The following is a 60,948-nucleotide window of genomic DNA, read 5'->3' as shown; positions in this document are numbered from 1 at the left end:
AGGGTTTTTTATGTACCATATCATGTCATCTGCCAATAGTGACAGTTTAACTTCCTCTTTGCCAATCTGGATTCCTTGTATTTTTTTGTTTACTCTGATTGCCGTGGCTAGGACCTCCAGTACTATGTTAAATAACAGTGGGGAGAGTGGGCATCCCTGTCTAGTTCCCGATCTCAGCGGAAATGCTTTCAGCTTCTCGCTATTCAATATAATGTTGGCTGTGGGTTTTTCATAGATGGCCTTTATTATGTTGAGGTACTTGCCCTCTAGTCCCATTTTGCTGAGAGTTTTTATCATGAATGGATGTTGAACTTTGTAAAATGCTTTTTCAGCATCTATGGAGATGATCATGTGGTTTTTGTCTTTCTTTTTGTTGATGTGGTGGATGATATTGATGGACTTTTGAATGCTGTGCCATCCTTGCATCCCTGGGATGAATCCCACTTGGTCATGTTGTACGATGGTTTTGATTTTTTTTTTAATTCGGTTTGCTAAAATTTTGTTGAGTATTTTTGTGTCTATGTTCATCAGGGATATTGGTCTGTAGTTTTCTTTTTTGGTGGTGTCTTTTCCTGGTTTTGGTATTAAGGTGATGTTAGCTTCATAGAATGACTTTGGGAATATCCCCTCCTGTTCTATTTCTTGGAAAAGTTTAAGGAGAATGGGTATTATGTCTTCCCTGTATGTCTGATAAAATTCCGCGGTAAATCCATCTGGCCCGGGGGTTTTGTTCTTTGGTAGTTTTTGATTACCGCTTCAATTTCGTTGCTGGTAATTGGTCTGTTTAGATTTTCTGTTTCTTTTTGGGTCAGTCTTGGAAGGTTGTATTTTTCTAGGAAGTTGTCCATTTCTCCTAGGTTTCCCAGCTTGTTAGCATATATGTTTTCATAGTAGTCTCTCATAATTTTTTGTATTTCTGCGGCGTCCGTCATGATTTTTCCTTTCTCGTTTCTGATACTGTTGATTTGTGTTGACTCTCTTTTCCTCTTAATAAGTCTGGCTAGAGGCTTATCTATTTTGTTTATTTTCTCGAAGAACCAGCTCTTGGTTTCATTGATATTTGCTATTGTTTTATTCTTCTCAATTATATTTATTTCTTCTCTGATCTTTATTATGTCCCTCCTTCTGCTGACCTTAGGCCTCATTTGTTCTTCTTTTTCCAATTTCAATAATTGTGACATTAGTCCGTTCATTTAGGATTGCTCTTACTTTTTTAAATATGCTTGGATTGCTATATACTTTCCTCTTAAGACTGCTTTTGCTGTGTCCCACAGAAGTTGGGGCTTAGTGTTGTTGTTGTCATTTGTTTCCATATATTGCTGGATCTCCATTTTGATTTGGTCATTGATCCATTGATTATTTAGGAGCGTGTTGTTTAACCTCCATGTGTTTGTGAGCCTTTCTGCTTTCTTTGAACAGTTTATTTCTAGTTTAATGCCTTTGTGGTCTGAAAAGTTGGTTGGTAGGGTTTCAATCTTTTGGAATTTACTGAGGCTCTTTTTGTGACCTAGTATGTGTTCTATTCTGGAGAATGTTCCATGTGCACTTGAGAAGAATGTGTATCCTGTTGCTTTTGGATGTAGAGTTCTGTAGATGTCTATTAGGTCCATCTGTTCTAGTGTGTTGTTCAGTGCCTCTGTGTCCTTACTTACTTTCTGTCTGGTGGATCTGTCCTTTGGAGTGAGTGGTGTGTTGAAGTCTCCTAGAATGAATGCATTGCATTCTATTTCCTCCTTTAGTTCTGTTAATATTTGTTTCAGGTATGTCGGTGCTCCTGTATTGGGTGCATGTATATTTATAATGGTTATATCCTCTTGATGGACTGAGCCCTTTATCATTATGTAACGTCCTTCTTTGTCTTTTGTTACTTTCTTTATTTTGACGTCTGTTTTGTCTGATACCAGAATTGCAACACCTGCTTTCTTCTCTCTGTTGTTTGCTTGAAATATCTTTTTCCGTCCCTTGACTTTAAGTCTGTGCGCGTCTTTGGGTTTGAGGTGAGTCTCTTGTAAGCAGCATATGGATGGATCTTGCTTTTTTATCCATTCTATTACTCTGTGTCTTTTGATTGGTGCATTCAGTCCATTTACATTTAGGGTGTTTATTGAAAGGTGTGAATTTATTGCCATTGCAGGCTTTAAGTTTGTGGTTACCAAAGGTTTAGGGTTAGCTTCTTTACTATCTTACTGTCTAACTTAACTCGCTTGTTGAGCTATTATAAACACAGTCTGATGATTCTTTATTTCTCTCCCTTCTTATTCCTCCTTCTCCCTTCTTCATATGTTGGGTGTTTTGTTCTGTGCTCTTTTTAGGAGTGTCCCCATCTAGAGCAGTCCCTGTAGGACGCCCTGTAGAGGTGGTTTGTGGGAGGCAATTTCCCTCAACCTTTGCTTGTCTGGGAATTATTTAATCCCTCCTTCATATTTAAATGATATTCATGCTGGATACAGTAGTCTTGGTTCGAGGCCCTTCTGTTTCATTGCATTAAGTATATCATGCCATTCTTTTCTGGCCTGTAGGGTTTCTGTTGAGAAGTCTGATGATAGCCTGATGGGTTTTCCTTTGTAGGTAACCTTTTTTTTCTCTCTGGCTGCCTTTAATACTTTTTCCTTGTCTTTGATCTTTGCCATTTTAATTATTATGTGTCTTGGTGTTGCCCTCCTTGGATCCCTTGTCATGGGAGTTCTGTGTACCTCTGTGGTCTGAGAGGCCATTTCTTCCCCTAGTTTGGGGAAGTTTTCAGCAATTATTTCTTCAAAGACATTTTCTATCCCCTTTTCTCTCTCTACTTCTTCTGGAATACCTATAGTTCTTATATTGTTCCTTTTCATTTGGTCACTCATCTCTCTTAAAATTCTTTCATTCCTGGAGATCCTTTTATCTCTTTCTGCATCAGCTTCTCTGCGTTCCTGTTCTGTTTTCTAGTCCATTAATGATCTCTTGCATCTCGTCCATTCTGTTTTGAAGTCCTTCCAGAGCTTGTTTTATTTCTGTATTCTCCTTCCTTAGTTCTTGCATATTTCTCTGCAAGTCCATCAGCATGGTTATGACTTTGTTTTGAATTCTTTTTCAGGAAGACTGGCTAAATCTATCTCCCCAGATTCCTTCTCAGGGGAAGATGTAGCAGATGCCGAAGCTCTCTGGGTTAGTCTTGTCTGGATCATACTTTTTTGCCTTTTCATGTTGATAGGTGCTATTGACTGTCAGCTGGGAGGGCCAAAATTTTCACTTGCTACTGGCCTTTCTTTACTGGGACAACTGCGACCCCTAGTGGCTTGTGTTGGGTAATTGCGTGTAGAGTGGGTCTTTGTGTCTTGCCTGGCCGGAAGGGTGGAATTTCCCTTTCTGTGGGCAGAGTTTGTCTCCGGCTGCTTCTCTGCGTTCGCAGCGCCCGGTGGGGTAATGGATGGGGGGGCTGCTTGACTGTTTGCCTCCGTGAGGGGTCTCAGAGCTGTTGCCCAGGGGGTTAGTGCGCCCGGTTTTCCCTGTAATTTCCAGCTGCTGTGCTGTGACCTGGGTTGTTTCCGTCAAGCTGTTAAGTCCCTGTCCCTTTAAGACTTTCAAAAAGCCCCCGCTTTTCTTTGTCACAGGGGCATCACCTTAGGCCCCCGCTCAGTGGTCTTACTGCCCTGTTCCCCCAGTATCCAGGGCCCTCCACCCACGCACTCTGTCTGTGCTCTGGTGGGGTTGGCTGGGGCTGGGTGTTCAGCAGTCCTGGGCTCCGTCTCCCTCCCGCTCGGCCTATTCTTCTCCCGCCGGGAGCTTGGGGGATGGGCGCTCGGGTCCCGCCGGGCCGGGGCTTGTATCTTACCCCCTTCGCTAGGCACTGGGTTCTCTCAGGTGCGGATGTGGTCTGGATATTGTCCTGTGTCCTCTGGTCTTTATTCTAGGAAGGGTTGTCTTTGTTATATTTTCATAGATATATGTTGTTTTGGGAGGAGATTCCCACTCTCCTACTCACGCCACCATGTTGGCTCCGCCGCCATGTTGGCTCCGCCCCCAAGTACTTTTAATTTAAAATAATCAACTTTCCCAAGTTGCATATTTTGGGGTGACATGCTCTGAACTCCTTTGCATTCATCAGAAGTGTACTTGGCAATGTCATCAAGAGAGACCATTCCCAATACAGTTCAAATAAGGAAATTATATGAAGTATTTTCTGGCATCTCCTCTAAGTATGTAATTAACTTACATTCCAGTTAAAAATAGTATTCATAAAAATCTCCAAACAATTCTGAATTACATAAACCCTCTAAATAAACCTTGCATCTAAGAAAAAAATCAAGAACAAATTATAAAATATCTTGAACATCTTTTTTTATTGATAATCAAAGCACATTGTGAAAATTGTTGTATGTTTCCATAGGACTTAGTAGTGAAATCATAGCTGTAAATGCCTTAATCAGGGAAAAAGGCTGAAATAAATTATGCAAATTTCCACTTAACAAAACCAGAAAGAGCACACCAAACCTAAAGTAGATAACAGAAAACAGTGATAAAGACAAAGACAGAATTCAAAATGAAACAGAAAACACTCATTAGAGAGGAACTCAAGCCAAATAAATGTTGGTTCTTAGAAAATATTATTATAATATAAAAGACCCTAGAGAAAATGCACAAGAGAAAGAGTGAAATCAAATTACCAGTATTAAGAAAACAGAGATCTCACTACATACTCTACAGAATATAAGGGGTAAGTTATTAAGTGAATAGCTCTGGCTCAAATTACACATTGATTATAACAAAGTACACTAAAAGAGTGGTAGAAAACAATAGCAATTTCTGGTTTGCATACAAATGGAGCAGTTGGCTTCCTGCTGAGGCTTTCCTTGCTGGGGTGTCTCCTGCAGCTGGAACCAGGCCACTGGAGCTCGGTCTTCTAATTTGCAAGGCCTGTATCTGGGCTGGGAAGACTCCTTCCACCACATATTTTCATCAGGTAACTCGCAATGCTTGTCCAGTTTGTGTAGTAATGATGCCTTCTGGTGAGTGTTCATGTGTTTGCCCAGATCTCATTTACGTTGGGGATGCTGTGGTAACTTCCTGAGCAAAACATGGAGTGAAAGTTTCTGCACAAATGGAGACCTTGGAAATGGAAACATTAAGTTGTCACAAACAAGTTGATGAAGAGCAGAAAGCTGTTACCATGGAGATGCATGAGCCAGTCGGCTCACTCATGCACTGAGGACCTGAACTTCTTTGCAAAAGCCACTCCCCTCTTTCCCTGTAACACTCAGTATTATGACGATGTACTCCTGTGGAGTATGAAATTGCTGATACGGGACATTTAAAGAACTATTTGAAACAGTTTAGGGCTTTCTTAAAAACCAAGATGATAAAACAAACCTCTTTGAAAAATGCTTCTGAGAGGCCAGCAAGCACATCTCTTCTGTCACCAAATGTGTATTTCTGGGTACGTATGCATATCTTCTTTTCTGTAAATAGCCGAATTTTTTCTCCATTCTCTGCAGTTCATTTAGAAAATAAAGTCCAGCGTAAAAAGAAAAAGCCAGAGCCGGGACATGTTGGGGCCAAGCCCGTGGTTTCCCTGAGTCCCACAAGGCGAGTCGGAGCCCCTGGCCCAGCCTGGCTGTGTCTGCTGGCCCCCCGGGCTCTGGCCGAGATGATGTCCTTGGGTCGGAGGCCGGAGACCTGCAGTGAGGCGGAGGCCAGCCACCTGCTTTGGGAGGCACAAGGGCTGGGCGGCAGCCAGGAGTCCCAGCACACCTGGGGCCCCCTACTGTCTAGCTGGTGCAGGGAGGGGCGGCCCGGGGCCCCTCTGAGCGGAGCCAGCCCAGCCTTGGGCGATACCGGTTCTGGGTGAAGCCCGACTACCAGCTAGGACAGGTCTTCAGGTCCCAGGAGCTCCAAAACATCTTCTTCAGACCCAGATGGGGAAAGTGAAGCAGGCCCTGACTGTGACCTGTGTCCTGACCCTGGACGGGCCTCAGGCTGAATGGCAGCACGCACTCTGGGCCCTTTGGCGAGGGAGTGGGGGTTGGGGGTCCCTGGTCAGCAGGGGCTCATGGATCTGGACTGTGCCCGAGGTTGCGTGGGGTGTGCAGGGAGGCGTGGTAAGTGGTCTTGGCTCTGAGCATCCGGCCACTGCGTGGCCTCACTGCCTTGCAGATTGGAGCCCCCTCTCACCCTGCCTGTGCCTGTGGGAGCTGGGTGGCTGGTGGAGCCCCTGGGGCGGCGTCCAGCCATGGGCAGGGGCGAGCACCCCGGCTGGTGGTGCTCTGTTGGCGGCGCTGCCCCAATGCACCCTACGCGCGCTGCCCTGAACTCCCTGGGACTCGGGCTGCCTTCAGGCCGCCTCCCCGGGCACCCCGGCACGGTTCCTCATTACGATTTTGATTGGTTCAGAGTTGTGATTATTATGGAAAATGAAACGAGTAAGTCTTCATGGACAAAACTGTCCACGAAAATCACTGAATGTCTAGATGTGTAATTACTGGTTCATAGGATGGGTGTATGCTAAATTTTATAAGAAGCTGACAAAGAGTATTTTCAAAGCTTTTATAACATTTACTTCCATAGTGATGAAAGTTCCTGTTCTGTCATAACTTACCAGTGTTCAGGGTTGTGCGCCTTTACTTCTAAAAACCATTTGAAAGTATGCCAAGTTGTATATCTTTATGGTTTAAATTTACATTTCATAATTGATGAAGCTGAACATGTTCATGTATTAATATGCCAATAGCAGAATACTTTTTGAGGAAGTCCAGGTTTTTTAATGATTGTTTCATCTCTAAAGTCTCTTGGCCTATGTTTTCCTCTATTATCTTTCGTTCAGGTTTATGATTAGGTGTATGATCCATGTTAAATTAACTTGTGTCCTTGAAGTGAGGTAAGGGTAACATTTTCCTCATTAAGGTTGCTGGCAACAGATCTTTCTCTGTGATTTTTCCCTCTGTGCTGCTCCAACATTTTTCCCAGCTTTAATGGGACATTACTGATAACAACATATGTAAGTTTAAGGTATACAATATGATAATTTGATAAATATATATTATGAAATGATTGACACGGTAAGGTTAGTTAACACCTGTATCCCCTCAAATAATTAACGTATTTGTAGTGATAACTTTTAACAATTTTCCAGTATATAATAGAGTATTGTTCATTATAGTCACCATGCTGTACATTAGGTCCCCAGAACTTACACATCTTATGGGTGGAAGTGTCTATAACATGGCCAACATCACCCCATTTTCCCCACTGTCAACCCCTGGCAACCAGCCTTCCAATCTCTGTTCCTATGAACTCAGCATTTTTAGATTCTATGTATAAGTGAAGTCTATATCAATGGGCATATTATATGTGAATGGCAATTTTTGTTCCTTCTTTATTATTATTGTGAGTTTTATTTTTGCCTAGCTTTATTGAAGTATAATTGACAAATAAAAACGGTATGTAGTTAAGCTATGTAACTCTGTTTTGATATACTTATGTAGTGCAATAATCATGAAAATGAAGCTAATTAACATATTTATCACCTCATATAGTTATCTTTTATTTTTACTGCTTTTTTTTCTGGTACTAACAACCCTCAAGATCAACCCTCAGCAAATTTTGAGTATATAATTCATTACTATTAACTGGAATCACCATGCTGTACATTACATATCCACTATTCATCTTTGTCAAAGAAACTTTGTACCCCTTAATCAACATTTTCCCATTTTCCTTTCCCTCCCAGACCCTGGCAAACAATATTCTATTCTCTGCTTCTATGAATTTGACTATTTTGGAATCCACATAAAAATGTGAAAATTAGATGGTACAATATTTGTCTTTCTGTGTCTGGATTATTTCAGTTAGAAGAATAGTCTCCAGGTTCATCCATGTTTGTCATAAATGTCAAGACTTTCTTCTTGTTTAAAGGCTGATAAACATACATACATACATGCTGATATATATATATATGTATATATATATATACATATATGTCTATAAGATCACAACTTATTTAATTTATCCATTGATGGACATTTAGGCTGTTTATATGTCTTGGTTATTGTAAATAATGCAACAATGAACATGAGTGCAAATATCTTTTTGAGATTCTGATTTTCTTTGGATGTGTACCCAACAGTGAAATTGCTAGATCATAAGGTAGTTGTATTTTTAATTTTTTTGGAAACCTGCAGATTGTTTTCCGTAAGTTTCTTGACATTGGTCTGGGCAACAATATTTGGATATGACACCAAAGTCGCAGGCAACAAGAACAAAAATCGACAAGTGGAACAGAATCAAACTAAAGCTCCTTCACACAATAGAAACAATAAACAGTGTGAAAAGACATCTATGGAATGTAAGACAATATTTGCAAAGCATACATGTAAGGAACTCTTATAACATATTACAAAGCAATATGTAAGGAACTCATAACTCAGTAGCAGAAGAACAAATGAGCTGATTTGTTTTCATTTTTAGTTTTGCTTTTGGTTGTGGTATCTCCTTGGTCTCTTTTAAGTTTACTGAAGTGTAGTTGATATACACTAATATTGGTTTCCAGCACGCAATATTATTTATGCAGTAATATGCAGTTACCCATATTATTAAGTGCTCTTCCCACTAGTAAAGGTATTGTCAGCATAGGAAGACGTTCAGAATTGTTGACTACATTGTCCATGCTGTAATACCATCCCATGAACAATTTAAATTATGACTGAGAATTTTAGTGCCCTTCATGCCCCTCACCATCCCCACTAACCCCCCCAGACCCTCCCCCCCATGGTGACCATCAGTCACCTCTCAGTGTCTATGAGTCTACTGCTGTGTTGTTCATTTGGTTTTGTTTTTAGAGTGAACAAATAAGTGAAATCATATCATATTGGTCTTTTTGACTTATTTCACTGAGCATAACACCCTCTAGGTCCATCCATGGTATCGCAAATGGCAAGATTTCTTTTCTATGGCTGAATAATATGCCATTGTGTATATGTACAATACCACCTTTGTCCTTTCATCTGTTGGTGGAAACTGGTTGCTCCTATATCTTGGCTATTGCAAATAATGTGCCAATAAACATAGTGGTGAATAAACAAATGGGATCAACAATTTATATACAATATTTAAAAGTTGAAGTCAGAGCATGTTCAATAAAATTTCATTCTAAAGGGAATCCACATGGATAAAAGGCAAAAAAAACCCACAAATATTTTAAAAAGCAGCACAAAAATGTGAATTTTGGTATAAAGTTAAGAATCTACCTAAATCAGAGACACCCAATACTGGCTTTGTTAGAGTTCAAATCACTAGATTGTACAAGAATCTGATTTTTAAAACCCTGGAGGCATGGGAAAATGAGAACAGTATAATCACATGTGTATTTTATCTGTCTACCTGTCAGGATGTCTGTATGTACTGTGAGGGCATTTTCGTATGTTTAGATCTATGTGAATCACTGTTAAGTGAAGCTAGACAAGGATTAGGAAGTAGAATATGTTCTCCTAAATTTCTTGCTTACGCAGGAATATAAACTTTTACGTAGTTACAGATTTAAATCTTTTTATCACCAGACATCTTTGTTGTAATAACTATTCCCCAAATCATAAAGATCTTTAATTTTTTATCATTCCTGCATATTTACTGATGGAACCTCTCAGGGATACTTTGACTTTCTCATTTTGGAGACTGTAGATGAAAGGGTTCAGCATCGGTGTTACAATGGTGTTCAGCACTGTGGCAAACTTGTTAACACCCACCACATGGACCTTCTTTGGGCGGACATAGATGGAGATGGAGCTTCCATAATAAAGTGTAACCACGGTGATGTGTGAAACACAGGTGGAGAAAGCCTTCTGGCGTCCCTGGGCAGAGGGAATTCTAAGGATGGTAATGACAATGTATGTGTAAGACACTCCTGTCAGAAGCAAGGATCCCAGGAGCAACAGGACAGAGGAGATAAAGTCTGCCAGCTCAGCCAGGGAGATATCTGCACAGACCAGCTTTAGCACAGGGGCGCTGTCACAGAAGAGGTGGTTGATTACATTTGGCCCACAAAAGGGCAGAGGGGCAGTTAAGATGGATGATGCCAAGATTGACAGAAAGGCACCCACGTAGGATCCCAGAAGCAGCAATATGCACGTCTGCTTGTTTATGATCATCGCATACCTCAGGGGGTTACAGATGGTGACGTATCGATCGAAGGACATGACGGCCAGGATGAAGAATTCTGTGGATCCCAGGAGGAAGTAGAAGAAAGACTGAGTGAGACATCCTGCAAAGGATATTGCTCTGGTGAGGGAAAACATGTTGGCCAGCATCTTTGGCAACACAGTGGACATGATGGCGACTTCCAGGAAAGAAAGATTGGCAATAAAGAAATACATGGGGGAATGCAAATGGTAGTCCCCACACACCAACAGGACGATCATGGTACTGCCAATCAAAAATGTCATGTACATGAGCAGGAATGCAGAGTAAAGAAGAATTTCTATGTCTTTCTCATTCTGAAACCCAAGAATGAACTCAGTGACTCTGGACTTGTTTCTTTGATCCATAATGTCCCCACTTCCACCTGGCATAATAAAAAAGATTTTTTGTGTTGATCTTTGTATCTTAGCCTTGGAAGTACCCTACCTGTAGCAGATAAGTGCCTTTTATGGCAGGGATGATAATGATAACAAATTATCTTTGTTGTGTATAAACAGGTCCTGAGATGAAATGTGTAATTTGTAAGAATTCAGGTGCGAGGTTCACTCAATACTGAATCAGTTCTAAGGTTGTGACAACTGCCCTTTGAAAAGACCTGTGAGCTTCCCCCATGTAGGGCATCTAATAGTGAATTCATCCATTCACCAGCATTGTGAACAGATGCACAATGCTCTTGGGGATAGATGCACCACAGTGTCCAGCATCCATTCAGATGGAAGGTATTCGTTCAGAGTGCTGGCAGATAGAAATTGTAATAAGTCTTGTTCTACATTAACATGTCTGCACAAGAATGCTTTGCCTAAAACTATTTTATTATTATTGAGAAACAAAGGTATTTTGGAAAAAATCAACTAGACACGGTCATGTAATAGGCTCATGACTCCAGATTTACAGGTTCCAACCTCTCTGTGGTTAAATTGGCCCCTGACTGAAGTAGCCAGTGTCATGTAATTTCCAGACAGAATCACATCTCATAGTGAATAAGATGGTCACAGGTCTTAGAAGAATAAGGGAACGGATCAAGCGGATGATGTTGATCGTTATTGATTAATTCCTGTTGGAATTCAGACAGATACAGCAAATTCTTGTCAAGAAGAGTAGATATATAGAACTTCTGAATTCTACATATTACTAAGAGAAAGCAGAAAAAAGTCCAATTGTGTAGTTCATATTAGAAATCAAGGGCTGAAAATACTGAGAAAACAGGAATATTGTAGGAGAGGAAACTTTTACTTACTGGCTATGCTGATAGCTGGAGAATCTATATTGTACTACAAAGCTGATCAAACTGAAGGTAAAAATAACGTTTGCATCTGGGAGTGATTTCAGTTCCCATATTAAAAGACACATAAAATTTATAAGACACATGCAAGTTTGATGCTGACAGATGTTAGAAGGGCTACTTTTAGATAAGGGTGAATTTTATTGCTGCTTTTCAGTAGGTGTGATGGAAACTTATGGTAGAGGCCAGCTGGACCATCTGCCACAGACAGTCAGTGTTGGAAACAAGGTCTGTGTTTCTAATTAGGTTTTGCTGTTTTTTCTGACCCAAAATATTTGTTAGTTTTTTCCCACTTTTATTCTTACATATTTACTGTATAATGAGGAAGCAAGTAAGGACAGATACATTTCTGACTTAGGCATTTATTCTTTTTTATGATGAGTAAGAGATATAATTTGGACTGAAGTTGGAGCTTGCACCATGATTCTTTACAATGCCCACAGTAACAACGTAGTGTTTAGTTGATAGGAACTGAATTTCTCTACCTAGTGACATGGGATGAAGGACCGCCATCAGTTTACTTTCCTATAATCGTAGAAAGGAAATGCTAATGGATTGGGTGGGGGAGAACTAATTATGGATCACAGTGTATTACTTGAAAGGGCCTTTCTGGGGGTACTGTAAATGGGTGGTTTGAATATGCGCAGTCGGTGGGTGTCTTGGGGGCACAAGCACTGCCAGGCAGGCTACACACTCCAGTTGAGACCATAAAGAGCCCTTCAATCCCAAAATTTTGCATAAGGATGTCAGTGTGTGAATAGAAGAGGAGAAAGAAGAGGGAAAAAAATCACAGCACTGGGGAAAATGGAAAGGAAAGTGAGCAAAGAACATTCATTGAAAAAGAATAGTAGGACAGGTTCCCTGCGTACCTGCAGATACGCACCTCAGGATTCTTGTGGTCGCTCAGGTACATGGTTGAAGTTTTTCTCCTTTATAACTGTGTGATGTGGGTATCATATGTGGTCAGAGTCACGCCCATAGCTGACTTTCTCCTCCTGACAGTCTCAGAATGTTAAAAAACATGGAGTGAATATAACCATGACAACAGGAGAGTTTATAAGCACTTTGTGGGAATGAATGTTTCAAAACTATGAAGTATAGGTGGTCACATCTGCAGATGATTGGACCTTGGAAACAGGAGGGAGGCCTGAGCTCATTATTGCTGCTTCCCCAGGGCAGGGCTTCTAGTGAAACAATATCCTCAAGAGGACAATTTATAAGAGTAATGCTAATTAAAAGAAAAGTAAAAATGTCCCAAATTAGAAAAGTCAAAACTTGCAATAGAAGTTCTATCAAAAATACACTGAGCCTAAAAAAGAAATCTGAGAAAACCATTAGAGATGCTTCGGTCAGGAGTCAGTCGTGCAACTGCAGCATCATGTCGTGTACAGGCATTGGGTAATGACTGTTTACATTTATCAAATACAGCTACATTTATTGAATACTATTCTCTAGCCAGTCTTCTAAAAATTAGACAGGTATCTTTTCACCTTTATGAAAACTGTGCATGAGTTTGTATTATTGATACCAAGCTGATTATTGATTATAGAACTGATTTGACATAATTATTTCACATAATAAAAATAGTGACATGTTAGAAAACTATAAAATATGAATTTATCTAATACAAAACATTATTTTTAAAAATTACTAACATGTACTGAAAGTTTGGTACATATTTTAATTCAGTGTGACATGCATAGTAATCCATGCCATTAGAGGCATATAAATTAGTCAAGAATAAAAATGACACACAAGAAAATAAACTGTATATTTTTATGTAGTAAATAAAAATATATTTTGGATATATAAATACAATTGGGATTAGCTATCAAAAGAAAATTTCAGAGAAAAAATTCTGACTTATAAATCAGTGGCAAATTACTAATTAAGTCAGAAATTGGTATATGTATATATGTATGCATGTGAATAATCCAGTGAGCAAGAGATGTCATCATTCAGGCAGACTTATACATGTGCAGATGAAAACTTAGGATACATCTTATTTTTGCACTGCACATTCAATACTAATTCTTCTCACATAATGTTTTTATTTATTTGTTTGCTTTTTTCTTTTTCTCCTTTGCTTTTAGGATTAATTACCAAGTCTTGGTATCCATCATGATATCTTTCCTGAGTCTCTTCTCCTTTTTTCCCTGTTTCCTGACACATTTCCAGTCTTGTTTCCCTTACTGTCCATAATGCAACTTTAGTGGACTTTTTTTATTAATATAGCGCAAATTGTCTTTTGAAAATTATGGTTGACCAACTAAAATTCTCTCTTTCTGGAATATGCTTACTATACCATGCTCCCTTATCTGATTCAAAACCTATGTATTTCCATAATTTGAGTTTAATTATTTTTCTTCTGAACATATTATCACCTTCTCAGCTACGGTGAGCCACCCTCTTTATAAGCTATTGCACTTCCCTTGTTTTATAATGCTTATAACACTCCCAATTTATTGTATTATACTTTTCAGCTAATCAAATTATTCCAAGAGATCAGGGGCCATATTTGTGTTCCTCATGTAGTATCTCAAATATTAAGACCATTTTCTGATTGGTGATATCAACCCAATAACTATATTTTGAGTGGATAAATAAATGGTTAACTTCAGAAAATAAAACTGTTAGGGAAGAAATCTAGATCTATTCTGCAGATGTTGAGCTTTTTGGTGTCTAGGATGCAGCAAAGTTTGTATTCAGTTTATGCAGGAGAATACATAAATTTGGAATTTATGTCAGAGTAGAAGGATGAGAATTTGTGAATACATACATGGCAACTGAAGGTGTGTACACTGATTAACAAATCCATTCTGACGCCATCTGTCTGAAGTTACATGCAGGCACAGGATGAGGATCCAACCCCACAGGTCTGCCCCGCCCCATCTGAGACAGTAATCATGAAGAGTGAACCTGCTCAGGTCACTCACTTCTGTCTGACTTGGCTAGAAGTTGGGGTAAGCACAACACTTGTCCATTGTGAAAATTTGCTAGAATGGCTCACAGAATTCAGGAAAATGCTTTATGCCCTGTTACTCATTTATTGCAAAGGATGTTTTGAAGGATACAAAGCCACAGCAGGTGAGGAGATGCGTAGCAGAAGGACTGAAAGGGAGACCAGCACAGTAGCTTCTGTCCCTGTGGAGTCTGGGACATGCCACTCTCACAGCACACAGCTACGCTCTTGTTCACCAACATGAAAGCTCTCCAAGTCACTTACACTAGACAATTGTGTGGAGCCTTCAATACATAGGCATGACTAACTAAATCTGTGGCCATCTGTGATTAATTCAGCCACCAGTCCCTTTCCCCTCTAGGGAGGCCTGGAAGAGGGACTCAAAGTTCCAACCCTCTAGTCACATTTTTGTTCCCCTACCAACTCTTACCCTGTTCATCCAAGTTTTCCTAAAACCATCTCATTAACATAAATCCAGTTGTGCAGGAAAGTGGTTTGTTATGAAAAGCAAAAGATGCTCTTTTTCATTGATAAGTCTTATCATTAGGAATTTACAAGCGTTTTAGAAGTTCTGTTTTAGGAATCAGGATGAAGCCAATAATATATTTCTTAATATAAATCAAAATATCACAAATCCTAAAGAGAGTAAAATATCTAAAGCAATCCTAAATACGACACTAAAGAGATGATGGGTAGTGCTATTTATCCTAATATCAAATGTCAAAGAAAGTCTTTTAAAGATTCACAGTCAAGTGTGGAGTTTGCTGAACGCTTCTTAGGCATGTGTGGGGTACTTACTACATCAAATTTAAAAATACACCTCTACTTTTAGTTTGCTTTGAATGTACAGCATGAAAAATGGGAAAAAATAGGTTAAATATTTTTCTTCATCTTTGTAGATTTTCAAGTTTGTTTTTCTGTGTCTGTTAATTTTGGAAATTTTCTTGAGTGAACCCCAATTTTAAAAAACCCCAGCGATTTCCAGTGTCTGGTTCTGCATACAAGGAGTTTGTGTGTTGCCACTCCATATTATCAACAATTTAAAAAGCTGAACAGACAGACAATCACAAATAAAAGAAAAAAGAAAAAACTTTTCTGGGTCTCTAAGTGAGGGAAACACAAAGGGAAAACTGCTGTTACCAAAATTTGAAAGACAAGGGAATAAAAGGACTCACACTTCCTGATTTCAAAATATTACAGAGCTAGAGAATCAAAACAGTGTGCTAACTGCTACAGAGTCTGGAATATAGACCTGTGGAATGGAATAAAGAGCCTGAAAATAAAACCTCACATACATACTCATGGGATCTTTAAGCAGGGTGCCAAGACCACTCAATGGGAAAATGATTGTCTTTTCAATGAGTGGTGTTGTTGAAACTGGAGATAGTAACAAACAAAAGGAATTAGATCCCTTTCTTACAACATAATACAAAAATTAACTCAAAATGGACTAAAGATTTAAACTTAACACCAAAACTACAAAGCTCCTAGAGAAAATCTAGTGGAAAAGTTTCATGACATTGCATTTATCAAGGATTTCTTGGTTATGACACCAAAAGAAAAGGGAACAAAAGCAGAAAGGGACAAGTGAAATAAAATCTATCAGAGTGAAATTCTTCTTCACATTAAAGAAAACATCTATAGAGAAAAGGCAAATTATGAAATGGCATAAAATATTTGAAAAACATATAACTGAAAAGGAGATAATATCCAGAATATATCAAGAAGTGCTACAACTCAACAACTAAAACAATGAGAGCACATGGTTAAGAAATGGTCAAAGGAACAAAGTTGGCAGACTAATGGTATTTGATTTCAAGACCTACTATCGTGTGATTGGTGAAAGAATAAACAGGTAGATCAATGGAAGAAACTAGAGAGCCCATAAATAGGCTCATATAAATACAGTCAACTGGTCTCTGACAGAGGAACAAAAGCAATACAATAGAACAAAAATAATCCTTTCAACAAGCAGTGCTACAACTGAATCACAAGGGGAAATAATCTGCACACAGACTTTACATCCCTCAAGAAATTAACTTAAAATGAATCATAAACATTTCCATAAATAGAAAATGAAAGCATAAAAACAGAAGAACAGTGGAAAACCTAGTTGACCGTGAACATGGCAATGACATTTAGATACATCAAATCGTGAGCATGGGATAGATTTCCATTTATTTGTGCCCTCTTTAATTTCTCTCATGAGTGTCAGAATCAGTCTAATACCCAAACAGAATAAAAAATACAAAAAAGATAAAATAATAGAAAAACATCATGGATAAACATAAATGCAAAAATCCTCAACAAAACATGTGCACACCCAATTCAAATAGACATCAAAAAGATCATTAATCATGATCAAGTGGGATTAATTCTGGATTCAAGGATAGTACAATATGAATAAACCAATGGGATACAAACACATTAACAAAAGGCAGGATGAAAGCCATATGATCATCTCAATAGATGGTAAAAAAGCACTTGACAAAGTTCCAAATCCATTCATGATACACTCAACAAAATGGATATATAAGAAACATACCGGAATATAATAAATACTATATATGACAAGGCTACAACTAAACTGTATTGGATGTCTAAAGCTGTGCTGTCCCACACAGTAGCCACTGGCCCCATGTGGCTACTGGTCAACATTGCAATGTGCTGTAAGCACAAAATACATGAAAGACTATGAAGAATTAGATAGAAAAATAAAATCTCACAATAATTTTATATTGACTATTTATAGTAATAATGTCAGGAGTATAAATATATTAATAAAAATATGTGCATCCATATCATAAATACATTGCATATAAAGTATTATAATCATATATCATTAATATCAATATTGGTTATAATACTGTATTTGATTAAATAAGTATATTATTAAATCAACTTCATTTTCAAAATTGGCTGCTGGAAAATGTTGAATGCACATGGCTCCCATGCCATTTCTTCCAGACAGCTGTCCCGGGGTGCTGTCGCCGGCATGGAAAGGGGAGAGAAAGGAGACCGAGGGCAGCCGTGCTTACTCTTCCCCACAGAGAATATCCTGAGCACCCTAGTCGCAGCCCCCAGGACCTCCTCACTCCTCAGGCTGCAGATGATGGGACTGAACATGGGAGTGAAGACGATGTAGAAACAGCCAGGACCTCATCTTCTGCTGGTGAGAGGAGATTCCTGGGCCGAAGATACGTGTAGACAAAAGGTGCACAGTAAAAGGTCACCACGGTTAAATGTGTGGGAATGTAGTAAAGGCGTTTTTCTATCCCTCTTTTGAGCTCACATGGTGGACAGCAAAGAGGAGCCAGCCAGAGGAAGCAGTGATGCCAAGGAAGGAAGGAGGAGAGAGAGGCTTCTTCCCTCTCTCTCAATGGGTGCTCACAAACCCGTGTACTCGTAGACCCCGGTGTCCATGCAGGCCAGAGGCAGCATGGTGGGACATCGCAGAGGAAGGGATTGATGGCCCTGGAGTGTCAGTAAGGGACACGGAGGGCACGGACAGTGTGTGCCAGGGAGCTGATGGACCCCAAGACCCAAGATCCTGTGACCGTCCTCACACACATCCTTTTACTCCTGCGGATGGGATAGTGGAGGGGGTGGCAGACGGCCAGGTAATGGTCGAAGGCCATGGAGGCCAGGAGCAAGCCTTCCAAACATGCCATGGGCAGAAAGAAGCAGCTCCATAGCCTGCATCCAAGGAGGGATGTGCCCTTCCAGCCTGAGAGGAAGTGGAACCCCATCTTAGGGATGGAGGGGGAGATGTCCATGTGGTTCGGGAGGGAGAGCTGGCTGAGGGGGAGTACACTGGGGTGTGGAGCCTGGAGTCCATACCTGTGAGGTGCATCATTGCTGCGTTGCGCACAGACGCGGGAAAGAATACAAGGACGGTGGGAACAAGAGAAGCAGGCCCACTGGATGTGGAGGAAGCAACCCCAACAAAATGAAATCATCTGGAGTTTGGTTCTAACTCTCCATGAAATATTGCTGCTTTACCTTCAGTGGAAGAATGATATTCTCTTCCATAGTTTAGTTTCTGTGCAGTACATTGGAACATAATCAAACACTCGCCAAGCTGCTCACTGGAGAAGTGGGGATGTCCAGGAGGCCGCTCCTGAGATGCGGCTTACATGTTTGTACTCACCCTCTTCAAATGTAACTGTTTAAGTAGAGCAGCAGAATTAGTATTATGTATTCATGATTAAGAATACAAATCAAGAAGAGGTTAAAAATGAATAAATTTTCCTTTCTTGAAAATTTTCCTAGCTTCTTATGTCCATATTTTTCCCTGGGAATTTTTATAATTCAACTTTTTATAGCTTATCTTTTCCTCTTTATTTCACCTCAGTTCTGACAATTTGTTCTTTCCTTCACCCAGTCTCCCAAATACATACACATTTTTATTGTGGTATTTTTATATTTCCTGTATGTTTTATTTCTTCCTTTACTCAGTTTCAGTGTGGGATGGGACTTCCATTTTCTGTGTGCTTTTCTGTCTGAGGGAGACTCTTTATGCCCTCTTATGTTCAATATTTGGGCAATTTCTTTTTGGATATGGACTTTATTTAATGCACTGGATTACATGAAGGACATTTTGTTCTATTATAACTTGGAGAAATTGTTCATGTGGCTACAAGTTGGGTCTACAACAAATGTCACATTTGATCATCTTGGGAAACATATTGCTGACATTTATGAGCTTTTTGAAAAACCTCAACTTACAGGACCTACTATATATATGCCAATCTCAGGGTTCTAAATTTATTTTGCAAAAGTTACAGATCAAACACACTTTAAAAAGTCTTATAGGCAAACAGTCCAAAACCAATAAGCAAATTGAACATCTGCTAACTCGATCCCAGTAAAATTATAGGAGGGCTGTAAAGATGGAATTAAATGAGCTTCATGAGCATTGAGTGGGTCCTCAGTAGATGCCAATGCCCTTTGTCCATTCTGTATCTTAACCATTGAGAGGCTTCAGATCTAGGGAAAGTAATTGTCAATATAAAGCACACACACCATTCCAGGACTACAGATCATAGAAAACTAACAGGTTCGTATTACCTATATTTACCTTTTAAGTTCAATCGGCTTCTCAAATGTGCTATGGAACAGCCTGTACTCTGTGCAGCAGAGAACATTCCCCTAAGATAGGAAGACCACATCTCCAAAATATCTCCCTGGGTTGAAGCTAACACAACTCAATTCAATACACTGTGGTGATTCACCTTCCATAGTTCTTGAGATTGTGTTTTTGGAGACAAAGTAGCTTTATCATGAATGACACCACTGCTTGCTAACAGTTCACTGAATGACTGAAAATGTTTAAGCAGCAGATGTTGCTGAAACTGTCTCTCAGGCTATGCCACAAGTGCATGTCACTGATCAAGAGTCTTTGCATTAAATCTAAAGTCTCTTTCGGACATGAGAACCTCTTCATCTGCTAAAATTCAGGAAAAGGACATTTCCAAGGATGCTTTGTATCAGCCACCCATTACTGTTCCTGTAGCCCATCAATCTCTAACATAAAACCTGTGGCCTCATTTAGGGCTCTGCTGTCCAGGACTTGTTGGAATCAGAAAACAGTTAAACTAACCCTAGTTAAATATTTCTCCATTCATATGTATTGACTGGTTAAAACTTCTTCCTTTCCTATTATCTTGTTACATTGAAAGCACACTAAGAAATTTTACACATAATCTCTTCAGGTTCTCCTGCTGGAAGACAGAGGCACGAGTTGTTATATTTTATATGCAGACCCCTACATCATCAAGCCTTAGATATTCCTCTTTCCCTGTGATTGATCCCTAATGTACAAGTCCACGAGGGCCAAAATCCTGGGCAGTTCACTTGATGTTGCTTATTTGGAGATGATCCACTAACTTCCACACTTTGAATAAAGCTATTAACCCAACCAATGCCCTTGTATTCTGCTGATGCCCAGGATCAGATCAAAGAGGGATATTCTTGATGATTTGAGAACTATTCGATATGTCAGATAATGCTTCTTGAAATGTCGTATAGGAGATCTAATAATTAGAGAGGTGCAGGAAATGCTTACGAGTGCTCAGCACACCTGGTATCAGGGACAGTTTGCTGTCCTCTGTCTTGGGAGTTTGCAGAAGGAATTACTGATGATTGTAACTAAATTGAATTTTTCTATGTCAACATACTTTCCTCTGTTTGTTGGGGGAGACAATGGATCCATGAATATACTAAACCAGTCAACTGTTCTGCTGAGGTGGCACGTTGACTCTTAGTGCAGTAAAATGATGATTTTGACTCAGAGAAGAGTCTAGCCTTCTGGGTGCACCACTGATTAGGAAGCTGAGTGAGAAAAATTACCTATGATTCCAATTTGTTGCCAAGTCTTTAAAGTTGTGCTAAAGGATATTCTAAGAATCAAATGGGATGCTATATGCCAAATGCTTACCTAGTACCTGCTGCTGAGGAAGGACACAAATGATTTTAGGATCTCTTATTATTCCATTCAATCCACAGATTTGTATTCCAGAGAAGTGTACATTTAAAGTAATTTGGACTCTTGATTTTCTTTTAAATGGGGTCACTTATCTTCATAAATGATGAAAAAATAGTATTTAACAAGATTTTACTTAATAAATACCAGTGTTTACTATATATATACACATATATATGTTACATATATGAAATACAATATTGGACACATTAGGTTCACTTCTTTACATTTGAGGAGGGGAAACGTTATAAACAAATACAAATATTTCTACTGTTACTAATTTTACTGTTGTACATACAAATGTTTTATTAGTCTGTCTTCTATTGATAATATCTATGTCTCTCCCTCCTGCAGTGCAGTGCCCTTTGCATGTACATGACACAATTTAAACCCAGGTAAACCCCAGGCTCAACCTGTTATCAAGCCCATGAGGTCCAGTCAAGACAACGAAATAACCAGTTTTAAGGGACAAGCAGGTTTTGAGTTCCCTGGTGTAAGGAGGCTCTTTGAGGATGATATTGTGAGTACAGGAAACCTTGGTGAAGACAAACTCTTAAGAGAATATACTGAATGGTCGTGGTAATACGAGAGGACAGGGAGAAGAGACTAAATGAGACCAGATGTCAAATAGCATGAGATAGTCACTGTGGATCATGGCTGGGTCAGTAATCCGGGATCTGAGGAAAGCAATACTGAAGTGGTGACTTTTTGGGGAGAGGCAGAGACTGTGAATATAGCCATGTGCTCTATGTGTGGACCTCAGTATAAAATTTTCATACAAGTCTCCAATGGTGTGTTGGAAGTATTTGCTCTTCCTAGGCTGTGCCAGTCTCTTTTTTCCAGCCAACTCAGTGCCCACTTTATGGGCCCCTTTACACGGTAACTATAGAAGCTTGTCTGGAGTCAGTGTATGAGCTCAGCCACATGAATTTGGCCTCACCAAGGATGACTGTTACTAACCAACCTCCCAGCATAAGCCAACAGTAAGCCACTGTGTCTAGCCAATGAGTTTCAGCCCTGGGCAAGTTCACTATGGATTCAATGAGAGCAAAAAATTACAATGGAACCTTCTTGGGTTGAAAAGGGTTATAATACCCAAATTTATTCCCACAGTGGCAAGTCAAGCACAAGAAACCTATCCATTCAGAGCAAGTCTGCATTCAGCAAGCCAGTCTCTGCCTCTGGGCTTCTCTGCCCCTGTGGTGTCTCAGTCTTTGTCCTTGGGGTGGCCCCCACTCTGGCCTCTGCTCTCCTACAGCTGTGCGGCCCAGAGCACTGGGCAGAGCTCTTTATACAGAGTCAATAACAAAGCACTGCCCACATGTGTGGAGTAAGCTGGCTGACCAGTCAGGTGCGAATCCTGGCCACAGGAACCCTCACTATATCCACACCAATGTAATCAGCCAGCCCCCAAGACACTGTCTCATTCTCTCAGTTAATATTCCAATATCAGAGTGTAGAGAAAATAAAAGTTTAAATGAAAAGTTGCTGGGAATGTACACATTTTCTTGCAGTTTAAGAATTCCCTGAACAGCCAGCTAAAACTACACATCTTGAAGAGGAGTCTGCATCATCCACTTATCTGGATGAATAGAATAACAGGTTTGGAACTTGGTGTTTACTTTGGCCATGGTGTTAGGAATGTTAGGTAGAAAGATAGGCATGAGCAGCCTGGGAAGGAGAACATAAGGTTCAAAGAAAAAGCTGCCCAAATAAGGTTCAAAGAGAACACCTCCCAAACACCACTCCGGGAGGGGGGCCCTGTGAAGACAACAATGGCTCTGCAGGGAGGGAACTTCCTTGCCTACTGGGACCAAGCCAAACGGGTCCCAGCCAGATCCCAGCTTGGACCCTGTGGAACAGAACTGAGAAATACCCAAACCACACCTCATCATGAGAAAGGACATGCTCACTGAGAGGGAGAACTGTACAGATGGGCCTCCCAATCAAATGACCTCACCTTGTGAACCAAATGGGGGCCTTCTAGCCAGAATGTCATATAAAGGCCTCCCAGCCAAGAGATCAGGGCCCTTGTCTTTTTTTGTTTGTTTGTTTCATTAATGTATAATTATTTGGACATTATATTACTAGAATCCCCCTATTATCAAGTCCCCACCACATACTCCATTACAGTCACTGTCAATCAGCATAGTAAATGCTATAGAATCATGACTTGTCTTCTCTGTGTTATACTGCCTTCCCCGTGCCCCACCCATACATTATGTGTGCTAATCGTAATGCCCCTTTATCACCCTTGTCCCTCCCTTCCCACCCATCCTCCCCAGTCCCTTTCCCTTTGGTAACTGTTGGTCCATTCTTGGGTTCTGTGATTCTGCTGCTGTTTTGTGTCTACAGTTTTTTCTTTGTTCTTATACTCCACATATGAGTGAAATCATTTGGTACTTGTCTTTCTCTGCCTGGCTTATTTCACTGAGCATAATACCCTCTAGCTCCATCCATGTTGTTGCAAATGGTCGGATTTGTTTTCTTCTTATGGCTGAATAATATTCCATTGTGTATATGTACCACCTCTTCCTCATCCATTCATCTATAGATGGACACTTAGGTTGCTTCCATTTCTTGGCTATTGTAAATAGTGCTGTGATAAACACAGGGGTGCATATGTCTTTGAAACTGGGCTTCTGCATTCTTAGGGTAAATTCCTAGTAGTGGAATGCCTGGGTCAAATGGTATTTCTATTTTGATATTTTTGAGGAACCTCAATACTGCTTCCTACAATGGTTGAACTAATTAACATTCCCACCAGCAGTGTAGGAGGTTTCCCCTTTCTGCACATCCCTGCCAACATTTGTCGTTTGTCTTTTGGATGGTGGCCATCCTTACTTGTGTGAGGTGATATCTCATTGTGGTTTTAATTTGCATTTCTCTGATGATTAGCAATGTGGAGCATCTTTTCATGTGCCTGTTGGCCATCTGAATTTATTCTTTGGAGAAGTGTCTGTTCAGATCCTCTGCCCATTTTTTTACTGGGTTATTTGCTTTTTCTTTGTTGCGGTATACGAGCTCTTTACATAATTTGGATGTCAATCCCTTATCTAATATGTCATTTATGAATATATTCTCCCATACTGTAGGATGTCTTTTTGTTCCACTGATGGTGTCCTTTGCTGTACAGAGGCTTTTTAGTTTAATATAGTCCCACTTGTTCATTTTTTCTTTAGTTTCTCTTGCCCAGGGAGATATGCTCATGAAGAAGTTGCTCACAATTATGTCCAAGAGATTTTTGCCAATGATTTTTTCCTAAAAGTTTTATGGTTTCAGGACATACATTCAGGTATTTGATCCATTTTGAGTTTACTTTTGTGTATGGGTTAGACAATAATCCAGTTTAATTCTCTTGCATGTAGCTGTCCAGTTTTGCCAACACCAGCTGTTGAGGAGGCTGTCATTTCTCCATTGTATCAGGGCCTTGGTCTTGATTCGGCCCTTGATATGTCCTTGACTCAGACCTGATCCTCCTATGGAGAAGATTCAAAGAAAACTTTGGCTCTGCTTCCCTACTGTGTCTCTGCCTTAGAATTGTTACAGTGGGTACAAGAACTGAGGAGAACAAACTCAACCCTTAGCAACAAGGGTGGGTATATAGTTTTTTGGATGGGAAATAGAGTTGATATGGATATTGTACAGACATAGAGGCATGCTTCCTCCAGAGAATTGGACCATACCATTTTTTAAGGACTCTCTTCAAGCAGCCATTTTTTTTTTTTTTTTTTTTTTTTTTTTAGATAATTATTTTTTATTGAAGGGTAGTTGACACACAGTATTACATTACATTAGTTTCAGGTGTACAACACAGTGATTCAACATTTATATACATGATAATTCTAAGTACCAGCTATCACCATACCAAGTTGTTACAATATTTTGACTATATTCCTTATGCTATACATTACATCCCGGTTGCTTATTTATTTTACAATTGGAAGTGTGTACTTTTTCTTGGTTGTTGTTGTTAGGGCATCTCTCATTTTTATTGATCAAATGGTTGTTAACAACAATAAAATTCTGTATAGGGGAGTCAATGCTCAATGCACAATCATTAATCCACCCCAAGCCTAATTTTCGTCAGTCTCCAATCTTCTGAAGCATAACGAACAAGTTCTTACATGGAGAACAAATTCTTACATAGTGAATAAGTTACATGGTGAACAGTACAAGGGCAGTCATCACAGAAACTTTCGGTTTTGCTCATGCATTATGAACTATAAACAGTCAGTTCAAATATGAATATTCATTTGATTTTTATACTTGATTTATATGTGGATACCACATTTCTCTCTTTATTACTATTGTTTTTAATAAAATGCTGAAGTGGTAGGTAGATACAACATAAAGGTAGAAAACATAGTTTAGTGTTGTAAGAGAGCAAATGTAGATGATCAGGTGTGTGCCTGTAGACTATGTGTTAATCCAAGCTAGACCAGGGCAATAAAACATCCACATATGCAGAAGATTTCTCTCAGAACAGGGGGGGTGAGGTTCTAAGCCTCACCTCTGTTGATCCCCAATTTCTCACCTGATGACCCCCCAGCGACTGTGCCTGTCTTAGGTTGTTCCTCCCTTGAGGAATCTTACCCGTCTCTGGCTAACCAGTCATCTTCCGGGGCCACACAGGGAAATGTTAAGTTGGTAAGTGAGAGAGAAGCCTTATTGTTTGAAATGGTTAGCTTTTTATTTCTTTGCATATTTATGCCCTGTGGCTTCTATGCCCAGCATTTGTCTTGAGGTATCTTTACCACTTGGAGGAGTTATGATACTCGGTAAATTTGATATGAGGCACGAATTCTATTTAAGAATTCGTTGTAATTAGGAAGGAAGAAGAAAAGCTATAGAAGTAGCAGGCGGGAGAAAACATGGGAAGATTGATTATTTCTTTGACATATCTTCTTGTAGAGTAACTTCAGCATGTATATATTTTAAGCTACTACTTAAATTGCGCACACACATTAACATAATAGGAGTATAGTTACATAACCAAAGCATACCTGTAATTACCAGCCATCTCCAGTGAAACCAAGAAAACCAGTTAGGCACCCTAGGCATTTGTGAAAACTTATCAATGATATGATGGTTATTATCTAACTGAATTTGAATAGTTTGAGAAAAATCAGACAAATTAAAACAACCCATTCCTGGGCACTGTTCACATCCCATATGTTCTTTTAACAGTAAATAGTCTGTAGTTGTAAGATTTTGGAGCGCTACAATTTGCACTTCTCCTAATTCTTGGTTGAGTTCCAACAGTATAGATCCAGTCAAATTTGTTGTTTTACTGTATGCACAGGCCAGCTTAGATATCTCCTTCATTCCCATGGCAAGTCCAGGAGCTGGTGGGATGAGTGCATCTACAGCTGTAGCAGTGCGTGGATCTTTGTTGGGGTTTTTTGATGATCATCTTCTGGCATGAGTCTTCCCGAGAGTGCTGATGTTGGAAGTTCTCTTTCATATCGTTTCTTAGTTCATTTTCGGGGTAGCCAAATTAGGCTTTGATCCTCTGTATAAACACAAACAGACCCTTTGCCTACACTTTTATATGTCCTTTATATTATTGTGTAGAACTCATTAGAGGTCACCACATAGGAACTGCATTTTTTTTTTTTTAATCATTAATCTACACTTACATGACGAATACTTACGAATACTTTGTTTACTAGGCTCTCCCCTATACCAGGTCCCCCCTATATACTCCTTTACAGTCACTGTCCATCAGCGTAGCAACCTGTTGTAGAATCACTACTTGTCTTCTCTGTGTTGTACAGCCCTCCCCTTTCTCCCACCCCGCTATGGATGCTAATCTTAATACCCCCCTACTTCTCCCCCCCTTATCCCTCCCTACCCACCCATCCTCCCCAGTCCCTTTCCCTTTGGTACCTGTTAGTCCATTCTTGAGTTCTGTGATTCTGCTGCTGTTTTGTTCCTTCAGTTTTTCCTTTGTTCTTATATTCCACAGATGAGTGAAATCATTTGGTATTTCTCTTTCTCTGCTTGGCTTGTTTCACTGAGCAAAATACCCTCCAGCTCCATCCATGTTGCTGCAAATGGTTGGATTTGCCCTTTTCTTATGGCTGAGTAGTATTCCATTGTGTATATGTACCACATCTTCTTTATCCATTCATCTATCGATGGACATTTAGGTTGCTTCCAATTCTTGGCTATTGTAAATAGTGCTGCGATAAACATAGGGGTGCACTGATCTTTCTCATACTTGATTGCTGCATTCTTAGGGTAAATTCCTAGGAGTGCAATTCCTGGGTCAAATGGTAAGTCTGTTTTGAGCATTTTGATGTACCTCCATACTGCTTTCCACAATGGTTGAACAAGTTTACATTCCCACCAGCAGTGTAGGAGGGTTCCCCTTTCTCCACAGCCTCGCCAACATTTGTTGTTGTTTGTCTTTTGGATGGCAGCCATCCTTACTGGTGTGAGGTGATACCTCATTGTAGTTTTAATTTGCATTTCTCTGATAATTAGCGATGTGGAGCATCTTTTCATGTGTCTGTTGGCCATCTGTATTTCTTTTTTGGAGAACCGTCTGTTCAGTTCCTTTGCCCATTTTTTAATTGGGTTATTTGTTTTTTGTTTGTTGAGGCGTGTGAGCTCTTTATATATTCTGGACGTCAAGCCTTTATCGGATGTGTCATTTTCAAAGATATTCTCCCATACTGTAGGGTTTCTTTTTGTTCTATTGATGGTGTCTTTTGCTGTACAGAAGCTTTTCAGCTTAATATAGTCCCACTTGTTCATTTTTGCTGTTGTTTTCCTTGCCCGGGGAGATATGTTCAAGAAGAGGTCACTCATGTTTATGTCTAAGAGGTTTGTGCCTATGTTTTCTTCCAAGAGTTTAATGGTTTCATGACTTACATTCAGGTCTTTGATCCATTTTGAGTTTACTTTTGTATATGGGGTTAGACGATGGTCCAGTTTCATTCTCCTACATGTAGCTGTCCAGTTTTGCCAGCACCATCTGTTGAAGAGACTGTCATTTCGCCATTGTATGTCCATGGCTCCTTTATCAAATATTAATTGACCATATATGTCTGAGTTAATGTCTGGATTGTCTAGTCTGTTCCATTGGTCTGTGGCTCTGTTCTTGTGCCAGTACCAAATTGTCTTGATTACTATGGCTTTATAATAGAGCTTGAAGTTGGGGAGTGAGATCCCCCCTACTTTATTCTTCTTTCTCAGGATTGCTTTGGCTATTCGGGGTCTTTGGTGGTTCCATATGAATTTTTGAATTATTTGATCCAGTTCATTGAAGAATGTTGCTGGTAGTTTCATAGGGATTGCATCAAATCTGTATATTGCTTTGGGCAGGATGGCCATTTTGACGATATTAATTCTTCCTAGCCATGAGCATGGGATGCGTTTCCATCTGTTAGTGTCCCCTTTAATTTCTTTTAAGAGTGACTTGTAGTTTTCAGAATATAAGTCTTTCACTTCTTTGGTTAGGTTTATTCCTAGGTATTTTATTTTTTTTGATGCAATTGTGAATGGAGTTGTTTTCCTGATTTCTCTTTCTGTTGGTTCATTGTTGGTATATAGGAAAGCCACAGATTTCTGTGTGTTGATTTTGTATCCTGCAACTTTGCTGTATTCCGATATCAGTTCTAGTAGTTCTGGGGTGGAGTCTTTAGGGTTTTTTATGTACAGTATCATGTCATCTGCAAATAGTGACAGTTTGACTTCTTCTTTGCCAATCTGGATTCCTTGTATTTTTTTGTTTTGTCTGATTGCCGTGGCTAGGACCTCTAGTACAATGTTAAATAACAGTGGGGAGAGTGGGCATCCCTGTCTAGTTCCCGATCTCAGCGGAAATGCTTTCAGCTTCTCGCTATTCAATATAATGTTGGCTGTGGGTTTTTCATAGATGGCCTTTATTATGTTGAGGTACTTGCCCTCTATTCCCATTTTGCTGAGAGTTTTTATCATGAATGGATGTTGAACTTTGTCAAATGCTTTTTCAGCATCTATGGAGATGATCATGTGGTTTTTGTCTTTCTTTTTGTTGATGTGGTGGATGATATTGATGGACTTTCGAATGTTGTGCCATCCTTGCATCCCTGGGATGAATCCCACTTGGTCATGGTGTACGATGGTTTTGATGTATTTTTGAATTCGGTTTGCTAAAATTTTGTTGAGTATTTTTGCGTCTACGTTCATCAGGGATATTGGTCTATAGTTTTCTTTTTTGGTGGTGTCTTTGCCTGGTTTTGGTATTAGGGTGATGTTAGCTTCATAGAATGAGTTTGGGAGTATCCCCTCCTCTTCTATTTCTTGGAAAACTTTAAGGAGAATGGGTATTATGTCTTCCCTGTATGTCTGATAAAATTCCGAGGTAAATCCATCTGGCCCGGGGGTTTTGTTCTTTGGTAGTTTTTTGATTACCGCTTCAATTTCGTTGCTGGTAATTGGTCTGTTTAGATTTTCTGTTTCTTTTTGGGTCAGTCTTGGAAGGTTGTATTTTTCTAGGAAGTTGTCCATTTCTCCTAGGTTTCCCAGCTTGTTAGCATATAGGTTTTCATAGTAGTCTCTAATAATTCTTTGTATTTCTGCGGGATCTGTTGTGATTTTTCCTTTCTCATTTCTGATACTGTTGATTTGTGTTGACTCTCTTTTCCTCTTAATAAGTCTGGCTAGAGGCTTATCTATTTTGTTTATTTTCTCGAAGAACCAGCTCTTGGTTTCATTGATTTTTGCTATTGTTTTATTCTTCTCAATTTTATTTATTTCTTCTCTGATCTTTATTATGTCCCTCCTTCTGCTGACCTTAGGCCTCATTTGTTCTTCTTTTTCCAATTTTGATAGTTGTGACATTAGACCGTTCATTTGGGATTGCTCTTCCTTTTTTAAATATGCTTGGAGTGCTATATACTTTCCTCTTAAGACTGCTTTTGCTGCGTCCCACAGAAGTTGGGGCTTAGTGTTGTTGTTGTCATTTGTTTCCATATATTGCTGGATCTCCATTTTGATTTGGTCATTGATCCATTGATTATTTAGGAGCGTGTTGTTTAGCCTCCATGTGTTTGTGAGCCTTTTTGCTTTCTTTGAACAGTTTATTTCTAGTTTAATGCCTTTGTGGTCTGAAAAGTTGGTTGGTAGGATTTCAATCTTTTGGAATTTACTGAGGCTCTTTTTGTGTCCTAGTATGTGGTCTATTCTGGAGAATGTTCCATGTGCACTTGAGAAGAACGTGTATCCTGTTGCTTTTGGATGTAGAGTTCTGTAGATGTCTATTAGGTCCATCTGTTCTAGTGTGTTGTTCAGTGCCTCTGTGTCCTTACTTATTTTCTGTCTGGTGGATCTGTCCTTTGGAGTGAGTGGTGTGTTGAAGTCTCCTAGAATGAATGCATTGCATTCTATTTCCTCCTTTAGTTCTGTTAATATTTGTTTCAGGTATGTTGGTGCTCCTGTATTGGGTGCATATATATTTATAATGGTTATATCCTCTTGATGGACTGAGCCCTTTATCATTATGTAATGTCCTTCTTTGTCTTTTTTTACTTTCTTTATTTTGAAGTCTGTTTTGTCTGATACCAGAATTGCAACACCTGCTTTCTTCTCTCTGTTGTTTGCTTGAAATATCTTTTTCCATCCCTTGACTTTAAGTCTGTGCGCGTCTTTGGGTTTGAGGTGAGTCTCTTGTAAGCAGCATATGGATGGATCTTGCTTTTTTATCCATTCTATTACTCTGTGTCTTTTGATTGGTGCATTCAGTCCATTTACATTTAGGGTGATTATTGAAAGGTATGAATTTATTGCCATTGCAGGCTTTAAGTTTGTGGTTACCAAAGGTTTAGGGTTAGCTTCTTTACTGTCTTACTGTCTAACTTAACTCGCTTGTTGAGCTATTATAAACACAATCTGATGATTCTTTATTTCTCTCCCTTCTTATTCCTCCTCCTCCCTTCTTCATATGTTGGGTGTTTTGTTGTGTGCTCTTTTTAGGAGTGCTCCCATCTAGAGCAGTCCCTGTAGGATGCCCTGTAGAGGTGGTTTGTGGGAGGCAAATTCCCTCAACTTTTGCTTGTCTGGGAATTGTTTAATCCCTCCTTCATATTTAAATGATATTCGTGCTGGATACAGTAGTCTTGGTTCGAGGCCCTTCTGTTTCATTGCATTAAGTATATCATGCCATTCTCTTCTGGCCTGTAGGGTTTCTGTTGAGAAGTCTGATGATAGCCTGATGGGTTTTCCTTTGTAGGTAACCTTTTTTTTCTCTCTGGCTGCTTGTAATACTTTGTCCTTGTCTTTGATCTTTGCCATTTTAATTATTATGTGTCTTGGTGTTGCCCTCCTTGGATCCCTTGTCATGGGAGTTCTGTGTACCTCTGTGGTCTGAGAGGCCATTTCTTCCCCTAGTTTGGGGAAATTTTCAGCAATTATTTCTTCAAAGACATTTTCTATCCCCTTTTCTCTCTCTACTTCTTCTGGAATGCCTATGATTCTTAAATTATTTCTTTTATATTGATCACTCAGCTCTCTTAAAATTCTTTCATTCCTGGAGATCCTTTTATCTCTCTCTGCATCAGCTTCTCTGCGTTCCTGTTCTCTGTTTTCTAGTCCATTAATGGTCTCTTGCATCTCGTCCATTCTGTTTTGAAGTCCTTCCAGAGCTTGTTTTATTTCTGAATTCTCCTTCCTTAGTTCTTGCATATTTCTCTGCAAGTCCATCAGCATGGTTATGACTTTTGTTTTGAATTCTTTTTCAGGTAGACTGGCTAAATCTATCTCCCCAGATTCCTTCTCAGGGGAAGATGTAGCAGATGCCGAAGCTGTCTGGGTTAGTCTTGTCTGAATCATATTTTTTTGCCTTTTCATGTTGACAGGTGCTATTGACTGTCAGCTGGGAGGGCCAAAATTTTCACTTACTACTGGCCTTTCTTTACTGGGGCAACTGCGACCCCTAGTGGCTTGTGTTGGGTAATTGCGTGTAGACTGGGTCTTTGTGTCTTGCCTGGCCGGAAGGGAGAAATTTCCCTTTCTGTGGGCGGAATTTGTCTCAGGCTGCTTCTCTGCTTTCGCAGCGCCCGGTGGGGTGATGGATGGGGGGGTCAAGCAGCCATTTTATCATGTAAACTGTCATGTTTCTAGATTTTCAGTGTTTTGGTAATCCACAGTATGTCAGAAGCCTTAATTTCCTACCCAGTAACTGTGTCATATTTTTGATAACACTAGCTCTGTAGTTTGTGGATGACACTGTGATCAGGTAAAAACATTACACACTTCCCTGCCTCCTTGAATATGGAAGTGTGGGTAAAATTGCAGTATTTCCACAATCACTAGCCTGGCCTTAGTGCATCTTCGTATCAGTAGGTGTTTCCAAGGGGTGAAGAGAAGCATTCATCTCCATATCAACACGTGTTTACAAGGGGGAGAGAGGGCATATCTGGACCAGAGAGGTTGGGTGGGGTCACTTTTTGCAGCCAAGTTTCAAGAGAAGTGGATGACTGCTTGTAAGCAATAAATGGGTTTCTCCCACTTTATTTCTCCTTTTGACTGAGTTTGGATTCAAGGGTAATTTTTCCCAGGCTGGGAACACATTTTCCCCCAGAAGTTACAGGAAGATCACAGTGATATTATTTCACTTTAACTGGGACTGAATGTGTTATCCCTGAGTAAACAGAAATCTGATGTCTTGGGAAACAGCTTCTTTATCAGGACAATGCAGGAAAGATCATGAAAGTTCCAGAGAATTGCAAGCATACATCCCTGAGCTGCTGAAAGAATAAAACAATTGTAGCCTCAGGATTTCTAGCTACTTAAGAATGCAGACTCTCTAGATGATTGAGATTAATTTAAACCACTTCTTAAATTCCAATCTTAGCTGCAATGTCAACAAACTATTTCAGTGATTTGAATTTTCTTAGAAACCTGTTACCAAATTCTAAGAAATATATGTAAATGTCTTCAAGGATTTCAGTTCAATTCCTCAATGGAAGCTATGACTACTCAATTAACAATGAATAAAATAATGAGTGAAACTGATGCTGAAAAGAATTCAGGAATCCTAATAACTACTCAAAAGTTAAAAGTGAAGTCAGGAAGAGAAAAGAAATCCTCAAAGGCCTGTATAATACTGCTGTGTAATTTGCTTTCACTAAATAATAAATCAAAAACAAATCAAAGTGAGCAAAACAGCAACAGACTCATAGACAATGAGAGGTGATTGGTGGTTACCATGGGGGATGGGCTGGGTAGGTGGGTGAAATGGATGAAGGGGCAAAGAGGCACAAAATCTCAAACATTTTATAAATTAGCCCTGGTGATGAAAGTTCAGCATAGAGATTATGGTCAGTAGTTCTGTGACATCTTTCCATGCTGAAAGATAGTAACTGCACTAGTTGGGGTGAGGATTTATGATGTTTATAGTTACTGAATTACTATGAATATAATTATTGAATTACTATGTTGTATACTTTAAACCAATGTAATATTATATATCAACTATACTTCAATAAAATAATGTTAAAAGATTTTATTAAAGTTTTTCAAATTTTTTACATTAAAAGATGCATACAGTATCTTTCCTTTTCATGGTTGATATATTTTTTATTAAATATGGGTGATACACAGTATCATATAGGTTTCAAGTATACAACATAGTGATTCAAAAGCCATGAAATGCTGGCGATGTTCCTCTGTTTATATCTGGGCTTATAATCAGAATTACAGTCTCTACCATATTAGGCATCCAGTGATTTCCTGTTAGATTAGTTATTTTTTTGTCATTATTAAAGGCAGATGACATCACTGTGCAATTCTTACATAGGAGATAAACTTTTCATATGGTATCTAATGTAACTTACTTTTATTTCATTTTTTTATTTTAGATCAGTTATTTTACAAATATTTCTGATTAAAGCTGAATTTCCAATGAAATATTCATTAAAAGTTTTCATTCTATCTTTTCCAAATGAATTATCCTAATAGTTTTTAAAACAAGAGGCCATGTAATTTAACATTTTCAACTGGATGATACATCTTGTGAAGCATAATATATACATAACGTCCAGACTTTGCAGGGGGTGTTTTCTCAACCATCACTTAATAAACAATTGTTGGGAATCACTATTTCTGTTCTCACTGTTTAAAAAAAATGTTTTAAATAGAAACACTTACTAGACTGACAGAGTGAGAAGTTTGTGAGGCTGGAAAAACCCGAATCCACAGGGACGGCTGCTCCTGCTCCGGACCCTCCTGCATCTCACCTGGGCCACCTCATCTGCTGTCCATTTTACCCTTTATAATAAGCTGTAATCAATATAGTGTTTGTCCTGATTCATGTGAGTCATTCTGTTAGGAATGTTAGGTATGAAGACAGACATGAACAGCTGGAAAAGGGGAAGATAATGCTCAGATAAGAAGCTGCCAAGATAAGGTTCAAAGAAAAAAACACCCAAACTCTGCCCAGATGGGGGAGGGTCCCTGTGGAGACAAGGGCTTTGCAGGGGGATATCCTCCCCCCCAGGAAGACCACACCTCAGCATGAGGTAGGGACAGGGTCACTGCGGGGATGACTATAGATGAGCCTGTAGATAACAACACCTCACCAAACCCGTCAGAGAGGAGCCGCCTGACCGTAATGCAGTATGTAGGCTTCCCGGCCCATCAGGCCGCAGCTGGAGTCCACCTTGACTCAGTCCCGCCCCTCCCGTGGAGTGCGTTTCGAACAACACTTTCCTCTGCTTTACTACTGTGTCTTTGCCTTTCAATTCTTTGCTGCAGTGGGGACAAGGCCTGAGGAGAATGAACCCAGTGATTACAATTCTGACAAATCATTGAAGCAGAAAATAACTCTGTGGGATCCTCAACTTTGTAGCCAAGTCAGACAGAAGTGTAGGTACCTGTGAAACCCAATGCTTGTACCTCACATCTAAAGTAGGGCTGATATGTGGGATGGAGCCCTTAATCCTAAGGGTTCTGCACTAGCTCTGGATAGGGTCAGAACTGAAATGAGTGGACATCCAGTTGGGAGTGGAGACTTGCAGAAGATACTGGAAATGACTCCATATATTCGGTGTCAGAAGGGCAAAATAAATTTCTCATTACTTATGTTTAAAATCAGAGTAAAATTGGTTAATATCTTAACTCAGTACTGGACAGAAGGTTTTTGCATCTGTGCTTTTTTATTGGACACAAAAGTACATGTTAATGATGCTGGGGCTCTTGTACACGAAGAGCTTCACAAACACTCAAGGTAGGAGAGCAACATACAGGCTTTTATTTAGAAATAAAGTGAGAGGAAAGAGCTCCTGGCTCATGCCAGGAGGGAACAAGAGAGCCCGTAGTGGTGCATTGTCTAGGGGGTTTTATAGGTAGTTGAGGATTTTTTGAGAACATGAAAAACTTAGAGGTGTGGACTTGCATCGCCTGCACTGTCCTCAAGGTGGGCTGAGTCATTTCTGATTTCCAGGGCTGACAGCAGAGGCACAGGTTATGCTGATACCCTTGAAGAACACTCAAACATTCCAGGCCAAGTTGCTTCTGGCCTTTTGACCCTTAACTGATCTCACTGAAGATGTCTATATTCTTAGGTATCTTCCCATAGAGAATTAGTGTGACCTTGACTTTGCATAATGCTTAACAGAGTTTCAGTGGGGACTTTGTTGCCCATTGTTACACTGCTCTGACTGTACATATTCTGCCCTGCTTTTCCGGGAGGCCCTCACTCTACTGACTAAACCCACCGTCCCTGTCTCATTCCCTCTACAGATGGAGACCCTAGTTATTGCTAGGGAAAGGGAGTGATGACCACTCTGGCTGCTTGATGCTGAGAAGGGGTGCAGTAAAAGGCGCAGTTAGGTCTCCATCAGTGGTCATTCAAGAGGGCCTCAGAAGATGGGCACTTCTATTTGAGGTTCCATTTCTATTACTATTTGCAGTTTTGTGTCTTCTAGGCAAAACAGAACCAATTATGTTATTAGGTTAAGTAGCAACATCTGGAGTTGGATTTTCCATTTTGGAAGGACAAACTTGATGAGATTAAGAATGCATGTTTCAATAAGAGAATTAGAAATAGTAAAACTTTAATTGCAATGATAGGAGAAAACTAAAAAATCTGGAATTCTGGATCTAGTTTATGTCCCAATGACTAGTACTGGGATTTAGTTCGGATAAGGCTGAATTATTGAAACAATACTTTCCTCTAAAAACACCCTTACTTTTATTAGAAGTAACTATATAAAGAAAATAATTAAAACTTGGCATGATTATTTGCCTAAGCGAAGTAAGAAGAGCAATTGATTACATAGGCTCTTTTAAATGTGCTTTGCTAGAACTTACTTATTTTTATTTTTTAATTTTGGTATGATTAATCTACAGTTACATGAAGAACATTATGCTTACTAGGCTCCCCATATCACCAAGTCCCCCCCACATACCCCTTCACAGTCACTGTCCATCAACATAGTAAGATCCTGTAAAATCACAGCTTGTCTTCTCTGTGTGGTAGAGCCCACACTGTACCCCTCCCCAACACTACACATGCTAATTTTAAGGCTCTCTTTCTTTTTCCCCACCCATATGAATCCCTTCGCACCCATCCTCCCCAGTCCCTTTCCCTTTGGTAACTGTTAGTCCATTTTTGGGTTCTGTGATTCTGCTGCTGTTTTGTGCCTTCAGTTTTTATTGTTCTTATACTCCACATATGAGTGAAATCATTTGGTACTTGTCTTTCTTCGCCTGGATTATTTCACTGAGCATAATACCCTCTAGCTCAATCTATGTTGCTCCAAATGGTAGGATTTTTTTCTTCTTATGGCTGAATAATATTCCATTGTGTATATGTACATCTTCTTTATCCATTCATCTACTGATGGACATTAAGGTGGCTTCCATTTCTTGGCTATTGTAAATAGTGCTGCAATTAACATAGGGGTGCATCTGTTCTTTTCAAACTGGGCTGCTGCATTCTTAGGGTAAATTCCTAGAAGTGGAATTCCTGGGTCAAATGGTATTTATATTTTAAGCATTTTCAGGAACCTCCATAATGCTTTACACAATAGTTGAACTAATTTACATTCCCACCAAAAGTGTACAACGGTTCCCCTTTCTCCACAACCTTGCCAACATTTGTTGTTTGTCTTTTGGATGGTGGCAATTGTTACTGGGGTGAGGTGATACCTCATTGTGGTTTTAATTTGCATTTCTCTGATGACAAGCAATATGGAGAATCTTTTCAAGTGCCTGTTGGCCATTTGAATTTCTGTATTAGAGAGCTGTCTATTCAGCTCCTCTGTCATTTACTAATTAGATTATTTGCTTTTTTTTTGTTGAGGTGTGTGAGCTCTTTATATATTTTCGATGTCAACCCTTTATTGGATCTGTCATTTATAAATATGTTCTCACATACTTCAGGGTACCTTTTTGTTCTACTGATGGTGTCCTTTGCTGTACAGAAGGTATTCAGCTTGATATAGACAAACTTGTTCATTTTTGCTTTTATTTCCCTTGTCCAGGGAGATATATTCATGAAGAAGTCACTCATGTATATGTCCAAGAGATTTTTGCCTAAGTTTTTTTCTAAGAGTTTTATGGTTTCATGGCTTACATTCAGGTCTTTGATCCATTTCGAATTTACTTTTGTGTAAGAGGATAGATGGTGATCCAGTTTCACTCTCTTACATGTAGCTGTCCAGTTTTGCCAGCACCATCTGTTGAAGAGACTGTCATTTCCCCATTGTATGGCTCCTTTATCGTATTTTAATTGACCATATATGTGTGGATTAATATTTGGAGTCCCCATTCTGTTCCACTGGTCTGTGGCTCTGTTCTTGGGCCAGTACCATATTGTCTTGATTACTGTGGCTTCACAGTAGAGCTTGAAGTTGGGGAGAGAGATCCTCCCCCACTTCATTCTTCCTTCTCAGGATTGCTTTGGCTATTTGGGGTCTTTGGTGGTCCCTTATGAATTTTTGAACTATTTGTTCCAGTTCGTTGAAGAATGCTGTTGCTAATTTGATAGGGATTGCATCAAGTCTGTATTTTGCTTTCGGCAGGATGGCCATTTTAACGATATTAATTCTTCCTAGCCAGGACCATGGGATGAGTTTCCATTTGTTAGTGTCCTCTATAATTTCTCTTAAGAGTGTCTTGTAGGGAGGCGGAGCCAACATGGCGGTGTGAGTAGGACAGTGGGAATCTCCTCCCAGAAACATATATACTTTTGAAAATACAACAAACACAACTAGCCCTAAAAGAGAGACCAGAAGACGCAGGACAGTGGCCAGACTGCAGCTAAACCAGCGAGAACCCAGCGACTGGTGAAAGGGGTAAGATACAAACCCCGGCCCGGCGGCACCCGAGCGCCCCCCCCCCCCACCTCCCGGTGGGAGAAGAATAGGCAGACAGGGAGGGAGACGGAGCCCAGGACAGATGAACAACCAGCCCCAGCCATCCGGGCCAGAGCACAGACACAGTGCGTGGGCGGGGGGCCCTGGATACTGGGGAAACATGGCAACAAGACCTCTGAGCGGCGACCTAAGATGATGCCCCTGTGACAAAGAAAAGCGGGTGCTTTTTGAAAGTCTTAAAGGGACAGGGACTTAACAGCTTGACGGAAACAACCCAGGTCACAGTACAGCAGCTGGAAATTACAGGGAAAACCGAGCGCACTAACCCCTGGGCAACAGCTCTGAGACCCCTCACGGAGGCAAACAGTCAAGCAGCACCCCCATCCATTACCCCTCGGGTCGCTGCGAACGCAGAGAAGCAGCCGGAGACAAACTCTGCCCACAGAAAGGGAAATTCCTCCCTTCCGGCCAGGCAAGACACAAAGACTCAGTCTACACGCAATTACCAAACAAAAGCCACTAGGGGTCACAGTTGTCCCAGTAAAGAAAGGCCAGTAGAAAGTGAAAATTTTGGCCCTCCCAGCTGACAGTCAGTAGCACCTATCAACATGAAAAGGCAAAAAAGTATGATCCAGACAAGACTAACCCAGACAGCTTCGGCATCTGCTACATCTACCCCTGAGAAGGAATCTGGGGAGATAGATTTAGCCAGTCTTCCTGAAAAAGAATTCAAAACAAAGTCATAACCATGCTGATGGACTTGTAGAGAAATATGCAAGAACTAAGGAAGGAGAATACAGAAATAAAACAAGCTCTGGAAGGACTTCAAAACAGAATGGATGAGACACAAGAGACCATTAATGGACTAGAAAACAGAGAACAGGAACGCAGAGAAGCTGATGCAGAGAGAGATAAAAGGATCTCCAGGAATGAAAGAATTCTAAGACAGCTGAGTGACCATTCGAAAAGGAACAATATAAGAATTATAGGTATACCAGAAGAAGTAGAGAGAGAAAAAGGGATAGAAAATGTCTTTGAAGAAATAATTGCTGAAAACTTCCACAAACTAGGGGAAGAAATGGCCTCTCAGACCACAGAGGTACACAGAACTCCCATGACAAGGGATCCAAGGAGGGCAACACCAAGACACATAATAATTAAAATGGCAAAGATCAAAGACAAGGAAAAAGTATTAAAGGCAGCCAGAGAGAAAAAAAAGTTTACCTACAAAGGAAAACCCATCAGGCTATCATCAGACTTCTCAACAGAAACCCTACAGGTCAGAAGATAATAGCATGATATACTTAATGCAATGAAAGAGAAGGCCCTGGAACCAAGACTACTGTATTGAGCACGAATATCATTTAAATGTGAAGGAGGGATTAAACAATTCCCAGACAAGCAAAAGTTGAGGGAATTAGCCTCCCACAAACCACCTCTACAGGGCATCCTACAGGGACTGCTCTAGATGGGAGCACGCCTAAAAAGAGTACATAACAAAACACCCAACATATGAAGAAGGGAGGAGGAGGAATAAGAAGGGAGAGAAATAAAGAACCATCAGTCCGCGTTTATAATAGCTTAACAAGCGAGTTAACTTAGACAGTAAGATAGTAAAGAAGCTAACCCTAAACCTTTGATAACCACAAAGTTAAAGCCTGCAATGGCAGTAAATTCATACCTTTCAATAATCACCCTAAATGTAAATGGACTGAATGAACCAATCAAAAGACACAGAGTAATAGAATGGATAAAAAAGCAAGACCCATCCATATGCTGCTTACAAGAGACTCACCTCAAACCCAAAGACGCGCACAGACTTAAAGTCAAGGGATGGAAAAAGATATTTCAAGCAAACAACAGAGAGAAGAAAGCAGGTGTTGCAATTCTGGTATCAGACAAAACAGACTTCAAAATAAAGAAAGTAACAAAAGACAAAGAAGGACATTACATAATGATAAAATGATACATCCATAAAGGGCTCAGTCCATCAAGAGGATATAACCATTATAAATATATATGCACCCAATACAGGAGCACCAACATACCTGAAACAAATATTAATAGAACTAAAGGAGGAAATAGAATGCAATGCATTCATTCTAGGAGACTTCAACACACCACTCACTCCAAAGGACAGATCCACCAGACAGAAAATAAGTAAAGACACAGAGGCACTGAACAACACACTAGAACAGATGGACCTAATAAACATCTACAGAACTCTACATTAAAAAGCAACAGGATACACATTCTTCTCAAGTGCACATGGAGCATTCTCCAGAATAGACCACATACTAGGACACAAAAAGAGCCTCAGTAAATTTCAAAAGATTGAAATCCTGCGAACCAACTTTTCAGACCACAAAGGCATTAAACAAGAAATAAACTGTTCAAAGAAAGCAAAAAGGCTCACAAACACATGGAGGCTAAACAACACGCTCCTAAATAATCAATGGATCAATGACCAAATCAAAATGGAGATCCAGCAATATATGGAAACAAACGAAAACAACAACACTAAGACCCAACTTCTCTGGAACACAGCAAACGCAGTCTTAAGAGGAAAGTATATAGCAATCCAAGCATATTTAAAAAAGGAAGAACAAGCGCAAATGAACGGTCTAGTGTCACAATTATGAAATTGGAAAAAGAAGAACAAATGACGCCTAAGGTCAGCAGAAGGAGGGACATAATAAAGAACAGAGAAGAAATAAATAAAATTGAGAAGAATAAAACAATAGCAAAAATCAATGAAACCAAGAGCTGGTTCTTCGAGAAAATAAACAAAATAGATAAGCCTCTAGCCAGACTTATTAAGAGGAAAAGAGAGTCAACACAAATCAACAGTATCAGAAACGAGAAAGGAAAAATCACGAAGGACCCCACAGAAATACAAAGATTTATTAGAGAATACTATGAAAACCTATATGCTAACAAGCTGGGAAACCTAGGAGAAATGGACAACTTCCTAGAAAAATACAACCTTCCAAGACTGACCCAGAAAGAAACAGAAAATCTAAACAGACCAATTACCAGCAACGAAATTGAAGCGGTAATCAAAAAACTACCAAAGAACAAAACCCCCGGGCCAGATGGATTTACCTCGGAATTTTATCAGACATACAGGGAAGATATAATACCCATTCTCCTTAAAGTTTTCCAAGAAATAGAAGAGGAGGGGATACTCCCAAACTCATTCTATGAAGCTAACATCACCCTAATACCAAAACCAGGCAAAGACACCACCAAAAAAGAAAACTATAGACCAATATCCCTGATGAACGTAGACGCAAAAATACTCAACAAAATTTTAGCAAACCGAATTCAAAAATACATCAAAACCATCGTACACCATGACCAAGTGGGATTCATTCCAGGGATGCAAGGATGGCACAACATTCGAAAGTCCATCAATATCATCCACCACATCAACAAAAAGAAAGACAAAAACCACATGATCATCTCCATAGATGCTGAAAAAGCATTTGACAAAGTTCAACATCCATTCATGATAAAAACTCTCAGCAAAATGGGAATAGAGGGCAAGTACCTCAACATAATAAAGGCCATCTATGAAAAACCCACAGCCAACATTATATTGAATAGCGAGAAGCTGAAAGCATTTCCGCTGAGATCGGGAACTAGACAGGGATGCCCACTCTCCCCACTGTTATTTAACATTGTACTAGAGGTCCTACCCACGGCAATCAGACAAAACAAAAAAATACAAGGAATCCAGATTGGCAAAGAAGAAGTCAAACTGTCACTATTTGCAGATGACATGATACTGTACATAAAAAACCCTAAAGACTCCACCCCAGAACTACTAGAACTGATATCGGAATACAGCAAAGTTGCAGGATACAAAATCAACACACAGAAATCTGTGGCTTTCCTATATACCAACAATGAACCAACAGAAAGAGAAATCAGGAAAACAACTCCATTCACAATTGCATCAAAAAAAATAAAATACCTAGGAATAAACCTAACCAAAGAAGTGAAAGACTTATACTCTGAAAACTACAAGTCACTCTTAAGAGAAATTAAAGGGGACACTAACAGATGGAAACGCATCCCATGCTCATGGCTAGGAAGAATTAATATCGTCAAAATGGCCATCCTGCCCAAAGCAATATACAGATTTGATGCAATCCCTATGAAACTACCAGCAACATTCTTCAATGAACTGGATCAAATAATTCAAAAATTCATATGGAACCACCAAAGACCCCGAATAGCCAAAGCAATCCTGAGAAAGAAGAATAAAGTAGGGGGGATCTCACTCCCCAACTTCAAGCTCTATTATAAAGCCATAGTAATCAAGACAATTTGGTACTGCCACAAGAACAGAGCCACAGACCAATGGAACAGACTGGACAATCCAGACATTAACCCAGACATACATGGTCAATTAATATTTGATAAAGAAGCCATGGACATACAATGGCAAAATGACAGTCCCTTCAACAGATGGTGCTGGCAAAACTGGACAGCTACATGTAGGAGAATGGAACTGGACCATTGTCTAACCCCATATACAAAAGTAAACTCAAAATAGATCAAAGACCTGAATGTAAGTCACGAAACCATTAAACTCTTGGAAGAAAACATAGGCAAAAACCTCTTAGAAATAAACATGAGTGACCTCTTCTTGAACACATCTCCCTGGGCAAGGAAAACAGCAAAAATGAACAAGTGGGACTATATTAAGCTGAAAAGCTTCTGTACAGCAAAAGACACCATCAATAGAACAAAAAGGAACCCTACAGTATGGGAGAATATATTTGAAAATGATACATCCGATAAAGGCTTGACATCCAGAATATATAAAGTGATCACACGCCCCAACAAACAAAAAACAAATAACCCAATTAAAAAATGGGCAGAGGAACCGAACAGACGTTTCTCAAAACAAGAAATACAGATGGCCAACAGACACATGAAAAGATGCTCCACATCGCTAATTATCAGAGAAATGCAAATTAAAACTACAATGAGGTATCACCTCACACCAGTAAGGATGGCTGCCATCCAAAAGACAAACAACAACAAATGTTGGCGAGGCTGTGGAGAAAGGGGAACCCTCCTACACTGCTGGTGGGAATGTAAACTTGTTCAACCATTGTGGAAAGCAGTATGGAGGTACATCAAAATGCTCAAAACAAACATACCATTTGACCCAGGAATTGCACTCCTAGGAATTTACCCTAAGAATGCAGCAAACAAGTATGATAAAGACCAATGTACCCCTATGTTTATCACAGCACTATTTACAATAGCCATAAATTGGAAGCAACCTAAATGTCCATCGATAGATGAATGGATAAAGAAGATGTGGTACATATACACAATGGAATACTACTCAGCCATAAGAAAAGAGTAAATCCTACCATTTGCAGCAACATGGATGGAGCTGGAGGGTATTATGCTCAGTGAAACAAGCCAAGCGGAGAAACAGAAATACCAAATGATTTCACTCATCTGTGGAGTATAAGAACAAAGGAAAAACTGAAGGAACAAAACAGCAACAGAATCACAGAACTGAAGAATGGACTAACAGGTACCAAAGGGAAAGGGACTGGGGAGGATGGGTGGGTAGGGAGGGATAAGGGGAGGGAGAAAAAGGGGGTTATTAAGATTAGCATACATAGGGGGGTGGGAGAAAGGGGAGGGCTGTACAACACAGAGAAGACAAGTAGTGATTCTACAACATTTTGCTATTCTGATGGACAGTGACTGTAAAGGAGTATATAGAGGGTACCTGGTATAGGGGAGAGCCTAGTAAACAAAGTATTCATCATGTAAGTGTAGATTAATGATAAAAAAAAAATCAGTTCCTGTGTGGTGACTTCCAATGAGTTCTACACAATGATATAAAGGGCATATAAAAGTGTAGGCAAAGGGTCTGTTTGTGTTTATACAGAGGATCAAAGCCTAATTGGGCTACCCCGAAAATGAACTAAGATACGATATGAAAGAGAACTTTCAACATCAGCACTCTCGGGAAGACTCATGACAGAAGATGATCAGCAAAAAAAAACCCCAACAAAGATCCACGCACTGCCACAGGTGTAGATGCACTCATCCCACCAATTCCTGGACTTGACATGGGAATGAAGAAGGAGATATCTAAGCTGGCCTGTGCATACAGTAAAACAACAAATTTGACTGGATCTATACTGTTGGAACTCAACCAAGAATTAGGAGAAGTGCAAATTGTAGCACTCCAAAATCTTATAACCACAGACTATTTACTGTTAAAGGAACATATGGAATATGAACAGTCCCCAGGAATGGGTTGTTTTAATTTATCTGAATTCTCTCAGACTGTTCAAGTTCAGTTGGACAATATCCAACATATCATAGATAAGTTTTCACAAATGCCTAAGGTGCCTAACTGGTTTTCTTGGTTTCACTGGAGATGGCTGGTAATTACAGGTATGCTTTGGTTATGTAACTGTACTCCTATTATGTTAATGTGTGCGCACAATTTAATTAGTAATTTAAAACCTATCCATGCTGAAGTTACTCTACAAGAAGATATGTCAAAAAAATAATCAATCTTCCCAAGTTTTCTTCTGGCTGCTACTTCTATAGCTTTTCTTCTTCCTACCTAGTTACAACCCTTAAATAGAATTCGCGCCACATGTCGAATTTACTGAGTATCATAATTCTTCCAAGTGGTAAAGATACCTCAAGACAAATGCTGGGCATAGAAGTCACAGGGCATAAATATGCAAAGAAGTAAAAAGCTAACCTTTTCAAACAATAAGGCTTCTCTCTCACTTACCAACTTAACATTTCCCTGTATGGCCCCGGAAGATGACTGTTTAGCCAGAGATGGGTAAGATTCCTCAAGGGAGGAACAAACTAAGACAGGCACAGTCGCAGGGGGCCATCAGGTGAGAAAATGGGGATCAGCAGAGGTGAGGCTTAGAACCTCCCCCCTCATGTTCTGAGAGAAATCTTCTGCATACGTGGATGTTTTATTGCCCTTGTCTAGCTCGGATTAACACATAGTCTACAGGCACACACCTGATCATCTACATTTGCTCTCTTACAACACTAAACTATGTTTTCTACCTTTATCTCGTATGTACCTACCACTTCAGCATTTTATTAAAAATAATAATAATAAAGAGAGAAATGTGGTATCCACATATAAATCAAGTATGAAAATCAAATGAATATTCATATTTGAACTGTTTATAGTTCATAATGCATGAACAAAACCGAAAGCTTCTGTGATGACTGCCCTTGTAATGTTCACCATGTAACTTATGCACTATGTAAGAATTTGTACTCCTTGTAAGAACTTGTTCGTTATGCATGAGAAGATTGGAGACTGACGAAAATTAGGCTTGGGGTGGATTAATGATTGTGCATTGAGTATTGACCCCCCTATACAGAATTTTATTGTTGTTAACAACCATTTGATCAATAAATATGAGAGATGCCCTCACACACACAGAAAATTTATATATATATATATATATATATATACACACTTCCAATTGCAAAATAAATAAGTAACCAGGATGTAATGTATAGCATAAGGAATATAGTCAAAATATTGTAACAACTTGGTATGGTGATAGCTGGTACCTAGAATTATCATGTATATAAATGTTGAATCACTGTGTTGTACACCTGAAACTAATGTAATACTGTGTGTCAACTACCCTTCAATAAAAAATAATTATCGAGGAAAAAATAAAATAAAATAAAAATAAAAAAGAGTGTCATAGTTTTCAGGGTATAGGTCTTTCACTTACTTGGTTAGGTTTATTCCTAGGTATTTTATTCTTTTTGATGCTATTGTGAATGGAATTGTTTTCCTGATTTCTCTATTAGTTGATTGTTAGTGTATAGAAAAGCAAGGACTTCTGTGTGTTAATTTTGTATCGTGAAACTTTGATGTATTCCGATATCAGGTCTAGTAGTTTTGGAGTGGAGTCCTTAGGGTGTTTTATGAACAATATCATGTCATCTGCAAACAGTGACAGTTTAACTTCTTCTTTACCAATCTGGATTCCTTGTATTTCTTTGTTTTGTCTAATCGCCATGGGTAGGACCTCCAGTACTAAGTTGAATAACAGTGGGGAGAGTGGGCATCCCTGTCTTGTTCCCAATCTCAGAGGAAAAGTTTTCAGCCTCCTGTTGTTCAGTATGATGTTAGCTACGGATTTTTCATATATGGCCTTTATTATGCTGAGGTACTTGCCCTCTATACCCATTTTGTTGAGAGTTTTTGTCATGAAAGGATGTTGAATTTTGTCAAATGCTTTTTCAGCATCTATGGAGATGATCATGTGGTTTTTGTCCTACTTTTTGTTGATGTGGTGGATGATGTTGATGGATTTTTGAATGTTGTACCATCCTTGCATCCCTGAGATGAATCCCACTTGATCGTGCGGTATGATCCTTTTGATGTATTTTTGAATTTGGTTTGCTAATATTTTGTTGGGCATTTTTGCATTTACATTCATCAGGGATATTTGTTTGTAGTTTGCTTTTTGATGGGGTCTTTGCCTGGTTTTGGTATTAGGGTGATGTTGGCTTCATAGAATGAGTTTGGGAGTATTCCCTCCTCTTCCATTTTTTGGAAAACTTTAAGGAGAATGGGCATTGTGTCTTCTCTGTATGTCTGAAAAAATTGTGAGGTAAATCCATCTGGCCAAGGGGTTTTGTTCTTGGGTTGTTTTTTGATTACTCCTTCAGTTTCATTGCTGGTAATTGGTCTGTTTGGATTTTCTGTTTCTTTCTGGGTCAGTCTTTGAAGGCTGCATTTTTCTAAGAAGTTGTCCATTTCTCCTAGGTTTTCCAGCTTGTTAGCATATGGGTTTTCATAGTGTTCTCTAAAAATTATTTGCATTTCTGTGGGGTCCGTCGTGATTTTTCCTTTCTCGTTTCTGATTCTGTTGATGTGTGTTGATTCTCTTTTTCTCTTAAAGTCTGACAGAGGCTTATATATTTTTTAAATTTTCTCAAAGAATCAGCTCTTGGTTTCATTGCTTTTCCCTATTGTTTTATTCTTCCAATTTATTTCATTTCTTCTCTGATCTTTATTATGTCCCTCCTTCTGCTGACCTTAGGCCTCTTTTGTTCTTCTTTTTCCAATTTCGATAATTGTGACATTAGACCATTCATTTGGGATTGTTCTTCCTTCTTTAAGCATGCCTGAGTTGCTATATACTTTCCTCTTAAGACTGTTTTTGCTGCGTCCCACAGTAGTTGGGGCTCTGTGTTGTTAAGTTTTTTTCCATATATTGCTTGATCTGTATTTTAATTTGGTCACTGATCCATTGATTATTTAGGAACATGTTGCTAAGCTTCCATGTGTTTGTGAGCCTTTTTGCTTTCTTTGTACAATTTTTTTCTAGTTTTATGCCTTTGTGGTCTGAAAAGTTGGTTGGTAAGATTTCAATGTTTTGGAATTTACTGATACTCTTTTTGTATCCTGGTATGGTGGTCTATTCTGGAGAATGTTCCATGTGCACTTGAGAAAAATGTGTATCCTGTTGCTTTTGGATGTAGAGTTCTATAGATGTCTATTTGGTCCATCTGTTCTAGCATGTTGTTCAGTGCCTCTGTGTCCTTACTTATTTTCTGTCTGGTGGATCTGTCCTTTGGAGTGGTGTGTTGAAGTCTCCTAAAATGAATGCATTGCATTCTATTTCCTCCTTTAATTCTGTTACTATTTGTTTCACATATGTGGGTGCTCCTGTAGTGGGTGTATATATATTTATAATGGTTATGTCCTCTTGTTTGACTGATACCTTTATCATTACATAATGTCCCTATCTCTTCTTACTTTCTTTGTTTTGAAGTCTATTTTGTCTGATACTATTACTGGAACATCTGCTTTTTTCTCCCTGTGTGCATGAAATATCTTTTTCCATCGCTTGACCTTTAATCTGTGCATGTCTTTGGGTTTGAGGTGGGTCTCTTGTAAGCAGCATACGGATGGGTGTTGCTATTTTACCCATTCTATTACTCTGTGTCTTTTGATTGGTGCATTCAGTCCATTTACATTTTAGGTGATTATTAAAAGATTTGTACTTATTTCCATTGCAGGCTTTAAGTTTGTGGTTACCAAAGGTTCAAGGTTAGCTTTTTTACTATATTCCTGTCAAACTTAACTCACTTATTGAGCTATTATAAACACTGTCTCATGATTCTTTATTTCTCTCCCTTCTTAGTCCTACTCCTCCATTGTTCATATGCTGGGTGTTTTGTTCTGTGCTCTTTTTAAGAGTGCTCCCATCTAGAGCATTCCCTATAGTATGCCCTGTAGAGGTGGTTTGTGGGAGTCAAATTCCCTCAACTGTTGCTTGTCTGGGAATTGTTTAATCCCTCCTTCACATTTAAATGATATTCGTGCTCGATACAGTAGTCTTGGTTCCAGTGCCTTCTGTTTCATTGCATTAAGTGTATCATGCCATTCTCTTCTGACCTGTAGGGTTTCTGTTGAGAAGTCTGATGATAGCCTGATGGGTTTTCCTTTGTAGGTAACCTTTTTTTTCTCTCTGGCTGCTTTTAATACTTTGTCCTTGTCTTTGATCTTTGCCATTTTAATTATTATGTGTCTTGGTGTTGCCCTCCTTGGATCCCTTGTCATGGGAGTTCTGTGTACCTCTGTGGTCTGAGAGGCCATTTCTTCCCCTAGTTTGGGGAAGTTTTCAGCAATTATTTCTTCAAAGACATTTTCTATCCCTTTTTCTCTCTCTACTTCTTCTGGTATACCTATAATTCTTATATTGTTCCTTTTCGAATGGTCACTCAGCTGTCTTAGAATTCTTTCATTCCTGGAGATCCTTTTATCTCTCTCTGCATCAGCTTCTCTGCGTTCCTGTTCTCTGTTTTCTAGTCCATGAATGGTCTCTTGCATCTCGTCCATTCTGTTTTGAAGTCCTTCCCGAGCTTGTTTTATTTCTGTATTCTCCTTCCTTAGTTCTTGCATATTTCTCTGCAAGTCCATCAGCATGGTTATGACTTTTGTTTTGAATTCTTTTTCAGGAAGACTGATTAAATGTATCTCCCCAGGTTCCTTCTCAGGGGAAGATGTAGCAGATGCTGAAGCTGTCTGGGTTAGTCTTGTCTGGATCATATTTTTTTGCCTTTTCATGTTGATAGGTGCTATTGACTGTCAGCTGGGAGGGCCAAACTTTTCACTTGCTACTGGCCTTTCTTCTGGGACAACTGTGAGCCCTAGTGGCTTGCGTTGGGTAATTGCGTGTAGACTGGGTCTTTGTGTCTTGCCTGGCCGGTATGGAGGAATCTCCCTTTGTGAGGGTGTGGCCTACCTTAGGCTGCTTCTCTGCTTTCGCAGCGCCTGGAGGGATAATGGATGGGGGGCGCTGTTTTGCTGTTTACCTCTGTGAGGGGTCTCAGAGCTGTTGCCCAGGGGGTTAGTGTGCCTGGTTTTCCCTGTAATTTCCAGTCACTGGACTGTGGCCTGTGTTGTTTCCATCCAGCTGTTACATCCCTGTCCCTTAAAGACTTTCAAAAAGCACTCGCTTTTCTTTGTCTCAGGGGCATCAGCTTTGGAACCCGCTCAGAGATCTTGCTGCCCTGTTTCCCTAGTTTCCAGCCCTCCACGCATGCACTGTGTCTGCGCTCTGGTGTGGGTGGCTGGGACTGGGTGTTTAGCAGTCCTGGGCGCCCTCTCCCTCCCCGTTCCGACATGTCTCCTCCCGCCAGGAGCTGGGGGTAGGCGTGCTCGGGTCCCGCAGGGCTGGGGTTTATATTTTACCCCTTCACCAGGCGCTGGGCTCTCACACGTGTGGATGTCGTCTGGCTGTTGTCCTGTGTCTTCTGGTCTCTCTTTTAGGATTAGTTGTATTTGTTGTATTTTCAAAAATATATATGTTTTTGGGAGGAGATTCCCACTGTCCTACTCACGCCGCCATGTTGGCTCCCTGTTTGTGTTTATACAGAGGATCAAAGCCTAATTTGGCTACCCAGAAAATGAACTAAGATACGATATGAAGAAGAACTTCTAACATCAGCACTCTCTGGAAGAGTCATACCAGAAGATGATCATCAAGAAACCTCAACAAAGATTCAGGCGACGCTGCAGTTGTAGCTGCATTCATTCCACCAGTTCCTGGACTTGCCATTGAAATGAAGAAGGAGATATATAAGCTGGCCTGTGCATACTGTAAAACAACAAATTTGACTGGATCTACACTGTTGGAACTCTACCAAGAATTAGGAGAAGTACAAGTTGTAGCGCTCCAAAATCTTACAACTATAGACTATCTACTGTTAAAAAAACATACGGGATGTGAACAGTTCCCAGGAATGGGCTGCTTTAATTTGTCTGATTTATCTCAGACTGTTCAAGTACAGTTGGACAATATCCATCATATCATAGACAAATTTTCACAAATGCCTAGGGTGCCTAACTGGTTTTCTTGGCTTCACTGGAGATGGCTGGTAATTATAGATCTGCTTTGGTTATGTAACTGTATTCCTATTATGTTAATGAGTGTGCACAATTTAATTAGTAGTTTAAAACCTATACATGCTGAAGTTACAAGAAGCTATGTCAAAAAAATAATCAATCTTCCCATGTTTTCTTCCGTCTGCTACCTCTATAGCTTTTCTTCTTCCTTCCTAATTACAACACTTAAATAGAATTCACGCCTCATATCGAATTTACCGAGTATCATAATTCCTCCAAGTGGTACAGATACCTCAAGACAAATGCTGGGCATAGAAGCCACAGGGCATAAAGCTGCAAAGAAGTAAAAAGCTAACCTTTTCAAACAATAAGGCTTCTCTCTCACTTACCAACTTTACATTTCCCTGTATGGCCCCAGAAGATGACTGGTTAGCCAGAGACGGGTAAGATTCCTCAAGGGAGGAACAACCTAAGACAGGCACAGTCTCAGGGGGCCATCAGGTGAGAAAATGGGGGATCAACAGAGGTGAAGGGCTTAGAACCTCACCCCTCATGTTCTGAGAGAAATCTTCTGCATCCGTGGATGTTTTATTGCCCTTGTCTAGCTTGAATTAATACATAGTCTACAGGCACACACCTGATCATCTACATTTGCTCTCTTACAACACTAAACTAAGTTTTCTACCTTTATCTTACATCTACCTACCACTTCAGCATTTTATTAAAAACAGTAATAATAATAATAATAATAAAGGGAGAAATGTGGTATCCACATATATATCAAGTATAAACATCAAACGAATATTGATATTTGACCTGATTGTTTATAGTTCATAATGCGTAATCAAAACCGAAAGTTTCTGTGATGACTACCCTTGTACTGTTCACCATGTAAGAACTTATTCACTATGTAAGAATTTGTTCACCATGTAAGAACTTGTTCGTTATGCTTCAGAAGATTGGAGACTGACGAGAATTAGGCGTGGGGCGGGTTAATGATTGTGCATTGAGCACTGACTCCCCTATACAGAATTCTATTGTTGTTAACAACCATTTGATCAATAAATATGAGAGATGCCCTCTCAAAAAAAAAAAAGTTGATTTTTGTTAAATATAAAAATACATATCTGCTTATGAATAATTTGTCTTTGGGCTCATGGATTGGTTTCCAGAGTCTTATGATTTCTTTCTTATATAAACCACATCCATAATGCATTATCCATACATTTATATTTTGGCTTTGAAATGCTGAATAGTCATATGCTTCAATCTCATTTCTGGCACACTTGATGAAATGTACAATGAATAATCATGTGATTGTGTAAGTTATCATTCGTATAATGATAATATAAGTGTATCTGTATCTATTACAATCTGTTAGGAAATGAAGAAGGAATGTAATTTGAATTTATTGTCAATTTCTGAGTATTTTACAATATAGTTAAATATACTAGGGAAATCTCCTATGTGTTTAATATGTTAATTGAATTACATACTCATTTTTATTAATGCTACTGTGAAGTCATTATAATAAATGTTGATTTTGAAAACTAAAAAAAAAAAAATTCATATGGAACCACAAAAGTCCGTGAATAGCCAAAGCAATCCTGAGAAGGAAGAATAAAGCAGGGGGAATTACACTCCCCAACTTCAAGCTCTACTACAAAGCCACAGTAATCAAGACAATTTGATACTGGCACAAGAATAGACCCATAGACCAATGGAACAGATGAGAGCCCAGATATAAACCCAAGCATATATGGTCAATTAATATATGATAAAGGAGCCATGAACATGCAATGGGGAAATGACAGGCTCTTCAACAGCTGGTGTTGGCAAAACTGGACAGCTACATGAAAGAGAATGAAACTGGGTTATTGTTTAACCCCATACACAAAAGTAAACTTGAAATGGGTTAAAGACTTGAATGTAAGCCATGAAACCATGAAACTCTTAGAAGATAACATAGGCAAACATCTCCTGAATATAAGCATGAGCAACTTCTTCCTGAACGTATCTTCTTGAGAAAGGGAAACAAAAGCAAAAATGAACAAGTGGGACTACATCAAACTAAAAAGTTTCTGTATGGCAAAGGACACCATCAACAGAGCAAAAAGGCATCCTACAGTATGGGAGAATGTATTTGTAAATGACATATCTGACAAGAGGTTAACATAAAAAATATATAAAAAACTTACATACCTCAACACCTAAAAAGCAAATAATCCAATTAACAAATGGGCAGAGGATATGAAGAGGCAGTTCTCCAAAGAAATTCAGATGGCCAACAGACACATGTAAAGATGCTCCACATCATTAATCATCAGGGAAATGCAAATTAAAATCATAATGGGATATCACCTCACAACAGTAAGGATGGCCAGCATCGAAAAATCTAACAACAAATGCTGGTGAAGATGCAGAGAAAGGGGAACCGTCCTCCACTGCTGGTGGAAATGTAAACTAGTTCAACCATTGTGGAAAGTAATATGGAGGTTCCTCAAAAAACTAAAAATAGAAATACTATTTGACCCGGGAATCCCACTCCTTGGAATTTACCCAAAGAATACCACTTCTCACATTCAAAAAGACATATGCACCCCTATGTTTATCGCAGCACTTTTTACAATAGCCAAGATATGGAAGCAACCTAAGTGTCCATCAGCAGATGAATGGATAAAGATGTGGTACATATACACAATGGAATACTATTCAGCCATAAGAAACAAATGTTATCATTTGCAACAACATGGATGGAACTGGAGGACATTTTGCTCAGTGAAATAAGCCAGGAGGAGAAAGACAAATGCCAAATGATTTCCCTCATTTGTGGAGTATAACAATGAAGCAAAACGGAAGTAACAAAGTGGCAGCAAACTCAAAGACTCCAAGAATGAACTAATGGTTACCAAAGGGTAGGGGTGTGGGAGGGCAGGTGGGGATGAAGGGAGAAGGAGACTGAGGGGTATTATGTTTAGTACACATGGTGTGGGGGATCACAGGGAGCACAGTGTAGCACAGAAAAGGGCACATAGTGAATCTATGGCATCTTGCTGCACTGACGGACAGTGACTGCATTGGGGTGTGGGTAGGGACTTGATAATATGGGTGAATGTAGTAACCACATTGCTTTTTCATGTGAAACCTTCATAAGAGTGTATATGAATCATACATTAATTTAAAATTTTTAAGTAAATAAATTAATTCAACCATAAAAAAATAAAACTACTTCTACCCACACTAAAGAAAAAAGGCAAATCCCTGTCAAGGATTTGTAGGGGACACATATTTGGTGAAATGAAAATAAGAGAAGCTTGCTAGCTGATGCATTGAATGATATGAATCCTAAATTGTCAGGGGATTAGAAAGTGGTAAGGTTTATTTACATTAAAAGTGTAACATAACATTTATTTTCATGTATTTTCAAAAATGCAAAAAAAATATTTTTAAATTAGTTCATTTTCAACTTTATTTCATTTTAGATGAAATTTATATTTATTCATTTAAAATTCATTCATTTTAAACTTAGTAAACTTCTTGTTAATCATGAAAATCAACTGAGCTCAGAATTGTCCATCCCATCTGTCTCTCAGCAGACTGCTAGTAAAGCTGTGTAATACTGGCTCCTATAAAGAGCATATTTGATGAAAGAGACTGGGGCTTATAAACTCAAACTCATGTTTGCTTAAATCATTATAAAAACAAATCTCCATTAGCCAAAGGACAGTGATAAATACAACAAGCGCATCAGGACCTCTGAAAATTGATGACTCAATAGGCTGACTGAAACAGGGATGACTCACATTCCAGTAAATTTTTATTGCTGTGAGCAGACCATGTTGTAACCTTTTAGTGTTCTTAGAAGAAACTGGTTATTGATCATAAACAAAACTTAAGAGTTTGATACAAATATAATGAAATGAGAAGCAGGGAACTATCCCTTATGTTAATGGCAGTTGACACTATCATGGACCTTCTTTGGAAGCAATTCAGATCTATCTTTAATGGAATTTTCTCCCACAAGAAATATTTTCCAAACCCTGAAATTTACTGTGTTCATTCCCTGTGATGTGTGGCAGGATTTATTTTCTAAAGTAATGGCTTTAAGCGCATAGAGCTTTCTTCAGTTTTAGACTTACAACCTCCTTGTTCTTATTTCTTTGCTTATGATTAAATGGAATAGCACATATATATCTTCACAATTAATCATTAATTTCTTGTATGCATTTTTCCTATGTAGCGTCAAAGTCATTTTCAGATGTGTAGTTGCAAGTGTATCAGCCGCTTGCCTTTAAAAAAGCACTAAGCAGTAGGGAAGGGGCACAGGGAAGGCAATATAGCATGGAGAAGACAAGTAGTGACTCTATAGCATCTTACTATGCTGATGGACAGTGAATGTAATGGAGTATGTGGTGGGGACTTGATAATGGGGGGAATCTATTAACCACAATGTTGCTCATGTGATTGTATGTTAATGATACCACAAAAAAAAGGCACTAAGCAAAATATGTCCTTTGCTCTATCTCCAAGATTCTGGATTATAGTTTTGTTTTTTCATGAAAGTACTTTCTGCATTAGAAATTCCACATTGAGTAACAATAACTACTTGAAAAACAAGGAGTTGCCAAAAGATTTTTTAAAAGACTACTTAATAATGAGTGTACAAATGGTTCAATATAGGGTGAGATATGAATGGGATTCTCTCCTTTACTGCCTTAAAAAACACAGAAATTATGAATAAAGATCCTGAATAAATATCCTTGGGAAGAAAGAATAATTACTTTCTCAATGAACTGACTTGTAATTAAGTTTAATTACAAAGTGGTAAGATTTAGGAATAATTTATTCTTTAGGCAGAAATTCATCCATATGAAATTTTAATCTGTTTATGTTTATTTAAATGAAGAAACATGTCATTCATATTAACACTGTAAGATATCTGTTTAAGTTCATAAATTCTAAGAATTGGTTGATTAATACTTCCCAAATTTTGAATGGTAAACATATTGTTAAATTTGCCCTTTGTTTTCTTTGCCACTAGACAGATGCTGTCTCTAAAATAACCTTAACTACATTTGTGTAATAAATTCATTACTTGAACTTTTAAATATATAAAAATGTAATTGGAAATAGTATGGGTACTGTTTGATCAGAATAAAGGAGCCATAACAGAATTTATGTAACCTTTGTAAAATTCATCAAAAGAAAGAGAAAAATAAAATTATCAGTATTTGTAATTGAAGAGCAATATTTATAAGACACTTTGGCCTTGAAAAAAGTAAGAGACTACTATGACCAACTTTATGCTACTAAACTTAACATAGATGAAACGAAAAATTCTCTTAAAATCACAAATTATCAAAATTGACATAAAAAGATAGAGAAAGTCTTAATATCACTTTAAATGTTATAGAAATTGAATTAACTATCAGACATCTTCCCACAAAATCCCATATCATTTCTCTGGTGAATTCTATCAAACTTACAAGGAATGAATATTACAACTTTACAGAAAACATACTCAAAGATTTTAGAGAAGGGAACACTTCCCAATTTATGTGGCCATCAACCCTAATACCAAAATTTGACAAAGACATTATAACAGATTATATAGATTGAAAGAAATCTTTAGATGCAAATTGAATCCAATGTTTAAACAAAATATATCATAATCAACTGAGTTTATCCCTGGAATACAAAGTTAGTTTTACATTTGAAAAACAACCAATGTAATATAAGATAATAATTAACAGTAAGGGAAAAAAATTCTATGTTTATCTCAATAGTTAAAAACAACTATTCAACGCACATTCATAATACAAAAAATAAATGAGAATTTATTCACTCCTCAAAAAGTCATCTAAAAATTCAGCTAAGACCATATGTAATGGTGAAGTACTGAACTTTCCCTCCTGAAGATCAGTAACATTGCATGTATGTCACATACACTGGAGGTTCTAGGCAATGAAATAAGGTGATAAAAGATAAATAAAAGGCATGAGGACAAGTAAGGAAGAAAGAAAACTGTCTTTGTATTTGTAAATGACATGACTGCCTAGGTAGACAATTCTAATTTCCAAAGCAACTGCCTCCACTAGTAAGAAAAGTTTCCAAATACAAAGTCAATATACAAAAATCAACTATATTTCCTATACAGTTGCAGGAAAATATTGCAAAATTAAATTTTTAAGTTGTATTTACAATAGTCAAATAATATACTTAGGAAAAAAGTGCCAAAAATGCAGGACCTTTGCACTGAGAACATTGCTAAAACAAATCAAATAAGACAAAAGGAAATGGAAAGATAGATGTTTTTCATGTATTAGAAGAATCAATATTGATAAAAACAATTTATCCCAAAAGTACCTAAAATCTAATACAAATCCAATCAGAACCCTGGCTGGCGATTTTATAAATTGGCAAGCTAAATGTAAAATTTAAAGGGAAATACAAAGGGTTTATAATGATCTAAACAATTTTGAGGAAAAAAAAAAAGCAAAACTGGGGGACTTTACTGTGTCCTTAAAGCTTTGTATAGAGTTCTCATAATCAGAATAAGGAAGGCACTGACCCAAAGTGAGGCAAACAGATCAACAGAACACGAAAGAGTCCAGAAATGGGCCCTTACTTATAAAGTTAATTAAAGTAATTTAATATTGGATCAAAGTAAAATGTTTAAGGCAAATGAGGCTTAAACAACCAGATCTCAGTTTGCAGAATGGGGCATAAAGATCTTGACGCTTACCTCACATCAAATTCAAAAACATCACTTTGAGATGAGTAACAGTCTTACACATAAAAATTGAAACTATAATCTTCTACATGAAACCATAGCAGAAAATCCTGGTGATATTGCAGTCAGGCAAATGTTATCTTTAACAGGACACAGAAGGAAATAATTCTAAAAAAAAGAAAATAGTCAAATTTTTCAAAATTCTGTTAACCAAAGGACAGTATAAAAAAAGAATAGGTAATCAGACTGGGAAAAAAAGTGGCAAATATATATCTAACAAAGGACATACATCCAGAGTATATAAAATAATTGTACAACTCAGTAATGAAAATAATCTAATAAAATGCAGGAAAACTACTTGGATAGACACTTCACAAATGAAGGTATGTAAGTAGCAAATAAGCCCATGAAAACATGTTCAACATTATTCATCATGGAAATTCAAACTGAAATCACAAGAAATATTACTACACATCTACTCTGGTAGGGATATATATTTTTTTTATTAAAAGACCAACAACTCAAATGTTGTCAAGAATGGGGAAATTTAACGCAAATCTAAGTAAGGGAATATTTTGTTTTCCCTTTAAAAATTATACCAGTTATTAATGCTTTTAAAGACTGATTTGTTAAAAAAACTTTTTCCTTTTGTTGTTTATAGGAAAAATTTCTTGTTAATTAATTTGTACTGGGATGGAGAAGAAAAATCTTCTTGTTAATTAATTTGTATTGGGATAGAGAAGAATGGTTGTTTTTTTCCCAGTGCTATCCAACTTCATGGGTACATATGTGAAGTATTTGAAGTTAGATTTAACCAAGGCAATAGTTGAGCCCAAATATCTAATGAAACAAGAGAGGGACAAGGGAGTTGAGGGTTTATAAAAAGGGGTGATTACAATGATTAAGCAAGTAATTGAAGCTATGTAAGGTGGGGAAAGATCTTAAGAGTGTGGATGACTCTTATCTCAATGGACTGAAATGAAGTGAATGAGTTGCTGGAGTAGAGAACGGGATAGTAAAGGAAAAGCTGGGGATAGAGAAGAGATATTCAGAGTGAAATGCAAGAAATAGATACAATGAATGATGCAGAATTGGGGTAATAGGGTCTAGAGTATTGCCAGGGAATAGTTGAAGATAGATGGAGGTCAAGAGGAGAGGTGCTCCAAAAACTGAGGGGACAAGGAGCTGAAAGATTATCTCTGTGAATATTGACATTGCCACTAATTAAGACAAAGACAGGAGTTGAAGATAAAACGACAGAGGCTGGAGCTAAAATCTCTGGTAATTGAAGGAAGAATGCCCAGGGCACAGGAAACTGGCAAACAATGAGAGCTGGTGGGTAGCTAACCTGTTACCTTGAGATTCAAATCTGGGTGGTGGGAGTGTATAGAGAAGAGTGCAAGCAAAAGGTCTAACAACAACCAGGAAGAGTGAAGACACCAACCCTACCTTGAGAAAGGGATGAAAAGGCAGCCATTGATTGGAAGCTGCAGGGGAAGTGTCTTTGAGGAAAGCCTAGATGTTTTTAAGAGCTAGAAAGTGAAGGCATGTTCAGAGAAGAGGTTGAGGATGCACTGTACTGTGCAGATAATGGATTACGAGTTCCAGAGAACACAGGAGAAGTGTTTTGGAAGTTAAGCAGGAGTTTGAAATAGGGTTGGAACAGGTGGGTAGAAATGGTTATTCAAGGGAGCAAGGTGACCATGACTAGGAAGCCTGAGTTCCTGGGATCACTACATCAGGGGAATAGAAGGTTGAATGATATTGCCCTGGATTTAAGCCAACTAGAGACAGCAAGGCTGTGAGTGTAGGAGTGGGGAAAAGATGAGGTAGAGTTCTGGTTCACCATCTTGAACTCTGTCGATTGACGAAAGGGGGTGCTCAGAACTCAGGACATATTCACTGGGTGAAGACTTCTTCATGGCTGGAATGACAGAGGCCTGGAGAGGTGTGGTCATAGACCAGTGTGTAGGTTTATTCTTCACTTCTATCAACAAAATTACACCAACTTTTGTCCAACAAATTTTTTTTCTATACATTGTAAAGAAAAGCTACACATTTTTAGCTAATATGTATCAAGCACTTAGTACATGCCAGGCAATATGAATGTATGATGTTTTAGCTCAGTTAATTCTAACCTTATGTACATGTAATTATCACCCCTATTTTACAGCAGAAAAAGCTAAAGCAGAGGATAATTATTTTGCCCAAGATCAAAAAGCTATCAAGTGTTTCAAGCCAGGATTTCCCCAGGGAGTCAGCTCTACAGACCATGTATTTACATAAATGCCAATAAATGAGAGTACAGTGGGGTTTGTGCAGTTTATTATTTTTTGGTCTTTTACTTGGGTGTAGTCTTAGTGGGGCTTCATTTTCCATGTTAAAAGCTCACCTAGAGAACTTCCAAAATAGTGCATGGAATTAAAAAATTATGTGTTCTGTTTAAATTCTTAGCCTTTAACAGACACCTGGATTTACCACCTTTTATAGTTGACAGTGAAAATGATGTGTTTAATGGATTATTTCCTCTTTGCAGATTTTAACTATTGAACTACTATAAATATTCATTTTTACCTGTTAATTACAGCTATTAGGCAAAATAGAAACACTTCCCACTTCAAGAACAGAAATATAAGTATTTTTTATGACAACAGTACTTCTTGTATTTGGTTAGAGCAGTCATCAAAGATACACAGGTGAGCTGTGAAAACAGCACAGATATGGAAGCATCACTAGAAAAACAGAACAGCTCCTCAGGGAACAAGGCAATAGAAAAAGGTCAATTATTTGGAAAGCCATTAGACAAGAACCTCTTCTTTTTTCATGCCCCAAACTCTGCATTTAGGACTACAAAGGTGAGTTTCATTAAACATCATTTTAAGAGGCACCCAGATGGATGCTCAGATTGTATGCTTTGGCTCCAAGAACTTTTCATCATAGGTAGATTTCATAATATTTCCTACACATGGCAGGTGCCTTAACGTCCACGCTATAAATTTCAAATTGACTGACTAGCTCATGATCACCAAGCCAACCATATCATTGTCTTGGATTAATATTTTCTATAAATTGAGTATTTTTTAAATGTAGTTAATGTAAAAGAAATCCCCAATTTTGAATATTTGAAATGTGTTCTGTTAACTTTTGGAGATTTGGGGGAAGGAGCACACATGTGCATTGCTTCTACCTTATTAGATTTTTTCTTGCTATTGCTTATTATTATTATCACTATGGATGGGAGCTAACATAAATGTCCACAATTGCTTCTTCTTCTCCTACTTCTGGATGGGAGAAACCACACTAAAAAAAATCAGTACAAGACTGAAGAAAAATCAAAAAATCAAAGTTTAGTACAAAATATACCACCAGGAAGAATTCTTTTTTCAAAAATCTACCTAATAGTTTACTTATACAAGGCTTAATGAAGCCAGTTTCTTTTTACTTTGTCCTCATAGAAACTACACTACTCAAAAGGGTTTTTTTTAAAGGATTATTTACACATTTGAAAATTGTCAGTTTGTGTAAACTGTTGCTTCTCAAATTTAATCATGTGCAATTCTTTTTTGTATCAGTCTCATTATTTAGACCTTTAATTA

The 60,948-nt window shown here is 38.7% G+C and overlaps 1 protein-coding gene across 1 annotated transcript; it reads right to left on the bottom strand.

The window, feature by feature from the left end:
* Positions 1-9,569: 9,569 nt before the first annotated feature.
* LOC118935021 (olfactory receptor 6J1-like) lies at positions 9,570-10,511 on the bottom strand. Its single transcript, XM_036931026.2, has one exon. The coding sequence runs from the start codon at positions 10,509-10,511 to the stop codon at positions 9,570-9,572; it is 942 nt and encodes a 313-aa protein (XP_036786921.2).
* Positions 10,512-60,948: the final 50,437 nt, after the last annotated feature.

Source organism: Manis pentadactyla, chromosome 13 (assembly GCF_030020395.1).
Source record: "Manis pentadactyla isolate mManPen7 chromosome 13, mManPen7.hap1, whole genome shotgun sequence".
Taxonomy (NCBI): domain Eukaryota; kingdom Metazoa; phylum Chordata; class Mammalia; order Pholidota; family Manidae; genus Manis; species Manis pentadactyla.
The sequence above is the reverse complement of the archived record's forward strand: the minus strand, read 5'-3'. Positions and strand labels throughout refer to the sequence as shown.

What these genes read in the sequence shown, in the direction of transcription:
- LOC118935021 (XM_036931026.2), bottom strand. Translation starts at nt 10,511, where the DNA reads ATGGATCAAAGAAACAAGTCCAGAGTCACTGAGTTCATTCTTGGGTTT.